At 43.9% G+C, this 72,089-nt stretch overlaps 1 protein-coding gene and 1 pseudogene across 1 annotated transcript; both read right to left on the bottom strand.

Annotated features, from left to right (window-relative positions):
* Positions 1–40,877: 40,877 nt before the first annotated feature.
* On the bottom strand, positions 40,878–40,996 carry LOC136643010 (5S ribosomal RNA; annotated as a pseudogene).
* A 1,141-nt stretch (positions 40,997–42,137) lies between these two features.
* On the bottom strand, positions 42,138–71,525 carry LPL (lipoprotein lipase). The gene is made up of 10 exons (XM_066613586.1): positions 71,371–71,525; positions 59,924–60,099; positions 58,603–58,782; positions 56,506–56,617; positions 51,875–52,102; positions 50,154–50,393; positions 49,650–49,770; positions 47,974–48,150; positions 46,715–46,822; positions 42,138–44,729 (listed from the first exon to the last, which is right to left on the bottom strand). Exons 1-10 carry the CDS (start codon positions 71,456–71,458, stop codon positions 44,633–44,635), a joined length of 1,527 nt encoding a protein of 508 aa, XP_066469683.1. The 5' UTR covers positions 71,459–71,525; the 3' UTR covers positions 42,138–44,632.
* Positions 71,526–72,089: the final 564 nt, after the last annotated feature.

Genomic DNA, 72,089 nt, shown 5'->3' with positions numbered 1-72,089 from the left:
GAGGTTCAGGTGAAAAGCAATGTGCATAACATAACTGTAGTCTAATTCCTGAAAATGAGCGGGTGAGGACATTCTCTCTCTCAGACCCAAATCACCCCCAGTAGAGACTACCCAGAGTCATGCTGTTTCTTTTTGTTTGGTGGTGGAATTCAAACAAACCTTGGCTGTTATCTTGGCTGTGCTTTCGGTATATTAAGAAGATGATCTTCTATTATCTTGGCTGTGCTGTGATTGCAGCCAAGGTCAGATCACCTTCCTAATGGTCTTTTCTTCATTGACATCAAATGATTGACTACACTATACATGCCAGCTGAATTTCAAGATTGTTAAACTGTTGAGATATAGTATCAGTGACTGAGGATAAAAGTTCCTCCCTAACAGTACTCAAAGAACAGGGATTGCAAAATCATATGGTTCCAAAGAAATCCAACAAAGCAAGGATAAGCAGGATCATAAGGAAAGCCCTGCTGGATCAGGCCCAAGGCCCATCTAGTTCAGCTCCCCGTATCTCATAGTGGCCCACCAGATACGTAAGGGGGCACACAAGGCAACAAAATACCTGCATCCTGTAGCCACTCCCTTGCACCTGGCCTTCAGAGGGAGCCTATTTCTAAAATTTTCCTTTTGCTTTGAAACCTATCACTAGAATGTTGCAGATTCAGGCAAGTTTGGGGAGCATATATAAATTTGGGGGGGGGATCTGTAGCTTAAAAGTATTGGGAGGTTAAGCAAACATGAACTGATGACTGGCAGGCAGAAGACAGAATGAAACTTAATCTTCAGTTATTCAGGAAAAGGTCTAGTTCACATACTAATGTGCATCGCTTTATTCTCCATCCCTTGCTTAACTCCACACAGATGGGTCACAAGTGAACGTGTTACCTGAGTCCAGTGAAAAACACAGCATTTGCTATGCTGTGCGCTGGTATGGCCCATTCACACGTGCAAGCTGTCACTTGATCTTGCAGTAGCAATGAGCATGCATGCTTGCATGAACCAGCTATACTTTTCTCTGAAATAAGAAAGAGCCTCTTTTCTGAACAGAGTAGGCTGGTGGGGATGGGGAGTGGGCTGGAGAAGGTGGATTTTGGCAGCTAAAGCACACGACAGATCCTGTCCTCAATTTTCCAGCCCAACCCAACCCCCTTCAGACATACACCAGCTACATAGCTGGCATGGGTTCAAGGAGACTTACCAAAGGATAAGTAAAGTTTTTTTTTTACTTGTCTCTCATTGACCTTCTGTTTGCCCCCCACCATAGCATGCATCGTGGGCTCCATGAGCTTGGCTACGTGCTATAGTGTGGCAGGGATAGGACTGGGCTGTTAGTAAATGTATTTTTTTTTCTTTTTTTCCTAAACAACTCACATCTTGAGGCAGATATGTCAGAATATTCTCAGGGCATTGTTTCTGGGAATACATGAGGATGAGTACTTCCAGATGTCTGTGTTCAGAAAATGCACACACCATCTCAGGTTACCGCAATCTCTTGCCTGGGTGATAAATGCAGTAATTTCATTTCCACTAAGAATTATCACAGAAAATGGAGAAGACGAGGCAAGGAAAGATGACCGGTTTAGAAAGCTGTTAAAAGGAGATGTGCCTGCTGGTCTCTGTCCCTACTGAGGGCTAAATCCTATCCAATTTTCCAGCACCAGTGCAGCCATGCCAATGGGGCATGCACAGCATCCTGCAGTGATGGGGCAGTCATGAAGGCCTCCTCCAGGTAAAGGGACATTTGTTCCCTTTCCTCAAGGCTGCATTGCAGCTGCACTGGCACGTTGGATAGGATTGGGCCCTGAGCTGGCAACATGGATTCAAAAATGGGGCAAAGAAGACTGGGGCAGAGAGTCCTAACTAATCATTCCACAGTCATTCCAACCTTCTGACCAGTATCAGCTAAAGCTCTCCTATTTTCTGTTTGTATAATCTCATTCTCCTGAACTCATGCAATGAGAGCTCATAAATCTTTAATCTTTATTACCAAGGAAATTCAGTGCTAAACTCCATATCTATTTCGTGGGGGAAGTTTCTGTTCTGTTCAAAAGGTGCTTTCCTGGTTGCCTGGCCTGAGTGAAACTGGCCTCCGGGTCACCAGGTAGAGAAACAGCTTTGCAAAAAGCCAGTTCTTTATGCCTTTCAAGGCACAATTGGTAAAAACAGGATTATATTGTGGGCAGGCAGCCTGGTCAACATTTTTTTGGGCTGGGCATTTTGTAGATTTATCTGCAAGGTTGGATTATACAGAGGCCTAGCTCCAAGATCCGCCGGCAACTTTTGTTTCTTTAGGAGTCTCATACCCTTTACCAACAACAACAAAAAAAGTTTCAAGCCATTTTCATCATTAAATGGTTCCTTGTCTTTTTCATATTTTAAGTGACAGAGAGAAATGGTTGGCAACCTTCAGTCTCGAAAGACTATGGTATAAGCCTACAGCACCCAGTATTCCCAGGCGGTCTCCCATCCAAGATACTAACCAGGCCTGACCCTGCTTAGCTTCCAAGATCAGACAAGATCAGGCATCTGCAGGGTAACAGTTGCTGTGTAACAGAGAGAGCCATTCAGCCATCTGGAACCAGTTTATAGGCCTGATTCTGCATGGTCTGAAAGATGCCATGGGGAAGCCCTCCCTCTTCCCATTAGCACATTCTTTCTGTTGGAATATGCAGCAACGATTTAACGTTGCACCTGTACCCTGTTGCAGGGGGCAGGAGGTCTAGCACGATAGTAGTCTTCTGCTCTCTCCCTCCCTCCACTGGAAGACAAGAGAGGAACTAGACACACTAGTTGGAGGGCTGTTTGCCACCCTGTCCTACAAAGATGTATTTAAATAAAATTATCTTCAACTTTTGAATGAAAGCCTCATGCAAAGCTTCCTCTCTGGACTTGAAATGAAACCCTTTAGCCTTTCTTGGAAATAGGCACAGAAATATATATAAAAACTACTAGACACAGGAGTGCCTTGTGGGAGCACTCCCTTGACTTCAGAATGACATGTAAGAAGGAAGCCTGGCGCACCAGCAAGTCATATCCTCATCACCAGTGGCCTTGTAGGCCTGGTCCTCTCTCCCCTCTTTCTTCAGGGAGAGCATTTGTTTGAAGAGGTGACTGCTCTACACTATGGAGAGAGTATCCAAACAATTTGGAATGCTAGAACCTGAGAGTTTCCAACAATTCACATCGTCCTGTTTTTCTGAATCAAAACTAGCCAATTGAGGGCCCAATCCAATTCCATTTTCCAGCACTAATGCAGTCATGCCAATAGGGCATGTGCCTGTATTCTGTGATGGAGGGGGTAGTCACAGAGGCCTCCTCAAGGTTAGGGGACATTTGTTCCCTTACTAAGGGAGCTGCATTGAGGCTTCATCAGCGCCGGAAAATTGAATAGGATTGGGCCCTCAGTCTTACTCCTGGAAAGGTTGGCTTTTAGACTGTAGTGGTAAGAACTACCGCACCCTCAGTGGAGCCCACACCCTGTGCTGAGTCACTGTATGACTGAGTCACTGTTCCACTTACACCTGCTTATTAGAAGGAAGCAATCCCGTTGCTGTAGCTTTGTAAGTGGTTCTCAGGAAACCTAAATGATTTACTTTTCTCAACATACTAGCAAATTCAAGAGTTTCTTACCTGAGAATTCATGAATGAAGTGAGATTTGAAGTGGAGATTTTTGGGGTCATAGGTCATGCTATAAGCCAAAGTGCTACACCAGTTCTCACAGAGTAAATAACAGAAGCATGCTAAGGACTCCAGGCATTGCAGCAAGTGGATGCCAGAGCCTGCTTAGACACGAGAAGCTAGCCTCACCTCAATTCTATACCCAAAGAACCACAGCTGGGGAGGGCACCAGGTCTGGCCCGTCCATAAGGCCAACTGAAGTGGTTGCCTCAGGCAGCAGTTCAGTGGAGGGTGCCCTTCTCTCTCCACCTCCTTGCCTCCACTGTGCCTCCTTCACCTTCCACCCCTGTATAATTTCTGTTCATTGTGCAACTTTTAGAGGCACAGGGGCTTTCCCATTTCAAAAGGAAGGGGGCGTTAAAGGGAGAGGAAATGTGAGGAGAGAGCTGAGCTAGAACCTTGGAAAGTGGGAGCAGTAGAGGTTGGCAGGTGATCAGGTAAGGGGGAGCAGCACTTGGCATGCTGCCCTAAGGCATCAAAAGGTCTTGGGCTGGCCCTGGATAGCACTTTGGTATAGGAAGAAGCACCAGTATCATACAAGAATCCTGCTCAAGGAGTCTTTTCAGGGAAGAAAAAGGGATGACTGCTCCTGGCTCTTTTGTGCTCCATCCTACGAGTTACTGGGATGCCATCCTTTAAGCTGTCAGTGCAACCTTGTAAGTTCTGGGCCTTGCAGAGGAAATTTATCAGGTAGTGGGAGAGAGTTGTCCAGCTCTGCCCATTTTTTTAAAGAAAAGTCACAGTCACAATAGCTGAAGCAAAAAAAAAACAACACTTGCACTGTGCTAATGTATAGCTCGGGCTGCCACATTATTTTCTGGCAAGACCTCTGTGCTTCTAAGAATTGCCCTGATGGACACAGATTCAGCAGCTGAAGTTTCTGTGCTAAGGAAGCTGCTCCTCCTGTAGAATTTGTTTGCTGTGCAGCTTTGGAGGCACAGGATTTTCCCATTTTAAAAAGGGAGAATGTTGCACAATATCCTGCTGACTCTCTGCTGCTGACCACTCATACTCTACTCTTGCTTCATTTTCCAGCTCTGAGATAAGCAGATAGTGTAAAGAAAAGAAATAGAACAGAAGACAGAACTAGATGTTGTGTAAGACGTGTATTCCAAGAATACATTCTCTTAGGACACATGTGTGTTGGGAAATCAGCTGTGGCTCCAGGCCATACCAGAAATAAGAGCCAAATTATATTTTCTGCAAAGTGTGGAATAATATGTAATTCTAGTGTCAAAGGGAGAGACCAGCAGCCCAATCTTGAGCTGCCCGGGGCGTGGGGCTGTGGCGGTGCTGAAAATGATTGCCACTGCATCCTGTACACTTTGGGCAGCCGGCAGTGGCTCCTCAGGAGTAGGGGACAAAAGTAGGGGACTTTCGTCCCCTTCCTCTGAGTAAAGAGAGTAGCCCTGCAAAGGGGCTACTCGATTCACCACCAACAAAAAGGTCGGCGGTGAATCAAAAGCCTCCATGTCAGGCGGTGAGCCCAACATAGAGGCTTTGGATCCGGTGGAGTGTTGCTCCACTGGTCCCACCTCCCTCCCTCCTCCTGGCACGCCTCCCCCCATCCTCTCCCCACGTCCTGCCTTCCCATAACGCCTCCTCCCTTCCTGCCCTCATTTACCTCTCCACTGCTCAGCGGTCGATGCGACCGCCAAGCAGTAGAGGTCGGGTGCCCGCCCAGCAGTAGCCTGGCACCAGACAGTGCTGGGCTACCACTGGCGCTCACCCAGTGCTAGAGCCCGCAAACCTGTCTTTTAGCACATTTGCAACAGTACATGCTTGCACTGAGCCAGTGCGCAGAGCTCAGGATTGGGCTCCAAATCAGTCAAGTCACTTTTGTTATATGAATTCTTTCTTATGTAAACAGAATACTGGTTTATTTCCAGGCAAATATACTTAATTTTGGAATAATTCTGGGTAAAAACTGCAAAGAACTGGAAAGAAAAGTCTAAAGATGGAGTCTTGCTCCCACCCACAATAATTAGGCCCAAATCCTAACCAACTTTCCAGCACTGGCAAAGCTGTGCCAATGAGACGTGTGCAGTGTCCTGCAGTTGGAGGGCAGTCACTGAGGCCTCCTCAAAGTCAGGGAATGTTTGTTCCCTTACCTCAGAGCTGCATTGCCCTTATGTCAGTGCTGGAAAGTGGGTTAGGATTGCACCTTAGCTCCATAATGGTCATATGGTTATACCACCCTCTTGTTTGTCTGAAATGTCTTCCTCCATTTCCTCATGGTAAAATTCAGGGACAAGGAATTCTTGACTGACAAAATTCACAGTATGAAATGTTGGATATGGCCAGAAGAATGTATGGGGGGGGGAGCCAACTTTAGCACTTGGAATAGACCAGGGGTGCCCAAACCCCGGCCCTGGGGCCGCATTCGGCCCTCGAGGCCTCTCAATGGGGCCCTCAGGGAGCCCCCAGTCTCCAATGAGCCTCTGGCTCTCCAGAGATTTGTTGGAGCCCACACTGGCCTGACGCAACTGCTCTCAGTGTGAGGGCGACTGTTTGACCTCTTGCGTGAGCTGTGGGATGAGGGCTTCCTCCACTGCTTGCTGTTTCATGTCTGTGATGCAGTAGCGGCAGCAAAGGAAAGGCCAGCCTTGCTTTGTGCAAGGCCTTTTATAGGCCTTGAGCTATTGCAAGACCTTCATTCATTCATATAAGTTCACCTCTAGTATATTAATTTATGTAAGCTTATGTAAATTTATTCAAATTTAAAATGTAAATTAATTCTCTTTTCCCCCGGCCCCCGACACCATGTCAGAGAGATGATGTGGCCCTCCTGCCAAAAACTTTGGACACCCCTAGAATAGACAAATAGTTGCTTGCATTTACATTTGCACAACATATGTAAGCATGTTAGACATTGGAAAAAGAGAGTTTAACGGGGCACCAAAGGTTACTCCAACACTGTGAAACTGCTGACACAGGCACAGCACTGATGTTGATATTATTTCATAAACCGAAAAGCAATATGCATTCTTGCAAAAATGTTAAGGGGCTGCTGCACAACCTCCCATTAGTCTAAACAATTTCATCACAAAGGAACTGGCAGACAATTTTATGGGGGAAAATGGATTTGATTTGTGATGTTCTATCACAGTATGTTTCAGGACCAGGTTTGTTCTTTTATGTTCTAATTGTTCTGTATGCTGTAAGTACTTTCTAAAAGTTTCTTTAATATCACTTTTTCTCATCTTTTATCCTTTGTCAATAAAATAAATAAAAGGAGCTGTAAAATTACTATAACTGATTATCCATGAGTTTACTATTTATCAAGCAGTCTTTATTGTGACTGAGCCATAGGCCACTCAAACTGCCAAAGGTTTTAGAACTAGAAAGCCTTTGCTGGAAATACAAACATCTTCGTGGCTTTAACAGTTTAGCTTCAATGGAGCACGTGTTGGCATTTGCAGTTTTGCATACTGTGGAGTGTATGGGAAACAATCCAGAAATAAGACTGGAAAATCGTCAAAGCAGAGACAGTGAAAAGTAATCTTCTAATCTGACATGTGCAGAACGACCTGCCTTGGAAAAGTACTGATAAAAGAGAACCTTGCCTTTTTAGTAATGACAAAGTGTTATGTCTACCTAGGGGTGTCATCGACGGAGATGTCACTTTCAGTCCGTGTATGGGGCTAATGATTTTTGTGCAGCTTGCAGATTCTGAATGTCAGAAAAAGTCATTTGCTTCAGATTGAGGCTGGACTCAGAAATTCTGCATAGATGCATGCAAAGGGATTGGGCCAGCCATACTGGAATTGTTGACTTTTTTGAACAGCTCACCCTGAGGCCATATTGCAAAATGCTTTTGAAGGCAGAACTACACATTTCAAGGTAAACAAACAGAGGTTCCCCAAGTGGGGTAGGAGAGAATTGACAGGCAGAAGAGAATTCTCAGTCCTTTTCCAGCCTTGAAATAAATTCAAAGTTGCCTGAGAAAGAGATTTGCTGGGGACAATCAAGTGCTTGAGGACTGCCACTTCCCACCCATTTTCTCCATCTGATGGTCTCCAGCCCTTGCATTCATGTTATCTTAGCAAATATTCATGTTATTTTGGCCAAAAATTTAGGAACTTACAGCTACTGAGGTATTTTATGACTTGGCGTTTCACTTTCCTCAGTTTTAAAGTTATGGAACATGGGAATGAGGATGCTACTGTTCAAGAAGGAAAAAAAAGCCAAGTACCTCAGCTCACAGAACAAGTGTTATGGTTGTTTGGATCCTGGCCAAAGGTTGGATCCTGGCCAAAGGTAAGAGTCAAGGACCCTAACCAATCACACACACACACCCTCTCAACACAACTTCAAGTCCTTTGATGAGAAACATCAGTTGCACAAAGAAACTATGCAATTTCACTTTTGCGCATGGCTTTAACTGTAATCCAATGTCTTCTCCCACTCTCACATTTTTTTAAATCACATAATGACTTCTAGATCGCTCTCTAGGGGTTCAGTCCTAACCAATTTTCCAGCATGAAGGTAAGGGCAATGCAGCTCTGAGGTAAGGGAACATAAATTCTCTTACTTTGAGGAGGCCTCTGTGACTGCCTTCCAACTGCAAGACCCAGCACATGCCCCATTGGCAGAGCTATGTTGGAGCTGGAAAGTTGGTTAGGATTTGGGCCAAGGTTACGGGAGAAATTAGAACAGGAAAATACCCCCGGAAGCTAGACCAATTCCTGATGATAACGTTTCTTAAAATGCAGTGACTTTTTTTGCCAGATGCCACCAGTCCCCAAGGTGCATTTTTGGGGGGGATATCATCTCTATCCAAATGGGTTTTAAAACTATGCAGAATTTGTTTCCCAGAGGTGAAAGAGCTGAACACACACATTACATAGAAGTTGTGATTCCTTTTTCTTGCTTTTAACTTTAGTTTAACTTTTAACTTGTGTTTAACTTGCTGAAAAAGCTGTTAGCTGACGCCAATCTTTGTTGCTGGGAAAGAGCAAACAGCAATTAGGGACGATTCACTTATTCACTCAGAATTCCCCTTAGCTCAGCATCACATTTTAAATGGTGCTTTGCCTGTGTACAAACTGCTACATACACAACAATCACACACCCGCATTCCATTGCTCAGATGTAAAATGCATCAGCATGTGGAATATTGTGGTATTCACATAACAACTTACAGGAAAAGAATCTCTCAAATGTCACTGTGAGGTTTTAGCAAACATTCTGTCACTTTGATTTTTTTGGAAATTAGCATTTGGAGGAGGGGAGAAAAATAATTCCTCCAAGACACTGACAGTGAGAAGATCCACCTTTTCACCCATCATCTTGTTTGGTGTCATGTTTCCCATACAGTATCTGCTGCTGTTTTCATGCCATATCTTAAAATCTGGATTACTGCTTCTTTCTCCTTCAGTGAGCAATCCTCCTAACCAAGCAGAGAGGACATTGTGAACCTAGTGACACCATGATAGTCCCTAGCTTATAAGATTTGGGCCCATGATACGCCTGGGGCAAGCGAAAAGAATTAAGAGCAAAGGTTGCGATTCTAGTGTTAGTTACATGGGTGATCTCAGCCAATCAGGAGTTTGTACAGTCAATTAGATAACACTATGTCTATGTTGTGATATCACTGAGGGTGAATTAAGCTAAAGAGAGAGAACAATGAAAATGGGAATATTTTGCAGGCAATATAACAGGAAGTCTCTGCTGAAGTCTTTAGTATAGTTCCTCCTTCACAGTTAAGGAAAGGGCGTTGCAAGGAGCCATTTGCCAGCTCACATGATGGTGAATAAGTAAATTGTGGGCTAAGCCAATGTTGCTCACCCTTTCAGCCCACTTGGAAAAGAGATACCTGTTAAAAATAAGTTGCCCAGCAGGGGCCCTACTTCCTTCTCCACAAGACTCCATCTGCTGCTAATCCCTAAAGTCCCACATATTTTGCTGGCTTTCCGCCAGACTATTTGTGAATTGATTGCTTGAAAGAGCTGCCAACTTTCCCCTTTGTTCAGCTGCAAACTCTACAAAGCTGCAGGCCTTCAAACGCTCTTCATTTTTGTGGAGCTGGTGCTGGAACTCTGATTCGAGGGCCAAATATTTTATTGGCTCTGATGCACAATCACCACTTGTGGTATCATGTTAATGAGAACGTCACTGATACCTTGATTTTCCTTCCACTATTCAGACATTGAACTAGGTCTGTAACAGGCAGAAGCCTCCAATGGTCAAAAGAATTTTGCAAAGCTTGAAAAGCTGATAATCTCTGAGAGAAGAACAAATGAAATGTCAAGCATCTTTTGCAGTTAGGAAAAAAAAAGAAAATGTCTCCTTCTTTGTAACTTTACAACAAATCTATCTGCCCAATCCTATGGGTGCATTATGCAGGCGGAAAGCATGTTCTGCCAGCATAATGCACTGTGCAGCTATTGCAAATGCAGTGTCACCAGAGAATGTGACCTGGCAGAGGTTGCCTGCTGATGCAGATAAGACCAAATGTAGACCAAAAGGGAAGCAGATGGGAGGGGTGGAACAGGGCAGGGAGTGGGTGGAACAGGAAGGGGATGGGGCAATGTGGGGGGCAGATCAGATCTGGGAAGGGGATGGGTTCGGTGGCAGTGGCCCCCATCAAATCCTAACCCCTTTCCCAGGCCTGATCCACCTTCACAAGTCAATACAGAACTCTGGTTTCTTCCTAGCTGGAGAATATCATAAAATCTTAATAAGTCTTGTGCCAGTCAAGTCCACATATGTCTTTTCTTACCTCTCAGCTTCACAGCAAACCTTTCTTCAATAGGATGAATATGTTCCTATGTATTTACTTCAGTCATATTCCACAGACTAGAAAGCTTTTTTTTTTTCCTTTTGTAAGGAATAAATATCTTGGAATTTGGCTAATTTGATTGACCGTTTCAGTGGCAGCCCTAAAAGGCAGAAAGCTGGTGTTTGCTTTGGGGAAATTAATGCTGTTATAAAGACCAACACTGTCTGGGTGCTTGCCTGTTTCACCATGCTCAGCTCAGCCTGAGCATGTAGAAACAAAATAATATCACAAAAATATTGTCTCTGCACAGAAAAACAACCTGAAACATGCTAACCTTGGAACTTTCTTCTAAGGGAAAAATGGAGTTGTGAAACATTTTTCTAAATTAAACAACCAGTGCAATCCTATACATGTTTACTCAGAGGTAAGTCCCATTACATTCAGTAGGTTTGCTCTCAGGTAAGTGTGTCTAGGATTGCAACCTTAATTTAGCATAATTCTGCATTTGGAACAGCAGTGGGGAAAATCTCACCAAGGTTTCCAAGAGGAAGATGGCATTCTTTGGATACCTTATCAGATGGATGGTTTAACTTTAAGGTGCAGATTGTGAGAAGTTCCAGCGATAGAGATCAACTTGGGTGAAAAATCTGAAACAGAGATAGCTGAGAATTGCTGAAGGATTCCAAATGACTCTCTCCTGGAAGATACTATCAGATCAGCTCTCATGGTTAACAGAAATGTCATTTCTGCACTATGATTTCAAGCAATTAATTAAGATTCAGTCTGTATTGTTCCAAACAGGCAACAGTATTATATTATTAATATAATATATTTATTAGATAGTAAATACTGTTAATAAATATTGTACAATATGGATATGATGGGAGGGGGGAGAATCTAGCGCAAGTGAAGAGCCCTTCCACCCCATAGAAAATACTGATATGATTTACTGCACAACTGTATGCTAGCCTGCCACCTGACATTACTGTACATGCTGGGAGTTTTATAAGCATTCCAAAGTTCAATTCCAGGCCCCGTCTGAATTCCGAAATGGTACAGCCCAGCAACAGGGACATCACATGAGTCTGTCGATAGTAAAGCAAGCACCACTAGTTGTTCAGTGCAAATGTAAAGAATTGTTTTAAAATCTCAGTTTGCAGAAATCTTAAAGTATAGAGGAGCAGAAATGGTAAATGGAAAGAAAGAAAGAAAGAAAGAAAGAAAGAAAGAAAGAAAGAAAGAAAGAAAGAAAGAAAGAAAGAAAGAAAGAAACTCTTGCAAAGGTGCTTTCTTAACAGAGAGGCACATTTTCTTCCAGAGGCATTTGAATGCCCCAATTTCCAGAAGTGAATTTAAAAAAAAAAATTTCTGAATTTTTCTGAATTTTTTTTCCTGTGGAAAGTGGAGAGATGAAACTTTTTCCCTGCACTTTTTAAAAAAGAGTATTAGAATCACCACATTTTATGCACCAGGATGGCAATTACTGTTTTTAAGAAAACTAAGGCACTGAAATTGTTTGCAGGGTATTCCTCCCCCCCGCCCCCCCCATAAGTAAAAATGAAACTTTGGCATACTTTTTATGGTAAGGGATTAGAGTTTGTAATCAACTTGGATTGAAGCCCTTCGCCTGTAATCAGCTATGGAACATATTGGTGCACAAACGCACCTAACTGACAGACAGGAGTCAAAATTTGCAAAGTGAACAAGAAGCAACCCTCAACATCAGTACCTTGGAGATACTTCATTTGTTAATTGAAAACCTATGCTTCCAGCAATGTCAAGATTTCTCAAAGTGGTGGTGGGGGGGTTATTTCTAGGTTTGTCTTACTGAAGACTTATGTTTCCCACAAGTGACAGGGTGATGATAGCTGCTGTTTCAGTTCTGAGGCTGCAAAGCAGATGAGGCACCTGCTGCAGCAGGCAACTAAATGTAAAATATGAGGTTTTCTTTTCTCAAGTTGTTTACAGAGTATTCGGAGGTCAAACAGAGCCCCCTCCTTGAGTCTTGTTTTACTGAAGGAATATGTGTCCAGCTAACCACAGGGTGAGTAAATGTCATTAGCTGAACTGCTGCAACATAAAATATGAGGTTTTTTTATTTCTTCAAGCTCTGTACAGGGCATTCACAAATCAAGGAGACCTACCCTGAGGCCATGCTCTGCAAGATCTTGCAAGAGCTAGATCTGTGCGCTCAGTTTAAAAAAAAAATGGTTGGGGGTGAATATTCTGGTGTGAGGTCAGCTTCTGAGTATAATTTGCATAAGGATCTAAACATCAGCACCCTGGACAGTACTGCAAAAAAAGCGGAGTGCCCAATCCTATGAACGTCTACTTGCATAGGATTCCCATTATAGTGAATAGCGCTTACTCCCAGGTAAGTGTGGATAAGATTGCAGCCTCAATTCATTAAGCCCAAGATGCCTGTTTTCACAATTTTTTCCCAGATATATGGAAATGTTTGAATTCTTCTGAAGGCATTTTCCTCATCAACTGAGGCAGTAACCCAACCTCAGTAGAAAATGAGTTCACACACTGCATAAAGAACATAAAATTGCATCTTTGCAAGTATGGAATCTGTGCAAAAGCTGACTTTCTTCCAGAATTCTGTCATAGATCCAATCTACACATTACACAGAATGGGATAGGACTATTCCACTTCAGAACAGAGGGAAGGTGGGGAGTCATATTTAAGAATGTTCCCCTGTGCAAAAACCATCAAATCAGAGAGAGTCTAAGCCTTCTTAGAATCATAGAGTTGGCCCTGCACCCCTGGAAGATAGGTAATCTATCTTTTCGACAAGTTCAAACCTTTAAATATTTGGGGATCACCTTTCATTTTCGTCACAGTTGGCTTCCTCATAGAAAATCTGTTATTTCTTTATCTTCACGCCACCTAAACGCGATTGCCCGTTTCCATTATTCTAGTGGCAATCAGTCTGTCCCTGTTGCCCTTCATATATTCAAAACCAAAATTCTCTCTCAACTGTTGTATGGTGCCCCCATTTGGATGGAGGCTGTGAATCAAGATCTGGATCGAGTGGCAGCTTCCTTCGTTAGACGAATCCTGGGGGTTCCCAATATAATTAGATTATCTATCCTCATGCTCGAACTAGGGATCCACCTCCCTTCTACCATCGCGTGGTCCCTTACCTTCAAGTTCTGGCTCCGCTTGCATTTAAGTTCACATTCTGAGTCCCTTTTGCAAGATTCATTAAAAGGCTCTTATCTTTCTAAGTGGTTTAAACTTATTGATTCTAAACTTCTATCATTAGACTTGTCCCCCGAATCCCTTGCAGACATTAACCTTTATAGGGCCCATTCAATTATCAAATCCAAACTTTGGGAATCTGAATTTAACCAACTCTCTTCCAATCTCAACCCCACTTGTTTTCCCTAGTTTTTTGGCCTTCTGCCTTCACTTGGGCGTCCGCTCAACTACTTCAGTACATTAATTAACCCTAGTAAGAGGAGAGCATTTATGCTTGCAAGCTTTAATATCTTTCCATCTGCTGTTCACTTTGGCAGATTCCTTAATACTCCATGTGACCGCAGATTATGTCCCTTTTGTTCTCTTGAACCAGATACAGCGGTCCATATATTATTTTGTTGCCCGGCCCACCAATCTCTCCAAGATCAACACCTGAAACCGTTGCTGTCTTGTCTCTCCGGTATTTTTATCGATCCCTTACATGCCCTTTTGAGTGACAACTCAGCGGATGTTACCATTGCAGTAGCAGAATTTCTTTTTGCAGTTTCTAAGTTAAAACCCCCACCTTGATTTTATATCCCCCTCTTGTTTTCCTCCCTTTACCTTACCAATCCCTTGTTGTGGTTTTTTTTTCCCCCTCTTGGTAATGTGGCTACTGTGTTGGCTATTGCTGTTATATTGTTCTTAATGCCAATAAAGGTTTATGTATGTATGTAGGAATCATAGAGTTGGAAGGGACCTACAAAATCACTGAATCCACCCCCTGCCAAAACAAGCTATCCACAACAGCAGCATATCAAATAGATGGCTATCTAGCCACTTCTTAAAGACCACCAGCGATGGAGACTCTGCCACCTTCTGAGGCACTGCCAAACTCCTCATCCCATCAGGAAGTTCTTCCTGACATTTTACTGAAATCTCCCTTGTTGTAATTTAAACCCAGTCTCGTAGGTCCAAGGCTAGCTCTACCCAGTAGACCACACTGTTCCTGTGATCCTTTCTAGTGTTATACCAATCTGCTTTTGGGGAAGGGGGCAACCTGGCACTCAAACCACTAATTTCTACAATGGTATAACTGTCTTCAGTGCTGCAGAAAGGAATGCATATCCAATATTCCATTTAAAGTATTATGCAGGTGTCAGCCATCTGCACATTCTTCTTCCAAAGAATGAATTTGCTAGCAGAGCAAATCTTCAATTTGGGCAGGGTATGTTAAGAAGTGGCAGAAATCCATGACTAACCCCAATGATAGGCAAATTGATGATGTTCTGCTTCATACTTCCCCCTTCCTTTGATGTTGCTGCTTTGTTTCTTACATATCAATGGTAAGGCCACACCTGGAGTATTGTGTCCAGTTCTGGTCACTGCATCTCAAAAAAGATATAGTGGAGATGGAAAAGGTGCAAAAGAAAGCAACCAAAATGATTACTGGGCTGGGTTACCTTCCCTATGAGGAAAGTTTTGGCCTCTACAGTCTAGAAAAGAGGCGCCTGAGGGGGGGACATGATTGAAACATAAATCATGCAGGGGATGGACAAAGTGGATAGAGAGACACTCTTTTCCCTCACATAACACCAGAACCAGGGGACATCCACAAAAGTTGAGTGTTAGGAGAGTTAGGACAGACAGAAGAAAATATTTCTTTACCCAGTGTGTTATTAGTTTGTGGAACTCCTTGCCACAGGATGTAGTGATGGCATCTTGCCTGGATGCCTTTAAGAGGGGATTAGACAAATATCTGGAGAAAAAGTTCATTACGGGTTACAAGTCATGGTAGGCATGTGCAAGGTATAGGTAGGCTGCCTCTGCCAGATGCAGGGGAGGGCACCAGGACTCAGGTTGTGTCTATTGTCTTGTGTGCTCCTTCGGGTATTTGGTGGGCCACTATGAGATACAGGAAGCTGGACTAGATGGGCCCTTGGCCTGAACCAGTAGGGCACTTCTTATGTTCTTATGTGTCTCTTGATTCTAAGATAATATAAATATAGGCACAGCAGAACATGGTTAACAAGGACTTTGGGGAGCTCTATGAACCACGTTCAGGGCCAATGTCTTGTAATTTGGTGCCATGGGAATTGCAAAGATCTGGAAAAACTGGTTGAAAGTTTAGCTGCAGAGCCAGCTCCAGATTTGTGTGTGCCATTGAGTAAGAGGCTATCTAGCTCTTCCCCAGTCCTATTTTCCATTTTGCTCAGTAAAGTAAATACCCTTCCTAATGTACAAAGTGCTTTCACCCACTCATTGCATAACCCCAGGCAGTCCCCAGACAATACAGAAAGAAGTTACCAAGGAAAATGCTGTTATTCCAAACAGAGTCACACCTCAGGCGTATAAGTGCTACTGACAACTTTACCTATGTAGATTAAAAGCCCAAGTGCTAGTCTATTATTATTATTACTACTACAAGTAATAATAGACTTGTAACTTGTAACTTGTATTACTATTATTACTAGTGTGTCTTTTTGCATATAGAGGGCTCAGCGTGACTTTCAGCAGTAAAGACGCAATATAAAAATAACCTATTAAAACAATACAGATTAAAAACACACTGCAGTCCATATGAAATCCATTTATAACAGCAGCATAATTAGACTTTGAGGGTCCGCTGAAACAAACATATTTTCTTCTTTGTCTACAAAAACAATAACAGGGGATCCAGCCAGTTCTCAATCAAGAGAGTATTCCAGAGTTTATTGTGCAGAAGGTACACCCACCCACACACAAAGACAGCATGCCAACAGCAGGTCTATGGGATGTACCAATGATTCCAGCTACCAACATAGCAGCCCGTGTGAGGTAGTCTAGCAGTGACGGTGGTGCTGAGGTTTTAGCGGTGGGCTCCTCAACCGTCTGTGGGGCCCATCCAACACCTGATGGTGCCCACCCCACCTCCTGCTAGTACTATCCATTTTTAGCTGGATGCCAAGACTTTTTTCAGTCCCATGTAAGGACAGATTTGTAAAGCTGTTAAAGAAACAGAGGCCTGCTATGCAGTACGTGGCAACAACTTTTTTCCATTAAACCGTTTACAACAGATTGTGTCACATACAGTTATATTTTTGTTTTTATTCAGGATTTCCTAAACTAGTGAACTTCTATTTGCAAGAAAACAGAGGGCCACAAAGCAGGTGTTAAATGCAGCTTCTTTCCTTCTGCCAAACAAGCCCACTTCTTAAAAAGTTCAAGTTCTTTCTGCACTGTCATAATTTCTTGTGAGTTAGAAACTGCTTTGGTATGGCCAGCTTTGATACAGATTCCAGCACCTTAGATATGAAGCAGCCTTGGGCTGAGAAAAGACTCAGTAACCAAGTAGGGTTGCCCACTGAATTAAAAAAATAAAATCATGGCCTGCTCTTGTGTTTTCAACAATAAGCCGATACGCACAGCAGAAACTTTTTACTGCATGGAGATGCTCATCTCATCTACCGGTATCTGGAAGGAGATCCAGCTGCTGTTAAAGCAATAGGAGCAGAGGTGGGTTAAAAGTTGCCAACTCTTTCCCCCAGCCACAAGATTTAAAAAAAACAAAACAGCAAGAGGACTTGGCTCCAGAAGTCACAGGTGCAAGTGCTATTCTTTTGATTGCCTTTGCCAGACACCAGATGATATAAAGAATAAGTCTGTTTTGCACAGTTGATGTAAACCATAACAACTCTCCAATCTTCTCTCCAAAGCATTAGACTTTCAGAGTAGAGATACGTGTTCTGATGTTCCCAACTCCATGTTTTCCTCGTTGTACTAATTGAGAGCCCAGGAGAAAATTGGCAGGCAGAAAGAGGATGCTTGCCCTCCCTGTACCAGCTGATTTTCTCTTCTAAATGCCTTGAGTATTTGTACTATTTTTCCACCAGCCAAACGTTGAGATATGAAAAAGCCCTTCTGTAGGGGAAAGCAACAGGGCGGGTGGGGCATTTTAAGGGGTAAATGGCTGTGGAGGAAAAGGGTTTAGCAGCTCCTCATGTCCCATGCCTGCATCCACATTAATCCATTTCTGCCCAACGTTGCATACATGCAACAGGGATCAAATGTGTACACCTGTGGGCTGGGTAGAAATGGCTTAACTTGTGAATGTGTGTGAAGAACACACATTCATTCACATAATATGTAGTTTCATGCTTTCAGTACCCAGAACGATTAGGACAGGGGTGTCAAACATAAAGCTCGGGGGCTGGATGCGGCCCGCGGAAGTTTTTTATTTGGCCCTCAGACTCTTCACTGCTGAGTAGTCCTGAGGTGTTATTACTGAAAGGGCAGTTGTCAGTTGTTTGTTGTAATATTTATAATGCCAATAAAGGTTAACTAATTAACTAACTACTGAAAGGGCAGCCCAGATGAAAATTTGACTCTTCAATATCTTGAAAGATGATCAAGATTTGCATATTTTCTCTTCTATCATTTGCAGCTAATGAGTTCCTAAATGAGAAAAAGTTTATTTTTGGTTATGAACTGTTTAATGACATCATTTTTTGCCTAATGACATCATCTCCTGCCCTTAGCAGGCATCATGAATGCTATGAATGAATGACCTGGAGACAGGGTTGAGCAGTGAGGTGGCTAAGTTTGCAGATGACACCAAACTTTTCAGAGTGGTGAAGACCAGAAGTGATTGTGAGGAGCTCCAGAAGGATCTCTCCAAACTGGCAGAATGGGCAGCAAAATGGCAGATGCATTGCAATGTAAGTAAGTGTAAAGTCATGCACATTGGGGCAAAAAATAAAAACATATAGGCTAATGGGTCTCGGGGTGGTGGTGAAAGTGTCAGCCCAATGTGCGGTGGCAGTGAAGAAGGCCAATTCTTTGCTTGGGATCATTAGAAAAGGTATTGGGGAAAAAACGGCTAATATTATAATGCCGTTGTACAAATTGATTGTAAGTCCACACCTGGAGTATTGTGTCCAGTTCTGGTTGCCACATCTCAAAAAGGACATAGTGGAAATGGAAAAGGTGCAAAAGAGAGCAACTAAGATGATTACTGGGCTAGGGCACCTTCCTTATGAGGAAAGGCTATGGCGTTTGGGCCTCTTCAGCCTAGAAAAGAGACGCCTGAGGGGGGACATGATTGAGACAAACAAAATTATGCATGGGAAGGATAAAGTGAATAGAGAGATGCTCTTTACACTCTCACATAATACCAGAACCAGGGGACATCCACTAAAATTGAGTGTTAGGAGAATTAGGACAGTCAAAAAAAATATTTATTTACTCAGCGTGTGGTCAGTCAGTGGAACTCCTTGCCGCAGGATGTGGTGACGGCATCTGGCCTGGATGCTTTTAAAAGGGGATTGGACAAGTTTCTGGAGAAAAAATTCATTATGGGTTACAAGCCATGATGTGTATGTGCAACCTCCTGATTTTAGAAATGGGCTATGTCAGAATGCCAGATTCTGGAGGGCACCAGGATGCAGGTCTCTTGTCATCTGGTGTGCTCCCTGGGGCATTTGGTGGGCCGCTGTGAGATACAGGAAGCTGGACTAGATGGGCCTATGGCCTTATCCAGTGGGGTTGTTCTTGTGTTCTTATGTTCTATTCGGCCCTCGGTATGAAACAAGTTTGACATCCCTGGATTTGGATGGTCTTGGGAGCAAAAGTTCTATACAGCATGATTGGTCCAAAAATGGCCATAAACAGACAGGTTTGGGGGTAGATGTGCCATGTGAAAACAGTCTGAGAATCATTCCTTGGGCACAAAGAATATGTTCTCTTGATTGATTTTGGAGGAGTTTCTCTCTGGAAAGGAATTAAAATGGATTGTTGTTTTGGTCCGCTAGGGGGCACCTTCCCACAAGACTGGCTTTTTAAAATCCCTGAAACAGGCTGTAATTTCACTGACAAAATGCAAAGAATTCATCAGTAAAAAGCAGCAAAAATTGCATCTATTTGCTCGAATCTTAGTGAAGGAGAAAATATCTCATAATGGCAATAAGCCATCCCTTGACTATAAAGTGCACATGCTGTCATTGCCCCATATTTTATATACTGTTACCAGCAAAGCAACACATTCAGGAAACATCATTTCAGATATTGTTTATGATGGAATTGCATCTTCTGTCTCCAGCATGAAGTGCCTGTGCAGCCAGCCTCATGTGCAAATGTCAGACACTGTAAATGTAACAGACCAAGTCACACTGAGTTTTCTCAGTACTCAAGGGAGGTCTTGCATACAGTATCTTCTACGTCTTAGCTCATTCCTTTGGAAATAGGATGCTTTTAGAACTTAAAGTGCAGAACTGTGCCCAGAATGGGCACACCCACTTTTATTCTGTAATCTCAGTCTTCCACGCAGACATTGCTTCTGAGTGTGTTTTGCATCTGTTCTCCTCCCCCCCCCCCCATTAGTGATAATAAAAAAAAAATAAAAGATCCAGGCTGATTTTGTCATATTCATAATGCTGACCCCCAGTTCAAGGTAAGCATCATAACCCGAAAGTTTCTTCTACACGTTGGATTCTAATTTCAACTGTAGAGATACTCACTGGTGAGTCCTTTCAGCCTTCTTTCCCTTCTTATCTCTAAACCCCATACAATCTCCTTACCTTTCTTGTTGCTTTTTGCATCATCATCATGTTGGCAACCTTCAGTCTCGAAAGACTCTGGTATCGCGCTCTGAAAGGTGGTTCTGGAACAGCGTCTAGTGTGGCTGAAAAGGCCAATTCGGGAGTGACAATCCCTTCCACACTGGGAGCAAGTACAGTCTGTCCCTGGTCTGTCTCCCTGGCTATGGGCCTTCCTTCTTTGCCTCTTTGCCTCAGACTGTTGGCCAAGTGTCTCTTCAAACTAGGAAAGGCCATGCTGCACAGCCTGCCTCCAAGTGGGCCGCTCAGAGGCCAGGGTTTCCCACTTGTTGAGGTCCATCCCTAAGGCCTTCAGATCCCTCTTGCAGATGTCCTTGTATCGCAGCTGTGGTCTACCTGTAGGGCGCTTTCCTTGCACGAGTTCTCCATAGAGGAGATCCTTTGGGATCCGGCCATCATCCATTCTCACGACATGACCAAGCCAACGCAGGCATCTCCGTTTCAGCAGTGCATACACGCTAGGGATTCCAGCACGTTCCAGGACTGTGTTGTTTGGAACTTTGTCCTGCCAGGTGATGCCGAGAATGCGTAGGAGGCAGCGCATGTGGAAAGCGTTCAGTTTCCTCTCCTGTTGTGAGCGAAGAGTCCATGACTCACTACAGTACAGAAGTGTAAAGTGTAAAGTGCTTTTTGCAACAAGAGATCAAATGTCCATCTAATCCAGCATAGTATGTTTTGCAGTGGTTAGCCCACAGCCCTTCCTATATCTTAATCCTTTTAGGTCAAGTGCTGGTGATGCCATTTCAAGCCATTCAGACACCATGTCCCTCCTTTCATATGTGCCCTCTGCTGCCTCCCCCCCCCCCCCATTCACAGAGAAGTGCTTCTCCACGTCCCATTCCTCAACAGGAATGAGAACTCGAGGAACACAGAACAGTGCTTTCTCCAAAGTGGTACCTCCTTTGTGAAGCACTCTGTCAAACAAGTCACAACTGGTTACACCTTGCTGGCTATGCAGTGCTTAGCTGAGACATAGATGTTCCATAAAGCCCCATGCCACACTTAGTGACAATAGGAACTCATTCTTTCTCAGTTGTGCTTTTAGTAGGGATGGAGCCACAGCTCAAGGTACCTGGTTTGCATATAAAAGGTCTCCAGTTCAATCCTCATATTTCTACAGCTGAGAAAGAACCCTGTCCAAGGCCCTGGAGAGCCATTGCTTGTACAATTCTGAACTAATAGAGTACTAGTATTAAAAAGTTGGCTAAAGCTTTTTCTGGCTGATCATGTTCAATTTTTATCGAGTTTTGAGATGCTCTTATTGCAGTATTTTTATTGTTTCCAGTGCAGTCACAAACCACTTTGAATGCCATGACTTTGGCAGAGAATGTTGAATATAAAATTTGAAATCCATCAATCAACTGGTAATCAGTGATATCCTGACTCTGAACATTGGGCATTTCTTGTTAGTGGTCATTACTAATAGAATTGACATTGATATCTGTGCTCCATGCATTTGTCTAACCCGTTTAAAAGGCCATCTTTGCTAGTGGCTGTCACAACATCTTTTGGCAACAAATTTGATGGACCATTTATATATTGGGTGTGCAGTGACTCCCCTACTTCAGGCCCTGACCACAGATTTTCCAAAAGCCAGATTTGTAATTAACATTTGCAATTAATACAGGGGAGAGGGAAATTACATACAAACATACCTAATTTATTTTACAAGCAGAATGTGTATATAGCAATTGTACTGTAGGCTGGCAATCCATGAACCAGCTCAGCAGTATGCATCCCAGAACTTGAGCCTCACAGGATTGAGGTAACTGTTATAACAGCTATACAGCATCAGCTTTAGAACTTTCGGCCATGCTCTAAAACAGCATTTCTCAACCAGTGGTACTCGTACAACTCGTACAACTCGTACTCGTACAACTGGTGGTACTTGGTACATGAGACTCTCCCATATCTTGAAAATTCGATCAAGATGTACTTGCTTTCTCTTTTGTCATTTGCAGCAGTGCTTCTCGGTCTTTTTTCCTTCGTGACCTACTTTGTTGACACACCCCAGAATGCCTTGCAGCTTCCAGGTAGTGCTGGCATGCTACCCACTAAAAACCAGGTGGTGACCCTCTGGTGGGTCGCAACCCACGGTGTGAGAACCACTGAGCTCATGCATTCCTACATGAGAACAAAGTGCTTTTTTTCTTACCATCAGCTGCTTAATTGCTTCATTTCCTGCTTAATGATATCATTTCTGGCCCTCAGCAGGCACCATGAGTGCTATTTGGTCCCCTGTATGAAATGAGTTTGACACCTTTAATCTTCTAGATGCATAAAATGGGGACCAAAAGGCCTTGAAATATAATACTGTGTGTACAAATGGCTCCTTTTCTAGGCAAAGCTCAGATGTATACATGATAGGTATGGTGACCCAACTGTATTTTTTGTATTTCAAGAGCTTTCAACCCTGTATTTATAATTTTTTTTCTAAACCCATGTAGAATACACATAGATAAGATATATTCTAAAAAGGAATTTAGTCAAGGGGAAGGGGGGAACATAGCACCAGGACATATCTATGGCAAGAACAGTGACATCATCTGCAAAAGTTCCTATCCCTTTCCATCTGTTTGCCTCCACTGTTCCTCTTTCTCCTTCCACTCCCTGGATTAGAAAAGACAGAGTAGAACAAAGAGGAAGAGGAAACATAGAAAGGAGAATTGCACTGAGCAAGAACATCAGACAGTGGGAGAAGCAGAGGCTGGCACGTCATCAAGTAAGAGGGGCAGCATTTGGTGTGCCACATCAGATGTCAGAAGGTTTTGGGTTGGCCCTGCAGGACAGCATGACCTAACTCACTTGCAGGGCACTTGAACTGGGCTGATGGCAAGAGGTCTTAGTTTCTAAGGGCCTTAAGAAAGGCCACAACTCTGGTTTGTCAGAGCAAATATCCCCCTACACTCCAGTTGGCTGACTTGCCAAAAGTGTTGCCACTCTTTTGTTTCATTGGGAACATTCCATGACTAAACACATCTTGCATGCACAACAAATTTGAACCTGTAAACAAAAGCCACATCCTGAGAATTTCCTGACTTGGAACAAACAAAATCATTAGTGTCACAAAAGAAGAGTCCCCAACCCTAGTTTACCTCACCAACTGCATGGCATAATCTAATCAAGAATGGTATGTTAATTGAGGCCCTGCCTCCCAGAGCAAGTCATGAGTTTGTTGCCTCATCCTCAGCAAGGTGCAAAACAATAGAAGCCCCCATCCCAAACAGGAAGTGAACAATCAAAGGCCAACAAGGCACAAAAGAAGGATCCTTAATGAACCTATATGCTTCCCCATAGGAATTTAGGATATAAAAAACTGAGTCAAAAGCTACAGTGGATAAAAAAAGCTGAGAATCACAAACCTGTCCTAGAACCTTGGTACAGGCACTCCCTGACTTATGTAAGCCTAGAGTTACAAAATTTCAGTTTTATATTAAGTTTGGGCTGTTCAAGATAAACCATATGTTAATATCCAGATCAACATCTTTCTCAAGAGCTGAGAGTTTATATACGTAGATTGCCTGTTTATATAGTATGCCATCAATATATTTATTGCTGTTGTTATAATCTTAATGGGTTGGCAACCTTCAGTCTCGAAAGACTATGGTATAAGCCTACAACACCCGGTCTCCCATCCAAGTACTAACCAGGCCTGATCTGCTTAGTTTCTGAGATCAGACAAGATTGGGCATGTGCAGGGTAACAAATCTTCTAACAAATGGGTTCCCCTGGGGGCTAGGGATAAGAATAGGCCCTCTGTTTGGCTGTACCACCGGGAATGTTCTTATGTTCGTTAGCCTGGGAAGGCAGCTCATCTGAGAGAAGGAAAACTCTGATCCCAAACCTCCACTGCCTTGTGGCTATATCCAGTTATGGAAAAGGCTTCAGGAGTCAACTTTGAGGCAAAATCTGGAGCTGGAGTCCCTGAAGCAGTTCATAGCTGAACACAGTCATGTTCTGGCAACTCCTGCGACACCGCTGGAACCAACCATATTGGCCTCTGCCTTTGCATTGGACCATTTCAGCAACATGGAGAGGGGGGATTTGCTGCATGGGTAACAGTCTATCCTCCATATCTACCCAGGCTTCGTGCACTGGAGAGGACGCTGTTCCAGAACCACTATTCAGAGCATGATACCATAGTCTTCCGAGACTGAAGGATGCCAACACAGTCTTAATGGGATGTGGCTGGGAGGGCAGGCTTATGGGGTGATGTCATGACAAATGCCTGCACTTTTAAATTAACCACCAAGGATGCCAGCTGAGGCTAACACTTAATGAAGAGTGTGAAGCCCACAAACACTTTGTCACAATAAGGGCACAATCCAAAAGTGCCTTTGGGCCAACACAAGTCCCTTGCACCGGCCTAGGAGGGTCGCAAACGTTTGCACCTCCTTGAGAGGAAGCCAGGCCGGCGCTCCAAGAAGTGCCAGCCTGCAGAGGCTGATGGAAGTCTCCATGTTGGCTTCCTCCTCAACTCTTGGAGAAAAGGTAGGCGGGGAGGAGGCGGGAGAGAGGCGTTCCTGGGCAGGGGGAAGGCAGGTGGTGGGCAGCCCCGAGGGCAGGCGGGCGGGAAGCGGGACTGGGATCCAGCAGTTATGCCAGATCCCAACCCCCGTTCCTGGGGAGAACAGAGCAGCTCCAAGCTGCCCCGCTATCCTCGGACTTGCGCCACCTCTTGAGGTGGCACAAGTCCGAGGAGACTCATAGGGGTCAGCAGCCCTTATTCAGGGGTAAGGGGAAAAGTTTCCCCTTGCCTCTGGCTGAGCCGCTTATGGCCACTATCCTGCGCTGAATACAGAGCAAGCCTCCTTATGAAAGCCACAAGACTCGTATTTTGTTTGCTGTAGCAGAATTAAAGTGGAATGCTATGCATGACGACTGAGAAGTAAGCCCCACTGAGTTCAAAGGAATTTATTCTAGATAAGTATATATAGGATTGCAGCCCAAGAAGGTTATCCCTCTGGAAAAAAAAAAATAACAGCCCAATCCTATGCATGTCTACTCAGAAGTAAGTTCCATTAGAGTCAATGGGACTTACTCCCAGGAAAATGTAGATAAGATTAGGCTATAAAGGACATGATTATGAAGCGGGCTGCAGCCTATGGAAGTATACGCTTTAAAACTAAGAGCGTCCATAAAGCTGGATCCCATGTATGCTTCTAAGGGTCCGATCCTATCCAACTTCACAATGTCAAGTCTGCCATGCCACTGAGACATGCATTGTACCCTGCTATAAGAAGGCAGTCAGAGGCCTCCTCAAGGTAAGGGAATGTTTGTTCCCTTACCTTGGGGCTGCACTGCAATTGCCTCAGAGGTGGAAAGTTGGCTAGGATTGGGCCCTATTTGTGTTCATTGGGGCATACACTTCTGCAGCCTTAGGACACAGCACACGGTCATTCAAATCAATGCGAGAGATATCAGATATATCAGTAGGATTTCAACTGCACCCATGATTAGCCCATCAGTCAACAATGCCGTTTGCATTGGGTGGTTGATTGAGGGGAGAAGAGGGGGCAGTGAATAGATGCGGCCACCTCCCCCTACCCCCACCTCCTTACTTGCCCCTTCTTCTTTGCTGGTTCTTAAATCAAAGCACAAAATGTGGTGAACACTCTGGAGTGAGGAACAATGTGAGAAGAAGGTGAGGGAGGGGCAGATTGCTACACTCTGATGATCACAATGTAGCAATCCTGCCTGCTTACCCGCTCCTTCCTCCAGCTTTTAAATCAAAGCAGGAAATGCAAGGCATGCAGGGATTGCTCCCAGTGCACTTTACATTTCCCATGCTTAAAGAGTTCAATGGTGGAAGGAGCAAGATCTCTCTTTCCTCAGCTTGGGCTCTTTAAAACAAAGCAGGAAATTGGGAGCCTGCTGGAAGCAGCATGTGTGCTTCACATTTCCTGCTTTGATCCCAGAGCCTGCATGCAGGAAGGAGTCAGGCAAGGGGTGTGTGAGTTTTGTGGGGCAGCAACGCTATTGGGCTGCCCTGGGCTACCTCAGTTGGCCCGAGTTGAAGCCACACTGCTCAGGTTCATGCTTTCTGTTCTTAGAACCAAATGCCCGCATGACTCTGCAGCTAGTAAGAAAATCACCAACGTACTCAGAAGCGAAATACCATTTTAGGCAGTGGAACACGATTCTGTGTTGACTTTCATTCTGTGCCCTCCTGCCTACTGTTCCAAACTCACGACAGATTGCTGAATCACGACCTCCATCGCTCGCGGTACTTGAGGCATATGGAATATCGCTGCCTCTTGATAGAAGCTGCAGCCAAGAGATGGGGAGAGGAAATGTCAAAAAGGAAAGTGAGGGGGATGCGCTGAAGAAATCCATTACTTAATATGTATTCAGGAGAGGAAAGTCACCACTGGTTAACGCACTGTGCAAGCCAACTGTGCCTATTTACAATATGGATACTACCCTACATTTTGTTTTGCGTCTTGCATTCTGGGGAATAAAGTTGTTGCAACAAGTGTGGCAATGCTTTTCCCTTCCCTCCCCTCCTTCCTCCATGCAGGCTCTTGAATTCTCTTGTAATGGAGGAGACCTGACCTACAGAGCATGCATGCAAATAAATGCAAGTCCTTGGGCACAAAATGCCACTACGAAGCTTCCTTCCCATCCTTTTGTGTAGCTGCTGATCTGGAAAAAAATGAATGCATTAAGCCAAGATGTAGTGCTTAATTTTGAGATATGAAAGCATGACATCTTCTAGAGCAGCCAGCACTAAACCCCAGCCCGTGGACCAGATCTGACACCTGCCGTGATCCTTCCCCTGGGTGGATGAAGCTTGCCTTTCCGACCAGTGGCCTCCCTGGTTCAATTCACTACAGATTGCCCCTGACCTTCACGCTGGCCAACTGTGTCCGCAGTCTGTTGCCCCAGCAGGCACTACACCCAGATTTCCAGGAACGCGCAGTGGGCCAGTGTGAAGGTCGACGGCAATCTGCAGCGTAACAGGAAGGCCCCCTGGTTCAGAACAGTAGGCTCCATCCATGCCAGAGACACCTTTACTGGTGTGCAGTGGTCACCACTTTAGAGACTGCTCTAGAGCCATGCCCCACTAAGGCTATAGCAACAACAAAAATTGACTTTAAAGAGTGCCATTAGAATGCTTCCTTCCCCTGATACTTATTTCTACTTTGGATCTTGTTGTGCTTCATTTAGAGCTCAAGCCTCTGCACCTGTACTCAGTAATAAGTCCCAGTGTGCTAAATGGGGCTCAGTCCCAGGTAAGTGCGCATAAGATTTCACTTAAAGATCTATCCTTTAAAACAGTGGTTCTCAAACTTTTAGCCCTGGGACCAACTTTTTAGAATGAGAATCTGTCAGGACCCACCAGAAATGATGTCATGACCAGAAGTGACATAATCAAGCAGGAAGATTTTTAATAATCCTAGGCTGCAATCCTACCCCTCTTACCCAGGATTAAGTCCCATTTACTTTTATTGTTAAAAGCATGTACATAGTAGGCTGTTCAAAGTACAGATTTGTAACATGCCCCCAAATGCAGTCACATACCATGGTCGAATCAAGTCTAATATATTAAAAATAAAATATTGAAATGAATGAGGACCCGCCTGAAATTGGCTCATGACCTACTTAATGGGTCCCAACCCACAATTTGAGAAACACTGCTTTAAAATATTCCAGATGAATTTAAAGGATATGTTAGAGCAGGGGTGCCCAAACCCCCAATGCGGCCCTCAGAGAGCCCCCAGTCTCCAATGAGCCTCTGGCCCTCCTGAGACTTGCTGGAGCCTGCACTGGCCTGACGCAACTGCTCTCAGCATGAGGGCGACTGTTTGGCCTCTCGCATGAGCTGTGGGATGAGGGCTCCCTCCACTGCTTGCTGTTTCATGTCTGTGATGCAAGACATGTGATGTTTGTGCAAGGCCTTTTATAGGCCTTGAGTTATTGCAAGACCTTCATTTATTCATATAAGTTCATCTTTAATATATTCATTTATGTAAACTTATGCAAATTTATTCAAATTTTAAATGTAAATTAATTCTTTCTTTCCCCTGGCCCCCCGACACAGTGTCAGTGTCAGATGTGGCCCTCCAGCCAAAAACTTTGGACACCCCTGTGTTAGAGTCTAACTTAGGCATGTTCCCTCATGTTCCTTAGTTCTAAGGCCTGCTGTAGTCAGTAGGACGTACTCAGTAGGACTTAGGGCACAATCCTTACCAGGTCTACTCAGAATTAAGTCCTATTTTGTTCAATGGGACTTATTCTCAGGAAAGTGTGGTTAGGATTGCAGCTTTCAGCATGTTCTCAGTAGGACTTAGGATTTACTCCCAGGTAAATTTGCACAGGACTGTAACCTTAATGTAACATGAGCTACATACATGCTCTCAGGCAGCCCTTAGGAAAGACAATGGCCTAAATATTAACACAAGCCCCTAGTCAAATTTCCTAGATTGCTTCCTGTTGAACCCTGCCTTCTCGGAAAGGTCATTTGAAAAAAAAGTCTCAAAGGTAGACCGGAGTGGTCTGCTGATGACATCAGTGCTCTTGCTGTAGGAGAAATCTGGAAAGTCTACTCACTCCCTCTCAACTATATCCCTGGTGTTAGGTAATGTAACTGTAAGCACAGTCAGATTCATTGTTAATTAAATATTTTATTAAATATTATGTTGTTTAGGACATCCGCAGGCTCTCTGGCATGAAGGATCCGCTCATTCTTGTCAAGAAGATGAAGCACCGATGGGCGGGCCACATCGTGAGAAGAACCAATAATTGTTGGAGCACGAGGATGCTGGAGTGGTACCCGAGAGACTGGAAGAGACCACTCGGACGACCACCAACACGATGGGTGGACGTATTCATGTTCAAGCACAATGAGAGGGACGCAAGAGGTCAGGTTACCCGACATTGGTTAACAAAAGCACAGTGCCGCAAAGAATGGAAGAAATGTTGGGACCTGCGCGGAGGAAGCTAATGCTGACGTTGCGAGAAATGGGTTGTCTAAGTATCTAAGTAAATATTAAACATTTTTTTAATGAAAGAAACCTCAGATCTGTTTACAACACTGCTTCAGAAGGCAGTGCAGGAGAGGCTAACCGTTTTATTTCATTTGGCCTTCTCCTTGTGATTGTGGTACTTGTTTGGTGTTTCCATTCCCTGCTTCCAATCTGTTTTTGATGTTATTGAGGCATTGTATTTGGTTATATTTTCAGAGGTTTTTATGGTTATCAATGTGGTGCTGTGATAACCTGTAATGAGAGCCATTACAGGCTCTCATTACCCTGGGAAGGCAGCTCATCTGAGAGAAGGAAAACTCTGATCCCAAACCTCCACTGCTTTGTGGCTACATCCAGTTATGGAAAAGGCTTTAGGAGTCAACCTCGAGGCAAAATCCGGAGCCGGGGTCCCTGAGGCAGTTCATGGCTGAACACAGTCATGTTCTGGCAACTCCTGCGACGCCGCTGGAACCAACCGTATTGGCCTCTGCCTTTCCATTGGACCATTTCAGCGACGTGGGGGGGATTTGCTGCATGGGAAACAACCTATCCTCCAGACCTACTTTACCCAGGCTTCGTGCACTGGAGAGGACACTCTGTTCCAGAACCACCATTCAGAGCATGATACCATAGTCTTCCGAGATTGAAAGATGCCAACAACAATGTGGTGCTGTGAACTGCCCTGACAGCCTCCGTTACAGGAGGAGAAAGCACAGGATGTTTCAAATAACTGAAATAAAGAACAATGCCGAGTAAACAAATGCCATCACCAGAAGGCAGAGAAAGTCTCCAGGTTTAGGTAGTAGCTAGGATTGAGTGGATCCAGGAAGTGAGCAATGATGTGAGAACAGACCTTTGAACAAGTAGGTAAGAGTGCCCTTGTTTTCATCAGGAAAAATGTTGGAGAATATGCAACTCCAGGAAGTGGGAATATTGTTGCCCTGTTACAATTAGGATTTGTTTCCAAAGTACAATAATAAAACCCATTTTAAAGTAATAACAAAGGCCCTTAATGCATCATTGTGGTTTTCCTTCTTCTGTTTTGTTCCCCAGTGGATGTCCAGATCCTTCCTTTGACAACAAATTTCATCTGCTCCAGGCAAAGAAAGGTTACTAGCGGGCAAATTCCTCCAGCCTTGGTAGCTGAGTGACTCTCGCTTGCTTTTGGCACAGAACCAAACAGAAGTCCTGGCACTGAAGAAGCAACAGGACTGTACTGTGGCTCAGTGGCTTATCTCTAATAACATAGTGAGAGATTTAAACTGTGAGATAAGCAGGCTAAAGAGGTAGACAGACACTCGTCCAGAACCCACATCATCAAAAGATCTGAATGTGCTGTTGTGTCTGAGAAAAAATGTTGGTGGCTATAAGATTTGGATTTTGAGGCTCCATCTATTTAAAATTCTGTCTAAGCACTTCTGTGACCTCCCTATCTCCCATGCCTGAGTGTAGTGGAATCACTAAAAGTCTTTCAGTTCATGACAGTATTACCTTATAGGAATGTCAGAATGTGTAAAAACATTTACAATGTGAAATCCAGCCTGCAAAAAGGGGGAGGAAGGGCACCCCAAAATTGGTAAAATAAAGGGTAATGTCCTGAAATACACCCTAAAAAATATGGAAATCATATGGATAGTATTGCTTGGTGCTCCCCCATTAGTACGTGTTCTGGGGACAGATTTAGAGGTTTTGTTTTCTTGTAGGTGACTGATTGCTCAAGCCTACAGGTGTATAATAATAATAATAACTTTATTTTTACTCCGTCTTTCTCCCCGAAGGGACTCAAGGTGGCTTACAACAGGTTAAAAACAGATTAAACAACATAACTAAAAAACAGATTAACAACATAATTTAAAAACAGATAAAAGCATATTTTAGTATTGGCAACCTTCAGTCTCGAAAGACTATGGTATCGCGCTCTGAAAGGTGGTTCTGGCACAGCATCTAGTGTGGCTGAAAAGGCCAATCCGGGAGTGACAATCCCTTCCACACCGGGAGCAAGTGCAGTCTGTCCCTGATCTGTCTCCCTGGCTATGGGCCTTCCTTCTTTGCCTCTTTGCCTCAGACTGCTGGCAAAGTGTCTCTTCAAACTGGGAGAGGCCATGCTGCACAGCCTGCCTCCAAGCGGACCGCTCAGAGGCCAGGGTTTCCCACTTGTTGAGGTCCATCCCTAAGGCCTTCAGATCCCTCTTGCAGATGTCCTTGTATCGCAGCTGTGGTCTACCTGTAGGTTGCTTTCCTTGCACGAGTTCACCATACAGGAGATCCTTTGGGATCCGGCCATCATCCATTCTCACGACATGACCGAGCCAACGCAGGCGTCTCTGTTTCAGCAGTGCATACATGCTAGGGATTCCAGCACATTCCAGGACTGTGTTGTTAGGAACTTTGTCCTGCCAGGTGATGCCGAGAATGCGTCGGAGGCAGCGCATGTGGAAAGTGTTCAGTTTCCTCTCCTGTTGTGAGCAGAGAATCCATGACTCGCTGCAGTACAGAAGTGTACTCAGGACGCAAGCTCTGTAGACCTGGATCTTGGTATGTTCTGTCAGCTTCTTGTTGGACCAGACTCTCTTTGTGAGCTTTGTGCTTTGAGAGCTTTGACTCTCTTTGTGGTAGCTGCTTTACCGATGCATTTGTTTAGCTCAGTATCGAGAGAAAGAGTGTCGGCGATCGTTGAGCCAAGGTACACAAAGTCATAGACAACCTCCAGTTGTCTCTCCAGCGCAGAGATTGTAATGCAGGGAGGTGAGTCTACATCCTGAACCATGACCTGTGTTTTCTTCAGGCTGATCGTCAGTCCAAAATCTTGGCAGGCCTTGCTAAAACGATCCATGAGCTGCTGGAGATCTTTGGCAGAGTGGGTAGTGACAGCTGCATCATCGGCAAAGAGGAAGTCACATATCATAAAAACAGTATTCAGATAACAAGTAGTAAAAACGTAAAAAGAGCATAGAGCAGCAAGTCATAAAAGAATCATGCCTGTAAAAAATTAAAAGATGTTGAAAAGATGTTAAAAAGGCCGAGAACTCAGAAGGCTTGTTTAAACTGAAGGGTCTTCAGGCCTCGCTGAAAAGTCTCAAGAGAGGGAGCCATTCTTAAGTCAAGGGAAGGGAATTCCATGGCCCTGGTGCCACTACTGAGAAGGCCCTATTTCTAGCCGCCGCCCCACATACCTCCCTAGGCGGTGGCACTTGTAAAAAGGCCTTCTCTGATGACCGAAGAGGACGAGCCGGATTGTACAGAAGTAGGCGATCTCTAAGATACCCTGGTCCAGAGCAGTATAGGGCTTTAAAGGTCAAAACCAGCACCTTGAATTGGGCCTGGAAACGAATGGGCAGCCAATGTAGCCGCTGGAGAAGCGGACTGACAGTCAAACTGCTTACCTCCAGTAACCACACTTGTAAGAGCCAGCTTTCTGCAAATACAGTATACTTGCTGGGCTTGAAAGAGCAAACAGGCATCCCAAGAAATAGCATTACTCTGAAAATTATCACGTTAACACCCCCCCCCACTCCCAATGCAACCAACATCAGCTAGAACCTTGCCATTCCACCCAACTGTAGCTGCAAAACTGACCTGTTTCTCCCTTACTGTGCACCAGGGCACCACACTGATCTCACAGGGGCATCATGGGTTCAAACAAATGAACCTACTATCATCACTCACAAAGGGTGGCAGTGGTAGGCATGTCTACTCCTGAGTAGTAGCAACCACCAACGTTTACGGCTCATTTTAGAAACATTTTTATCAATTAGAAACCATTGACAATGTATTTTCCTGCTAGTGCTAGAAACAAAACGGCCCATCACCATCAAAAGATGTCATTTAGCAGCCTTCCCTTACATTGTATATCTCTCAAAAGTAATAATTATGGAGTATCATTTCTGAAGTGAGTTACATTGTCCTTTGGACACCTGGTAGTGCCTGGTAGGACTTTAAGGAGTTGCAAGCCTTTGAAGTCTGTTTCTAGTTTATTGTTGGATTTCATTACAGTACAGTGTGTTTGAGACACCAGGTGCAAACCTTTGGCTGTCAGCCTCCCCTATGCTAGAAGAATGTCTGTAAGATTTCTGAAATGTGTCTGGTGAACATCTCTCCTCAATCTCTACGTGGAGCCCCATAACAGAAACTAATGCAGAGGGCTGTGTGTTAGGAGAGTACTCAGAGAAGTTTCTACAGAGCAGTCTACAAAGTCTGACTGTGAGAGATAAAGGGAGAAAATGTCTTGGTACAAGCCAGTTCCAACTCCATTATTCCTTTGATAGTATGTACAGAAGCACCTCAGACAAGTTCAAGCTCCCCCTGCTACTAGGCTTTGTGCCAACAAATAACACTCCTTCGCATGACTGGTTTTACAATGAGTAAAGATAACGTTACATTGGATTTTCTTTTTAATTTTGATCCGCTTTCAGATATCTTTTCCTCAGCTGGCTGAAAATGGTTGTGAAGCAAAATTTTTGGAAAAAAAAATCCCCCCAAGCCCTACTGAAATCAATTGAATATTTGCTAAGTTATAGCAAATATTGCACTTTGCAATATTTGCACTTTGCAATATATATATAGCAATATAGCACTTTGAAGAGACACTTGGCCAACAGTCCGATTTGAAGAGACACTTGGCCAACAGTCTGAGGCTAAGAGGCAAAGAAGGAAGGCCCATAGCCAGGGAGACAGACCAGGGACAGACTGCACTTGCTCCTGGTGTGGAAGGGATTGTCACTTCCGGATTGGCCTTTTCAGCCACACTAGACGCTGTGCCAGAACCACCATTCAGAGAGCGATACCATAGTCTCTCAAGACTGAAGGTTGACAGCAAATTTGCTAAGTTATACACCTTGACACAAATAAAGATTTTTCTAACTTTCTCCTTCCTTAATCGTGTTCTAGCAAACAAATGGAAACCGGAAGTGGCTAAGGAGCACAGTTTACAGCAGTTTGGAGGTGTGGGAAGGCCTGGAGAAGGGGCTGTGGGCTCCCCGGATGCTCCAGAGAGCCATAGCAATTCCCTGGTTAAGTCTCAAAAACTTCAATTGCATCTATGCCCCTCCCCTCCTCTGCAAGAAATTACAGTGGCCCAGAGAATTTGGGAACAAGTGACTCAGAGGTCAAGCCAGCACACTGAATAAAGCCTGGCAAAAAAAAAATCTTGGGATTAGCTGTTGCGTGATCTGTTCAGCTGGAAGGACTCAGTGTCCTAGTGGTTGCTATGTTTTGGTCCAGCAGCAGTTACTGGGTACTGAATATAGGGGTATATTGAATACCATTTCAGTAATTCAGCTGTAGGTCACCACGGCACATATCACAACTGTTAGACTGCACATGGCCATGCACTGTCTGAATGAGAACTATGCCCCTAAGATCTTGCAACATTGCAAAAGATCTTGGAATATGTGGTACAGCCACTAGGGGGCAGCAATATGTCTTAAGCTGGCCCTGATGATCTTTTTGGAAGGGAGATTTCAGGCATTAATTTGCCAGCCTCCTGTTTTCGAAGCAGACAACCCCTTCCTTGTTAGCCATGTCTTGCTTTTTTTTGCACTGTTGTCTTGCTTCCAAATAAATGTATTTATATAAATGGCCCCCTGGCCACTGGATTTTTTTTAGGGGGTCATATTTCACATCTGCTCGTCCCCAGTAGCCTTATTGCACCATAAGATTATCTTCACAGCCTCATTCTGTTCCCTTTCACCAAGTGCCATTTCAAGCTATTTTCAAACCCTGTGAGATTTCTTGCAACCACTCACTCTAGACAGGATGGTATCCAACCAGATCAAATGGTAAACTCCAAGAGCCGCATATCTTTCATTTCATCCATATATTTTAAATACGTGTGCTAGATATGACCAACCTTTGCCTATGAATAGTCTTCTTGTCATGCAGTAAACCATCAGAGATTGTTACATCTCAAGGCAAATAACCTTGAGAGGTGGGTCAAGACAGCAGAGAAGGTTTGGGGAAGTTAGAGAAGCCTCGGGGAGATGCCCCTCTCGGAAGAGATTTCTCTGCTGTTTTGAGGAAGGTACAGGGACAACCATGGCAGTGCATACATTGCAAAAGACCCTGTACCCATATGAACCTGCTTCCTCCCTTTAGAGCCATTACACTTTGGGCTTGTAGGGCCAACTGCATTGGTTAGAGTCCCTGCCTGTCACAGCAGTGTCAGAGATTTAAGAAGAGAGTGGTCATTGGAAACTGGCTTCATTGCCAGTTTCCTATTTTTGCTTTGTCATATCCTGGGCTCTCCTGCAATCTCACTTCAGGCCTAGATTTGGGAAGGAGCTGGATGTGGTGGCAATCCTGGGAGCAGTTCAAAAATACATATAAGAACACGTTCAATTTAATACAGGTGGGGTCTCGGTATCCACGAGGGATCTGTTCTTGGACCCTCCATGGATACCATATACCATGGATAATGAAATCCATGGTTTCAGCCCCTTAAACCCTCCAAAGGTGACCAGAGCTGCGCTCCAGTTGCCTCCGGAGGGCTTTCTGAAGCCGGCAGAGGCTGCATGTGTCCACCTGCAGCCTCTGAAGACTTCATAATGGCCCTTACAGGCAAAATGCTACTTACATGCTACTTCCAGTTTCCCTTTGGGGGGGGGGAACACTACTTCCGGTTTCCATTGGGCTACTTCTGGTTTTCCTCCTGGGGCTTCCCCAGGCCTCGGAATGCCTTAAAAGGCACAAAAATGTCACTTTGGGTTTCCCAAGGGAAACCAGAAGTAACATTTTTTGTCCACGAAGGCCATTCTGAAGCCTGCTGCAGGCAGATGCACGTGGCCTCTTCGGGCTTTAGAAAGCCCTTAGGAGGTGACCAGAGCACAACGCAGGTAGCCTTCCGAGGGTTCAGGTTGAGCGAGAGCCACGGACATAAAATCTGTAGATAAACAGTCTCCACCTGTATGTTATGCACCCAGCAAGATTACGCCATAGGCCAGGGGGGTCAAGCATAAGAACGGCAGGCTGTATCTGGCCCTCAGAAGCTCCTTATTTGATCCGCATGATAATTTTACTCTCCTTTGAGTTCTAGCGAGCCAGGGCATTTCACTCGGCTGAGGTGGTGGCCGTTCTGCTGGAGCAAGGGGGAGGTGACTGGGTGGCAGCCACTGTCAGAGCTCCCAGGCAGGAAGAGGTGCTCCACAATACATCACTGGCTAGAAGCCAGAAAGGCAAGGACCATTTTCTGCCCTGTGAGCAAGACAGCCAGCCATCTGGCTGAGCTGTGACAGCTGCCTGCCACCATCCCATAGCAGATGACTGAGTGGAAGGAGGGGAGGTGGAAGCAGGAGGAGGACAGTAAGAGTGCACTGGGCCTTTTATAGCTGAAGAGGCTAGAAGGAGCAGACTGTCCTGCAGTCCAAGGGGAATATAAGCAGGAACGAGCCTGGTAGGTGAGAGGCAAAGGAGCTCAGGAGGAGGGCTGAGGGTGTGCTAACCCCCTCCCTAGAGCAGAATCTGAGGTCCTTCCTGAGTTGTGCCCACCTCTTTCTCCTGATGAGACAGGGGGCTCCCAGTAGAGAAGGGCAGCAACCACCATGGGGGGTAGATGAATGACATATTTACAGTCTATTTGTTCAGTGGTGGGCAAATGGGTGCCTTATCAGGTGGGCAAAACTATCAAAGGATCTTTGACAATTTAAAATTTTAACACACAGCCACCACCAATAACAAAATGTGCTGATGATTTGCTTTTTTCCCCCTTTGCTCTTCTAAACACCCAGAACAATTTTGCCAAGGCTAACAAGCAAATCTGTCTTATTTTCAAGCCTGACCTATAAAACGATATGAAAAACAAGCAACTGCATATGAACATAATCATCTAATTAAATTCCAACCGTGTGCATAGCTTGAAGGGACTTTTAAGTGGAAAAAATTGCCAATGTAAAAATTTTCCTGCTTTAATTATTCATGATGAGCTCCATATAAAATGTCCTATAAAAAAGGGAGCACACCAGGATGAGGTCTCTTGTTATCTGGTGTGCTCCCTGGGGCATTTGGTGGGCCGCTGTGAGATCCAGGAAGCTGGACTAGATGGGCCTATGGCCTGATCCAGTGGGGCTGTTCTTACGTTCTTATGTCTGCTGTTCGCATTTTTATGTCTACACAGTGAACAATTCCTTTAAAACAAAATATTCATGCATGCAAGCTATTCATTAAAAAAAGCTCTCAAGGAAGTTATCAGTGCTGGAGTCTTAGAGGGGCAGAAAGAGCCCGTCAGCAGCTCTCCACAACTACCAAAAAGTGTCCAGGCTTTGGGAACATAGCTAAAGCAGTTTTTGAATAGAAGTGTACACTATACAGTTTTATTTGGCAAACTGTGCTGTGGAGTAACTGCTTTGAGATAACCGGATTGATCTTCCTCAATTGTCATACATGCTGTGCAGATCAATGTGTAGTTTTATGTTTCTTATAAACCTTGCTCAGGCTTTGGCTGTCCTCTTTCTAGGCTAGAGAAAGTGTGTTCCTGCTTTTTGTTCCCCACAGGAAATGTAAGGTTACTGGTCTGACTCTTATAGCACTTTCACACTGAGCTATCCCAATACAGTACTATGATTATCCAAATTCATCACTTTCTTCCCTGGGGCCAGGACTGCAAAATACCACCCAAGTCCCGACACCCAGAAAAGTCAGTTTTTGTCACAGAAAGGCTGTTGTTTTTGGCAGCGTCCCCAGCTCCCTCAAATGCCCAAAAATGGCACTTCCGGTTTTCTCTAAAAACATTTTAGAGAAATGTTCTCGAAAAACAATTTTCAGCGTTTTGAAGGCCTCTGAAGGCCTTCTGGGGGCCCGGAAGGCCACAGGCAGCCTCCACAGTCCTTCAAAGGCCTTCTAAGGCCTCAGAAATAGACCCAGAAAAAAACTGAAAAACTGGCAGCAGGGGAAAAGAGTTACGATGCCTTCCCCGTGGGGTGCCACTGGGGCATTGTTTTGCCACATTCCCGGTGCAAGTTTCACTTAGAGAATTATGCCCTACATCAGGGGTGCTCAATAGGTGGATCGTGATCTACTGGTAGATCGCGAGGCAAAATGAGTAGATCGCGGAGTGCCGACCCCCCCTTCAGGTGCCTCTGGGAGGAAACGCCGGGAGTAAGGCCCTTTGTACTCAATGGGGCTTACTCCCAGGTAAGTGTGGCTAGGATTGCAGCCTCACAGCCTAATCCTAGGCATGTCTACTCAGGAGTAAGTCCTGTTATACTCAGTGGGGCTCAAGGTACACCAACATACATTGTACACATAAATGTTATATGTTATGATGGCGCGAACATTGTAAAAAAAACTTTGGCAGATCTCCGGGCCTTGCTGGGTTTCAAAGTAGCTCTCAAGCCAAAAAAGTGTGAGCACCCCTGCCCTACATTAAACTAATTAGCTCCCTTTCATTCCCCAACAATGACCCTAATTCTGCACTGCTGGACCCCACCACCAGGTTAGCTCACCTTTTCAACCTGCAGGGGTCCCCCTTCCTCCTCTCTCCTGCCAGCAGCTTCTCCAGCCACTACAGCAACAACTTAGTCCTCAGCAGGTCTTGGGCTTGGCAGCCATGCACCAATCTCCAGCAGTCTCTGTTCTAGCAGTCTCCAAAGTCCATTCACCCATCTGTCCTATAGTCAGTTAGGCCATTAATTCCTCAGTTCATTCCTCCAGCTTTCCTCTTTCTACTACCCACCCAATTTCCCTTCAGCAGGTGCTGCTTTTATCCCTGAGGGCCCTATTGCCTCCAAGTGGCTGCAGCTGTGCAGCAGACTCACTGCAATCTAAGGCCCTGGTGTTAACCCCATGCTTGCCTGCCAGAGCAAGGGGCCACTGTTGACACCACACCCTCTCTCCTCCAGGGATCTTGCACATTTTCATTACAGGCATTTCCCCCCCCCCCACCCTCTCCAGGTATGCCAGTGCCTCCCCATTCTCAAGCCTGATTAGAACAAGCTGCCAAATCTGTACGCATGTGCATATATGTGGATGCATAGGGCAAGTCAGAGCATTCAGTTATGCAATTTCCCCACCTAAAGTCTGAAGAGGTACAATTGATAAGTTTGTATGACTCCAAAGTTGTAGCAGCTGTGGTGAAAGTACTGGTTCCCAATGTGGTGGATGAATTGCTAATCTCTGTAAAATTGAGATTAAAACCCTGAGTCTACACCCTGGTCCATCACCTGCTCATCTTTGTTCTAAGTCCTCTCTCTTATCATTGCTCTGTCTTTTTCTACCCAACAGCCCAATCCTATGCATGTCTACTCAGAAGTAAATCCCATTAAAGTCAATGGGGCTTACTCCCAGGAAAGTGTGGACAGGATTGGGTTGTTAGTCTATTATTTATTTCTGTCTTCCTTGAACAGATTGATACTTTGTCTTTCCTACTTTCTTCAATCCCCAGCCTAGTGCCAATTTTTAACCAGCCTCTCAATAACCAGTCTCACACATGGGGAGCCTCTTTGTTCCTGTTCACCATTTCCATGGGTTCCTTTAAATTCTACTGATCATCAGTTGCTGATGGTACAAATATTACCCTTGAGGCTACTGTAAACTGAGACAACAGAACCATCTGTGAGAAACAAAGATGCCCCAACCAAACCTGCAAGCTGATGGTGCATGTATGATGTGGTTTAGTAATCATTTTGAAGTCCTTCCTCCCAATACATGTACAGCACATTTCAAGCATGGACAGCCCAGTCCTAACCTGTGCTGGCACAGCTGGGCTGCATGCCCTGTTCTATATCCAGCACAGGTTAGGAGGAAGCTGGCAGGGTAAGGGGCATTCATCCCTTTACTCTGGGTAAGCCCCAGCCTGTTCATTGGGGCTTCTAGATCTGTGCCAGCAATATAGTTGGCACAAATCCAGGAAGCTGCATTTAACACTGGTAGGCCTGGGAAGGGGGTTAGGATACAGTGATCTCAACTCCCTCCTGAGACTGTCCCACCCCCCATTCCATCCTTCCCACCCTGAAATGCCTCTACTCAGAAATAATGCCAGCAGGCCAGCATAGGTCTTCCCACTGGTGCTGCTTACTCTGGAGTAATCACAGATGTGCTTTAGGGCACATTTCCAACACTCTAGTTCACAAAACTTGGTTAGGATTGTGCTCCAAGTTTGGTTTTGTACAAAATATGGACTTTCAGGATTAATGTGATTTATTTCAGTTTTCAAATAATGTTGACTAATTTTTGGTTTATGGAATATCCCAATCAGAGTCAAAGAGGCACCTTTTCAAGTGGTCTCTTCTGTTTAGCAAGGGGAGCGCAATTGTCCCTCTTCACCCCACAAAGGTGTCTTTTCCAGTAGCTGTGGCTGGTATCTCTTCTGAATCTCTTTCTAGACCCTGAACGCTTTGGGGACAAGTAGCTATTAATGGATTTGTTTTGCTACGCAAACCACTTTGAGAACTATTTTTAATGTAGTATATAAATATTTGTTATTAATAGTAATATTGTTATAACCTCCTTTTGTTAAGCAATAAAGTGTGAAAATATAGAAAATATGTATGTGAATTTGATATTGAGTATCTGTTTGGCTGCAAATGTCACTACTACAAGAATATAGATTTAAAAAAAAAAATTCTCCATTCTGATGCAAATTGCTCATGAAATAAAGAAGGTGGGAAATAAGACAGTCAAAAATCTACCCAAAGGAAAAATGCCAGTGTTTAAAAAACTGACTTTGTTTTCATGGCCTCAACAAGACTGAATTTCTTTCCTTGGTTGGCAACCTTCAGTCTCGAAAGACTATGGTATAAGCCTACAGCCCCTGGTATTCTCAGGCGGTCTCCCATCCAAGTACTAACCAGACCTGACCCTGCTTAGCTTCCAAGATCAGACGAGATCGGGCATGTGCAAGGTAACAGTGACATTTGAGAATCCTCTGTCTTGATTCACGAGGCAGTGAGGATTGTATTCTAAAGGCTCCTCCTGCCTGTGGTAGGAGTATTCCACCAGCAGAAGAACTTGTTCTGAAAATAGGCCACCACTGATCTTGCCTGGACCCCATCTGCCCTTACCCTGCTGCCACCCCCACCCAATGTTTCCCCCTACCACTTATGTCTTCACAACAACTCTGTGAGATAGCAGCCTGAGCAAGGCCAGCCTTAGGTGTTGTGGGGCAGGACAGCAAGAAGAGGCTGTGCAGGCTTCTATCAAGAACTCCGTTTCGATAAGGAAGTACCATTATTGGATTGAATGCAAGTCTTCTCTTGCACAGGCTTTGAAAGACTGCTGCAATGCCCCACCCACCCAAATGAGGCTTCACAACCCCACTGGGGTTCCTACCCACAGGCTGAAGAACACTGCCCTAAAAAAATGTAGTTATATTAAAGAGGAAGCTGGATAGAGACAGCAACAGAATTTTCTGCATGCTCATCAAACTACAATTCCCTAGATTCTAAGAAGGAAGCCATGATTGTTAAAATGGTATGAAACTTAACCAAGAAAGGTAGCGTAGATGCACTTGTAACAGTGTTGTATATAGACAATATACTTGTTGGCTGCTTAAAATTATATTAGTAACTTGGAACAGCTAGCTTGGCAGCTTTTGCATAGGGACAATTGTTGCTTGCTGCTAAATGTACCTGAGCATTGTATTCCTCCTAGTGGTTGCTTGCTGGGGTCTTTTCTTTTTAAAGATTATAAGCATTTTAGGGACAGGAAACTGTCTTATCTAGCCAATTATAATAAGAATACCAGAGACAATTTCCAAATGTCACTATCAGGTCAGTCAATTGGATAAATCAGTCCCTCCCCTAGAAGGAATTTCAAACTAATTATTCAAGAGGTACAAAATACTTATACTGTATTGTTTTTCAACAAAAAGTTCAAGTGGTTTATATAGCAAGAGTTTCCTTTCGAATAGCCAATCTGAACTGCTAATTCTGTTGTCACAGTAGAGATATGACATTGCATATGAAGAAGGAAAAGCTAAATTCAAACCGGTATCCTATGGCATTCCTACATTTCTTAGTGGGGTTGTGGTTTCATAGGTCTCAAATGAAAATTACAGAGATTTTAGTCCACATTAGCTTGCCACTTTTAATAAGTTGCAGGTTTCAACGTAGTACAAAATTAGGAAGCATTCTGAAAAAGTTTAGCAGTGCAGCATATTTCATACAATATACAACTGATAAATTCTGATTTTAAAAGTTATATCCAAAAGTTAGGCCACAACTGAATAAGTGTATATAGTCAATAACTTCAGCAATATATACAAACTAACTTTTGCACATATACATACACGTATCTCAGAGATAATAAATAGCAATATTTAGCCACATCTTCATAAAATCTTCACCAGTTGGTGATCAAGTGCTGTAGGTGTTTATAGCTGATCATGTAATAAAAAGGTGCACCTCAGAACTCACCTCCTTCCAAAACTCTTTGGGAAATTGTAAGTGGAAGCAAGAGCATTGTCAAGAAGAAACTATAGGCTACATTGATAGAACTACTGCAGTGCTCAGTTATCAAGCTCAGAATGATCTTATCTCACCCACTTTGTAGGTTTGGAAAATTATTTAACCATGCTTGAACATTAACATGCTCATGTGTTTCTGGTAAGATGCAGTTTTCCTTGAGTTGCATTAGTTTATTGTAAAGACTGCCTTTGTTTCTGTACACACAAATTTGTGATGACGTTTTGCTAAAATAATAAATATCTAGTGTCAGACAGATAAATTGTTATGATGCAAATGCATATATAAATGTAGACATGCTGATTTCATCACCACAATGCCTTCACACATATACAAGTTCCATTTCTTAAGTGCACAACTTATTTAAAAAACCCTACATGCAATTTTATTGCAACCAAATTTTTGGTTAACAGAATTAAAACAGTGTGAAACTGTTGAAAACTGAAAACATGAACACACCTTCTGATGCAGGAATTTGGAAGGGTGTGCAATACTGTGTTTAGTTAACATTTGCCTGTCTGAAGTAATGCAGTGTAGTTTTGGGTTCTGCCATTTTTCCTCATTGCTGAACAAATACAGATTCTAAATACAGATTCTAGGAATACCAGTATCAGAAAGAAAAAGGAGCACAAACTAATGGGATTTGGCAATAAGGATGCAAGAGTGACCATGTTTGTGAAATTGTTCCCTCAAATGTAGGTTTCAATCCTATGCATACTTCTCTGAGAGCAAGTTCCATTAAACAAAGTGGAACTACATTCTGAGTAAATATGCATAGAATTCTGAGCACGTTTTGCATGAGTTCACCTAGTATGAAACTGGAGATGGAAATCATGTTTCTGCAGTTTTTCAGTCTGCTGCTCCCTAGCTTCTTTAGTGGTTTGGTGCTGTGGCAGAGGTTGCATATGTACTAGATTCAGCCTTAAAGATGAGCACTGGACACTGAAAATGCTGGCTTCATCGCTTGCTGTAGAAGAATTTAGAGCAGGGGTGTCAAACATAAGGCCCGGGGGCCAGATGTGGCCCGTGGAAGGTTTTTTATCCAGCCCTCAGACTCTCTGCAGCTAAGCAGTGCTGGGATGTTACTGCTGCAAGGGCAGCCACATGAAAATGGGCTCTCCCACATCCTGAATAATGGCATCACTTCCGGCCCTCAGCAGGCCTCATGAAGGCTGTTCGACCCTTAGTATGCAGCGAGTTTGACAGCCCTGATTTAGAGTATCATCTTTAACATCATCTATTCAGGTTTTGGCAAGAGCCTTATTTTATAGGCATATGATTATCAGTGAGAAGTCTTATCATTTCACTGAAACTCATCACTCAGGCCAGCAATTTTCAACCTTTTCATCTCACGGCACACTGAGAAGGCACTAAAATTGTCAAGGCATACCATCGGTTTTTTGATAATCGACAAGGTATACCACACTGCCAGTGGGGGGCTCACATCCCCCAATGGCCCTACTAATAAATGACCCTTCTGCAAACTCCTGTGGCGGACCTGCGCTCATTCACGTAACACTAAGGTGCCACAGCACACTGACTGAAAATAGCTGACTCAGGTGAATGGACAGTGCTCAGAAAATTGTCCAGAGGCAGACATTTTTCAAAAACTTCACTTAGACAGCCCAAACAGATTTGAAATATGTAGCTTTTAAATAATTTTTATACACAGTTTAGAAAACGAAAGACTGTTGTTACAAGGCAGCATTTGAAACAATTATTGTGGCTTATTCCCAGTAATGTATTTGTCAGCATTCTGAAAAAAAGAGTTCTTTTTAAGGTTTTTTCCTTAGTTGTTTTTAAAAACAAATATGCAACCACTGTGCTTTTTTGTGCGCTTATGCAAAAAATGCCCTGATCCAGAGAAGGAGACCTGCATTTGAAAGCAGTTCACTTGCTGAATCATGATCCGGATGCCTGAAAAGAGATGCTCATTTGAGTGTCATCAATTCCCACCGCATGACTTTCTGCTTAACATGCATCTTCAACCACATTCTGGTGCAACCAGACTATTGGGATAAAAAAGAAAGTCTCCAAGAGATTCCAAAAAGGCAGGTGGTTTTACAGAGGGTTGATAAATGTTCCAGTCTATTCAGTGCTGAACAGCGACCACGCCGAGGTTCTCCTTCCCCTGAATGTCTGCATTCACTGTTTGTTCTTCAGATGACGATTTCAATTTCATGACTTCCCTATTGAAAAAGTCACTATTTAAAATCTCAATAGCCCACAGTATTTTGTGGTAGTTATCACACTTCGAGCCCAATCCTATCCAGCTTTCAAGCATCAATGCAGCTGTGCCAATGGGACAAGTACTGCATCTTGCAGTAGGGGGACTCCTCCAAGTAAGGGGATATTTGTTTGCTTACATTGGGGCTGCATCAGCACTGAAAAATTGGATAGGATTGGGCCTTGAGATAACTAGTTAGATAACTGAGATAATTCACCTAGTTAAGCAATCTGACCAGCATATCTACAGATTTAATACTCTGAACTTTATAAAAACGATACATGGAATATGTAAAAGCAGAACTATACCTTAGTATGGCAAATGTGTTTCTTAAATAGGAGTATCAGTTAAAGCAAATACAAGGGCAAGAGTTTGGTGCATTTGAAGGAGGAGACCAATAAGTAGAAGGAAAGGTATTCAACCTTTCCCACTCACCTGCATCCTAGGCTTCCATCATAACATATAGCTCTGCCCTGAGACACACATTTTTAAAGTGTGCCTTAACATGGCCAAACAAGTATCAAAATTATTGGTTGATTTCAGGTCTTATCTGCATCGGGCTTCTTTGATTTAAGAATCTGAATGGCGATGACAGTCTTTGGAATGGGCAAATGTGTGGGGCAAGGGAACAAAGTTCATGCCACCTACTTTCCATCTTACACTACTGGATGCCCTTGCATTCCAAGTATCCGTAGCTCTTTAATGTGTAGAATGAAGACTGAGGTACTTTCCATACCGCTGTAAAACCCAGAGTCACAGCTGCTTTCAGAAAGCTATAGCTAATTAATCTTCTGTTGAAGTTTGGACAGTGCCTGTTCACTGGTGTAACAAATGTGTTCTGCTGGTATGGGCTGTTAGTGTGAATGGGGAAGATACGGGGTGAGGGATAGGTGGATCTGTTGTGACATATACCCCAGGCCTATATAAATTTAGAGGCTGGATAAAGCAAGGCCAGGCCCTGATGTTTTGGCCTGAGTGCATACAGTGTAGCCCTGTTGCATCATGGGATCGGCTGATGCAACAGGGCATAGTATGGATGATGCAATAGCATCACCAGATCATACCCCGCTTCCCATTGGCCAGTGCCAGTATATATTGGGGCTTGTACAAGCTGCTGTGTGGGAGATGTTAACTGGAGTGTCTGCAAGAAGCTACGTCAGTAGAGTTGGTGATCACAGATTGTGGCAAGTTCTATCTTTGCTGTTTTGCTTTCCTGTGCTGCCTTGGCACTGTAAATACTTCAGTAAAAGGACATCTGGTGGTGTGCACTGCCATGTCTGTGCCTCATTATTTCCCAGGAGCAAATGCCTGACCTTGGGTCTCTGGAGCAGTGGCGCTTCTGCATACTCAACAGGGTCAGATTGGGGGGGGGGGTGTGAGATAGGTGGCAATGGTACACATGGAATCCCGAGCCCCTTCCCAGGCATGATCTGCCAGCGTGGAGCAATGTAGACTTGCATCAACAATTGAGCTGGTTTTATGGCGGCTGCGGTTGCTTACCCCAAGGAAAAGAAACAAATATTCCCTTACCCCAAGGAGACATCCAGTAGCCAAAAATCCCATGTGAGATGCAGGAGAAGTTGAACCAGTGCCACTGCATCACTGCACAAGGGTTTAGGTAGGCTTGGACTGCCTGTCTGATATTCTAGGAAATTTATGTGCAGACTCACCCTCCCCCCAAACGAAGGAGCATTCACATCCACTCTGCATTCAGAAGCTATACAGCCCAGCAGGAGTATACCAAGTGATGCTGCTTATCTTACAGCTTCACTCTTAGGCTGCAAACCTATGCACATATGCCTAGGAATTGACTCCACTGAACACCAGTCAGTCTTTCATCTGAATATACATACACAGGATTTGCTCTACTATTCTTCTTCAAAGATCTACTATCACTGATTGAGTTCTTCTCAGTAACATTCTATGTGATGGCTGCAAAATTCTTACCATGCATCTTCATTATTATTGGGGTTTTTTCCACGGCATCTCACAAATTCTATAACCGCACCACCTTTTTGGAGGTAAGAGTATCCATTCCGAGCACAGAACACCAACCTGCAAATTACACATAAAGTTACTGGAGGGCTATGCTGAAGTAGCTATTAAACACTGTTCTCATGATTTAGTCTGGATTCCGTTTCATTATTTAATCCATTTTTAATTTTAAAAAGAGAAATCTCTGAAAAAGTGATAATTTAAACCCAATTACTTATACCAAGATTACTTCCAATATTTATATGCCTTGAATAAAGTCAGAGGAGTAATCCGATGACCAGAAAGGCGGTATATAAATACTTAGTAGTTATTATATTATATTTATGAAGTTATTTACTACAAGGCAGTTTTGAAGCAACATAAATGTGAGTTGTATTAAAAATGAAGCAAAATTAAAGCATTGACACATAGAGGCCCCCCCCCAACTGCAGATTATGTATTCACGGTTTCATTATCTGCGGAGCCCCACCCCCCATGCTGGACTCCCTGGAGAGCTTCCTTAGACCTGAGAATGCCATATAAGGTCAAAAATGTCACTTTTGGTTTCCCCGAGGAAACCAGAAGTTGCTATTTTTTTGGCCATTCTGAGCCTTGCAGAGGCTATGCGCAGATAAATGTAGCCTAAGCAGAAGTAAGAAAAACCTTCAGAAGCAAGGGGAGCACAGCTCCCCTCAGCTCCAGAGGCTTGGAGGGGAACAGGGACCAGCGATGGACCGTTGCATATGTGGTCCGTCGCTGACCGGAACATTGCTAAGCAATGTTCACCTGTACTATGTGTCAAAGCTATACATTTGGCTAATGTATGTACTTACTGCTGACAACACACAATAGCTTTATGAACTGACAAATCCTAGAGAACAGCAGAATACCCTCTTAGCATTGTCTAGGAATCTGAATATACAACCTGGCATTGGTCAATCTAGCCCTCTCTTGTCTACCCTGACTTGATTATTAACTCTGCAGAGTCCTAGGCAGAAGCTTTTCCTAGCCCTGTTACCTGAAATCATTTACCTGGAGATCTACTATTTCTAATCTAGGAGTAGCATGGAAAAATGCAACATATTTAGCCATAAATGTGTGAAAATAAAAATTACCACAAAGTAAATGGTGTCCAAATATTCCTGTAAGCTCCAAAAGGTATGAAACATAATCCATTGGTCCCGTCCCTGTCCCCATTCTCCCCCCCCCCCCCGCAACCAGATTCAGCTTACTTTTTCTGAGTTTCTCCAGCCTTGACTCTGAGCCTCTGGATGCCAAACTTAGGGGGACTCCAAAAGTAGCTGAAATAAGAATCTTGCTCCCATTGCAGTTTGACCATGAGCAGATCTCCAATATCCATCTCAGTGTATACCAGGAAGGAATGAGTTTTGTTCGCAGATATCTCAGGCCTGGTTAAAAAAGCAAATAAACATTAAGCTTAGGCAGTGCTTTGCTGAAGTCTTAGAAAAGTTAAGTTTTTTAGTTGAACTATATTCCTGAAAGTATTGCTCCTTTGTCAGAACAGATAGAAAAGGCTAAGGTGTAAAGAAAAATAAAACCAGAAAAGTTTTGTTATCTGGCATGAATGGGCATTGCCAGTTATCCAATTATGCTAGTTAAAGCTTTCATAGGACTTACAAACCCCCCTTGTCGCAGGGCTCCCTCGCTTGCCTGGCAGGGCTCCATCTGCAGTGCTGCTCCATGGTCCTCCTTTCTTCATGATGCCCCTCTACAAACTGAGGTGTCGGAGGGTAGAATGCCCCCACAGAGAGAGCCTTGTCAAGTAACTGAGGAAAGGGGCTGGGTGAGGGGGGGATACTTAACTTATGCTTCATTAAACAACAAGCTCATTTTATGGGCATCTACACCCACCTGAGGCAGCATGTGAAAATTCTGGTTAACCACACCAAACTCAGAAGCAAGCACTGCATAAACAAAACTTTCACTGTACAGTACAATTCAGCACTATCTATACACGGTAGACTGGATGCCATAGAAAATGCAGTGTGAGAACTGGCCCTTATCATGGCTTTGTAGGTACACCACAAACAAGTGCCAGAACAACAAATGAATCGTTTTCCTGTCCATTCCTATAGACTAGGATAATATAATATGCTAAAGGGAAAGGAATGGTTTGTGCATGTCTTCTTTGCACACTTCCCCGCTGGCATTCCAGCAGGAGGGGGCAAACGTCAAGTTACTTCAGGTGCCTGGCCACTGGTGTAAAGTAGCCCCTCCTCCTCGCCTTCATAGCCAGTCACAGCTGATAAAGCTTCTGTAGCTGCAACTGGCTATGAAGGCTAGAAGAAGGGAGCTGAAGAAACACCAGTGCACTTTCCTGTAAGAGAAGGAATAAAATGCTGCTCACTCATCCTTGTTTTAGTTCTTCAGGGGAGCTGGCCAAGAGCCACTCGTCACTTGACAAGAACACATAGTCTTCATAACAGTGACTTCATAGCTTGCCACTTTTTTCAACGAAATTAAGTGGAAGTGGGGGTCCCAATCCTTTCCGTGGTTGCTACTTTGGTATATTCTTTGAGAAAAACAGCAATTTATTCATGCATTTTCAAGTGATACTCATCCAGAAGGAGTAAGCAGATATGAATGCAGACCATTTTTTATCAAGATTAACTACAAGTTTTTTAAAGCAAGAATTGCGCAAAAAAATTTACTTAAATTTTAATTTGATCCTAGTGCGTCTTCTTGATTCTAGACATTCTGTTGCTTGCTAAACATTCTGTAATGTTTAATCAGTCATCATCACTAGCCATGACTAAGTCCCAGTGATTTCAATGGGTTATTGTTTCCTTAGAAGGACTAAACTAAAACCCATAGAAGTACTAAACTAAAACCCATCACATTTATCTACTGATTAAAACAGAGTTCTGTTTGTTTCTGTAATACTCACAATGTCAATTTAATGTCCTTGCCTTCGTTCTTAACACCAAAGAGAGAGATAAGGAATCGCTGGTTTGTTTCGGTCGTAGCTTGCTTTCCAAAAACATGGAACTTGACTTGGTAATGAAAGACTAAGCAGTAAAAAGAACAAAAATATATTGAGACAAAAAAAAATACACACATACAACCTTAAAGTCAATTTTAAAAACATGATCCCTGGAATCCCCTGCCTCTACTCAAGCAGTTTTGATTGGAAGAAACAGATAGCCCAATCCTGAATAGTGCTGGCGCAATGGAGCGCGTGGCCTCTGCTGTACTCATTGCTTGACAGGAGCAGGTTGGAGGTTTCCTCGAGGTAAGGGGATATCTTTCCCCTAATGACAAGTAACACCCCAGCCCACCCTATGGGGCTACTTGGATGCAAAGAATTAAAGATAATCAATAAAACATAAAAAACAAATTACAGCAAAATGCTTCTCCAGTGAACCACCGTTTTAGAATCAAATCACCTTACCTTTATAAGGCATTTTTGATCGAGTCTTCAGATACATTAGGGTGTCCCTCCTTCTTCTGACTCTGTTGACTTTATAACCTAAATTGTTGCAGCGGTTCTTCCTGCAACTTAAGCAGAGCCCTCTTTCAAATGCTTCTTTTGAGTTGCAGCGGAAAGCCATAATTGGTTCTTCATGTAAAAGGGAATCAATGAAGAGGTGGATGGAGCGTTCATGAGAGCATTTGATCAGCTGATCAGCATCTTTGGAAAAAAAAAAAAAGAATACTGTAATGGATGCATAGTATATAGAAATGTGGCTGTTGTGCAATATTCTGTTCCAGGGTGCTCCAAACCACAACCCACGAGCCAAATTCAGCATCCTGCCTTTTCCCACCCCTGCATGAATGGAGCTTACCGTTCCACGGGGGAGGCTTCCACTGTCACTGCTGATCTCCCCCCATGTTTGCTCTGCTCCACCATTTCCATGTTCTGCTGCTCCAGCAGGCTCTACACCAGAATTTCCTGGCAGATACAGCAGTCAACATGGGGGGGGGAATGGGTGGTGACAACAGCAGCCTCCCCTGCAGAACATAAGCGCTGGTCGAGCTGGGGAGGCTGTTTGCAGCGCATCCTTAAACAGAGAGGTTTTCAGTATCAGGGAGGCCCAAAGAGGTGGCTGCAGGCCTCCCGGACCCTCCCCAAGGCCAGCAGGACCACCAGGTAAGGGGGAAAGCCCCTGGGTTTCCGCCGTACCGCAATCGTTCCATCAGGTCACCAATTACTGGGCCCCTTAAGGGGGAATGGCCCAGTTTCAGTTCCCAATGGTGGGTTGCAACCCACCACTTTGGGAACCACTGCTATGGGGCAATCAGATTTTATTACATAAAGTCACATGAAAACAATGTAAAAGAAGCGACCAATTTTGCCCAATGTGTTAAAAAGTACGTCATTCAGAACTGCCAATGTTCCCTTTCAAAAACATTAAGTTTCAGCTCAGAAGTAGTTTGAGGACTTGTGCAAGGATGTGTTCTAGTTCTCACTACAGTGTACGTACCATCAGACTCTGCCTTAAGGGTTAAGGCCCATTATGCAGTCATAGTTAAGAAATGTTTTTCTAGGATTCCTTCAATACACATAAGAATAGGTTGATGAGGCCTACAGCATTGCTGGTCATCTTGCTTGCCAAGTACATTGTGTCAAGGGCCATTTGCAGTGGATATATTGAGATCCATGCAAAGAAAGTGGGTAGGACTAATTCAGAATATCTCTGGGGAATATTGTGCAATGCCTTAAATACTTAACCACTACATCTCCTTTTAGGACCCAGTTCAATCACTAAGGTTAACAGCGCAATCTTTAAGGCTGCAATCCTATCCACACTTTCCTGGGGGTAAATCCCATTGAACTCAATGGAACTTACTCCTAAGTAGATATGGACAGGATTGTGCTGTAAATTCACTGATCTCTCCAACAGGCTGCAAATGGATAATTCAGTTAGGAAGCCAAAGAAATTCAGTTAAGCTTGGTACCAGTATGAACAAAAAAAAAAGTCAGTCCTGCACAGTGATTTCAATTAAGAAAAGAAAACTGAACTAATAGATACTTGTGTAAAGGATCTAAAACAGAGATGCGATTTTTAATAGTGCATATATTTTATGCATGTACATATTGTTTATGAACACAAATGACTACTGAATTTTAATTGTATGTATGCTTTTATTGCCATTCAGACTTAAACTCACCTAGAAGCCCTTGAATCAGGAGCAGAGCTTCTGACAGAGTGCAGCCTGGCTGGAAGTCACCTCCATTAGGGTAGATATCTATATGCCCAACAGGCTTCTGTATCCCAATACTGCGATCTGGGGAACCCCTGGTGAAAGTGTGCACAACATCTACAAAGGCAGCATCATCTGGTGAAAGGCGTTGTGAATCCTCAGCATATTCAAAGTGGGGTCCAGCAGGATCTAAACCTTTACAGGATGGTAGAAAAGATAGTTATTGTTGACTTGGAGTCACTGATGTACCGTAACAGCCTATGAAACTAGGCACAACAATGGCAGCATTCAAATCTCTTACTGATATCATTGTTTCTGGTTGTGCCCACTATTATTGAAAGAGAAAAATATCCTAAGTAGTTTAAGGTTGTCAACACAGTCAATGGGATGTTTTGTTCCCCTTTGCAACTCTCCTCCATTGATATCAATGGGAATTAAAGTACCGTCAGATACTCGCCTATAAGATGAGAATTTTCTGCCGATAAATCAAGTGTAAATTATCTCCTGGTCTTATCTGCAGGTCAGGGTTGTTCAGGCACAGGAAAAGACCAGAGAACAACAAGAGGACAATGCAGAGATAATTATAAGGTTATTAATCTCTACGGCAAAGAAGCTGCAAAGCTGCAGCCAAAGTTAACCTTTCCACTGCTCCTGAAAAAACAAGCTAGGGCTCAAGGCTTCCATTTAAATCAAGCAAGCCTCCTCTTTAGTAGGGCCCTCCTGCATCCTCCTTCCATTTTGCAAATGTTTACCTGAGGTCTGGTTTTTTAAACACCAACATGGAATCCTAATTTCCATCTGAAACAAAGTCTGAGGCTACAATTCAGGCTACAATCCATAGATGTTAAGAACACCACCCATGGAAAGCAATGGGTCTACTTCTGAGTAAATAGGGTTGCAACCATGTGTAGCTGGGCTTGCTCATGCTCATTCCTTGTTGCTTGCCTCTCTGTGAAGTGAACTGCACACTCCCAGTTACGTGTTATAAGTTGTATGTTCTATGTTGAGCCTCTGGCTTAACACACCAGGCACCTTAAAGAAGGATTTGATTAATGGTTCTACTGGTATGTTGTTTACAGAGAGTAAGCACACTGTAAACAACATACCAGTAGAACCATTAATCAAATCCTTCTTCACTATCAGTGTTTACAAAAAGGTTGTGAAGGCCAGAATTTTAAAAAGTTAAAGAATAAAAATGTATCTTAGAAACTTTTACTATATTTTTAATAAATTAGAAACTGTACAGTTTGTAGGTAACAATCACTAGTAGGTTATTTTTCAGAATCTGGCCTTGGGTAAAATCAGACAAAATTATAGTCAGACACCCCCCTTAAGGTTAATCCCCCCCCCCGGACTTTTCCAAGGGTCATAGAAAATTCATTATTTTTGCTCAAAACTTGCCCTCGACTTATCTGTGAGATAGACTTTTGCGTGTGTGCCTGCGGTGCTCTTGCTTGCATAATGTCCCTCCGTCTGCCAAATCAAATGCAGATGAGTAGAACTGAAAACTACTGCAATGTAGCACTTCAACTACTTGCCAAAAAACTCACTGAAGAAGGGTTATAAAGTGATTTCTCTTCAAGAATCAACAGTCAATACTCATGTAGATTTAGAAATGACATGAATTCTTCATCTCTTCTGGGAAATGTATTGTTATATAAATAAAATCAGTACAGACTATATTCAAGACAATGAGAAACAAATGCCTTAAAGCATCCGAATTAGAATTTCTAAGGCAAAGGCAAAAAGTGACATGCATAATCACTAGAATAAACCCAAGAAAGGATCATTAAAATGCTACATTTTACTTCTTTACTCAGCGTGTGGTCGGTCTGTGGAACTCCTTGCCACAGGATGTGGTGCTGGCGTCTAGCCTAGACGCCTTTAAAAGGGGATTGGACAAGTTTCTGGAGGAAAAATCCATTATGGGGTACAAGCCATGATGTGTATGCACAACCTCCTGATTTTAGAAATGGGTTAAGTCAGAATGCCAGATGTAGGGGAGGGCACCAGGATGAGGTCTCTTGTTATCTGGTGTGCTCCCTGGGGCATTTGGTGGGCCGCTGTGAGATACAGGAAGCTGGACTAGATGGGACTATGGCCTGATCCAGTGGGGCTGTTCTTATGTTCTTATGTAAATAAAGGCTTTAAAATCTTTAAACTTTTTCTGAAATGTCAAGTGGCTCTTATAAAAGCTCCATTTGTACAGGAGTTGTATTGCCATTTTCTGAAGAAAAAAAACAAACCCATATTCCTATAACAGCCTATGAATTATAAGTACCCATCTGAACTAAGAGCTTAAAGCAGTCAGTCAAGTTGTCTGAGCTCAGTCTAGCGCCTGCGCACTGGACTAGCCCAGTTGTCCCGCCCCCTCAGGCCAGCCAGCCAATCAGCTGGCAGCAAATCCCTGCTGCCAGCTGATAGGGTTCTGGCATGGCAATCATTGCTAGCACGCGCCATACAGGTGCGCTAGCAGCCCTTATTGTTATTTTTGATTATTCTATAAATGAGATGGTAATTTTTCAAGAAATGAAATCCTCAATCCATGAATCTCACTTAAACCAATGACAACTCTGAGCAAAGTGTTTCAAAGTGTTACTACAAACCTTTGTAGTAGTAACCTTTATTGTAACCTTTGTTTTTAAACACACCACACACAGAGAGTCATGACACCTGCACAGCATCATAAAAAATAATGGCACAATCAGGTTGCATCTTTCACAAGGATTTTGTTCTGAAATCAGCTCATAAGGCAAAAACTGCCTAAGTTAAAGTTACCTTTAATTTAAAAAATACATCATGTCTCTTTAAAAACTAAAATCACATTATGAAAGATGTGCAGAAATTGGGACAACTGAGGGAACAGCAGATTCATTTTCCCATCTTATGTTCACTCTGGAGCATATACTGTAGATACTCGCCTATAGTACATGAAATTTTTGCCAAGTAATCAAGCTCAAATTCTCACTTCGCCTTATCTCCAGGTCAATCAGAGGGCAAAGCCTATCAACTCAGAAAAGTTTCCTTTCTCAAGGGCAGACAGGCACCAAGTTTCCCAAGCAACAGGCAAGCACAGCCCCTTAGAAGCAAGTTGTTAACCTTTTATTCTTCTTCCTTCTGCTGCAGCCTGGTTCTGCTTGGCAAATGCTTGCAAAGCAGGTCTGTTTTTTGAAACATCAGGATGGGAATCCTCCTTTCCATCTGAAGCAGGTTACAATTCAATGCACCCTTAAGAATAATACCCATGGAAAGCAGTGGGTCTACTTCTGAGTAAAAAGGGTTGCAAATATATGCAGCTGCATCTCTTTGCTGTGAATTGAATTGCACACTCCCAGTTATGTGTTATGGGTTGTATGTTGTATGTAGAGCTTCTGGCTTAACACACCAGACACCTTAAAGGTGTCTTTGATTCATGGTTCTCCTCATGTCCACCTTAAGGTGGATTTGATTCATGGATCTCCTGCAGTGGTTTCCAACCTTTTTCACTTGCATATCCCTTGGCAGCCCATTTCCATAAATTGTATCCTTCATATTAGCAAAATGTTTGTAATTAATACTACAAGCTCTCATCTCCTCCATATGAAAGCCCAGACTTCATGTATTTATCACAGTGTTTTCTCTTTTTATCTGTTTGAAGAACAGAAGACTCTGCCCTTGCACTGTTTTGCACCAGAAGTGTGCTGAGAAATTCTGGCTGATTAAAAACCAGCACAGTAAAAAAGCTGAAACATAATATGGAAAGTGATCAATCACTGGTTCATACATGAACTGATGACCAAAAACTAGCTATTGGTGGGGCTTTCACAGCCAACTAGCTACCTCCCTTCCTGCCTTGCTGGTCCTTGCAAGGCATTCCTCCCTTGCAAGGCATTCTGGAGCATGGTCTGCCTTTTTCTGCCATTATTCCATTCTTTTTCAAGTACCTCTAAAGGTCCTGTTGAATGTCCCTGGAAGTACATGAATATCAGGTTGGAAACCACTGTTTTACTGGTATGTTGTTTACAGTGCACTTACTCTGATAGTGCTTACAAAAAGGTGATGAAGACCAGAATTTAAAAAGAATAAAAATGTATCTTATGATCTTTTACTATGTTTTTAAATAAATTAGAGACTACAGTTCTTAGGTAACAATTAGTGGTGGATTATTTTTCAGGATCTGGCCTCAAGTAAAATCAGATAAAACTATAGTCAGACAACCCCCCCTAAGTTTAACCCCGACTTATCCGAGGGTCATAGAAAATTCCATGATCGCTGGCTCAAAACCTGCCATCGGCTTATCTGTGGGATTGACTTATGGGCAAGAGTCTGCAGTACTTAATAAGTGAAATGGCAGGGAGAATTGCCTGAATTATTTAAACTGTTCGCGTGCTCTCTCTCTCATCATCAAGTGTGTATACATGAACTTTCAAAAGTAAAATGTGTGCATAATGCAACCTGACTGTACTTCAAGCTGGAAAAATATGCATTTTCAATGTCACAAACCTTTCATCACATTTCTTTATTAGATTACTATAGGAAAGCAACATTTACCATGTGGAGTAAATTGCAGATTCCACATTCACTTTATTAACCCAATCATAATAGCAGGATGTTCTTACCAGTAATTCTGTTAATCTTCTGGTTGGTGAGGCTTCCAGCAATGCCAGCAATATGGGCACCAAGGCTGTATCCCAGCAAATGGATATTGTCCAGAGAATAACTCAACTCATCCTGCGAATGATCATTTTAAAGAGATTAACAGTCCATTCCTTACACGCACTGGAATGAGGAGGCCAGCTGGCCTACTCCGTACCAAGACTGGGGTTGGGGCTGCCTTTGGCTGAGCCCGGGGCAAGACGAATGCATTCCCCTTACCCCGGGTAACGCAGCAGCAGCCCCAATGGACTACTTAGGTCTGCACCATCTAAAGAGGTGGCGGAGATCCAAGCAGCCCAGAGCTGCTCTGGCTCACATGGGCTGGGGTTAGGATCTGGCACAAGTGCTGGATCCTGGCCCCACCCCACCCCGCTTGGCTGTGGCCCACCCGCCACTCATCCTCCCCTAGAATGCCTCTTTCCCACCCTCTCAGACCCACGCACTGGCCCAATACGACTGTGGCGAACCTACTTTGGGCCTTCAGACTGCAAATACAAATTTATCTGGGAATTCAATGGAATTTACACCCGTGCACACATGCATAGGACTGTGTGGTAAATGGCCATTCTACGCATCACTTACTTGGAGTAGGTCACACTGAATTCAGTGGGTCTTACTTCCAATAAACATATATTTTGGTTCCACATGTTGTGGAGTTGTGTATACAGGCATTTCCCCCCCCCCCCACACATATATATATCCACAAGGGTTGCATTACAGACAGCCTCTTTTGGATACCACAAATCTGTGGATACCAGGCAATCACTTTAAAAATAAGTAGACAATAAAGAATCACAATGTATTGTGATGCATTCCGAGGCAAGCCTGGATGAACAGATGGGCCTCATCACAACACAGAAGGGGCTGCAGGGAGCTCGGAAGATGCCTGGAGCCCATGAAGTGCAGTGGTTTCACTGCACAACAGTAAGGGAAGATATTTTGGGCTTTTTTCTTTATTTTCTGCATGTTTTTAAAGTGGTCCCCCGGTATCCGTGGGAACCGCAGATAACTGTATTTACAGTTTCGGCAGCTGCATTTTCAGAGGGACACCTGTATTAATGTACAGTATACAGTAACCCTGTATTCACAGGTTACTTATTCGCAGTTCACCATTTGCCCTGTCACTTCCCATTAGCCCTGTGCTAATTATAGCCCTCCAACCCACTTCCTGTTAGCACTGCACAATTAACAGGTAGCAGATTGGAGGGCTGCCATCAATATGATGCTAAGAGGAAGTGGCAAGCACAGGAGACAGCAAGACATAGGAAACAGTGACAGGAGGACTGGAAACAAAGACAGAGACAGATACATTTGATGCATCCACTACCCAAGTGGATATATGCACTAACCAGAGACAGGCACATCATTTGCATGATGGGGGGAACTTGTGAACCACTTCTTGCTAGCATAGCACCCTAGAATGCCTTTCAGGACCATGATAGGTATCCCCGCTGATAGGGGAACTACTGTACATAGTTTTAGTTTGCTTGCCACCAACAATTGTTGATTTAGGACAGCTTCCTTAAAGTATTCATTTAAAGACCAAAAACGCTGTAACAGCAATAATTGTTCCACCAACCCTGCATGCAAATCAGTGGGACTGTTATTTCGCAGAAGATGTAATTTTCATCCTAAGTAATTTTTCATGTTTCTGAAAAAGAGCAATTGGAGTGCAAGACATCCAAACATAAAATAAAATACTATGCAATGATATCCTGGTTATTCTGCCTCAGCAAGTGGCCCAAGGTAGCTCATAGCACTAACAGGATAAATGCAAACATTAAAACTAAACCACAGGATAACAGTAGAACATACATCAGCTAAGAATATATAAATTCTGCACATTTATATCTGCACAAACGTTGCAGAATTCTGCACATTAGAGCCTACACACACACTGATATTCCACTGCACATTTATATTGTATATGCAGGGATATTTTCATGGGAGAAGATTCAAACATGTTACCCCCTCCCACTTGCACTCTCAATTAGGAAGAGTTCAGGAAGAGCTTCATGACACTATTCTAATGATTACCCAAGTTCTTCATAAACACTTACCTCTAGCCAGTTGACAAATGTGGCAACATCTTCTCCCACCAGCTTTGTGTACTCAGCAGATACTGAATAATGTTGACTGGACCGTGCTAGCCAGTCAACAATAATGACGTTAGAGTCAGGTTCCCTCTTATACAGTGCTGTCACCAGCTTGGGAATCCAGCTCTCAAACATTCCAGTCACCTGGAAACAGGAAGAGGTTTCAATGCATGGCAGAGATCAAAATGAGTAACCAATGGGTATACACACAGGATTAAAGACTTCTTTAAAGACTCCAGAGTAGAAGTATACCCTTTATACTTCACAGAAAAGTATAAACGCAAGGGAGGATAATATCAGCTTTCACACTGAAGTTTATTTTAGACCAATATATATAGGACAGATTAATCAGTGGCTATTAGCATAATTAACAGAGAATTCACTGTCATACAATGAATATGACATATGAATATACATATACTATATACTGATACTGTGATTTTTATTTGTGTGTTCTTACCTCAATTCCAGCTATCACTGTGATTTTTCTTAACTTGAATAAAAATGTTACACACACACACACACACACACACGTATATATACACATACATACATAAGTGTATATATGAATGAATATACATATGCAGCGATGCATAGTAGCTCAATGGCTAAAAAAAAACCCAACCATCAAAACGGAATTAAGACATTAATTGGGGATTAAGGGCATTATTAAGGGCTATTAGCCATGGTAACAAAACGAAAACTCCCCTGTACAGGGTGGCCACACAGTCCCTGTGCACAAGATTGTGTGCATTTGAGACTGAAGCCATTTAAGCCTGCAAAAGGAGTTTGTGGTCACTCTATACAGAAGGCAATATACTCCAAAATACCAGATGCAGCACACAAAAAATAGGACACTGCATCATCATCATTGCTTTCTTTTAGCTTTCAGAGACATCGGGTTGATTACTGATTATCGGGTTGAACAGAATGCTAGATTATGTGGATCCTTGGTCTCATTTGCCAGACATATAATGAAGCAATGATTTTAATGCTAGTTTATACAAAGATCACAGTTGTAACAACGTTATTTATAGAAGTGCACAAAAGTGCACAAACGTGTCTAAATACAATCTAAAAAAGTCTGATAACACTAAATAGAGCTCAAAAGGACTACTCAGCACTAAAAAGTGTGATGTATCATAAAGGCTCAAAGTGGAGAAGGTAAATGCACAAAAAGGAGATAGAAAACGTACAAAAATTAAGTCGGAAATTCACTGTTGAGCCATTTTTCAAGTCAGCCCAACTAGGAAATTCTTATTGAAGACCCAGGAGAACCTCTTACCGTCCATCCGTGGATCACCACAAAGGTTTTGCTGGTATGATTGAAGTTGCATTTTGCCACACTTGTTTCTTGTCCAGGAACTATATGACAGGTGTCTTCCTCAGGGTTTTCAGATGTCCTTAACGAAAATTTGCTCTCGATACTATTGAAGTCTGGCTTTTCTTCTGCAGTGTTTCCTGAAGCAAAGACAGAATGAAGCATATCATACAATAAAGCAATCGGTGAGCTGAATCATAGCAGCTATTGGTGCTTATCTCAGGGCAAATGTTCCATTTTCACCTCCCAGCAGCTGAAAATCCCCTGCAGGACACAGCAGTAGCCACACTGGTACCTCTGTATTACTGCACAGGGATTTAGTTAGGATTGGGCTGTCAGACAACAGATTGGTGTGGGGCACCCATCTCTGTCTGTCTACTTGCCTCCACGGCTCCTCCTTCTCCTTCCACTCCCTGGACTGGAAAAGGAAGAAAGACAAATGTGGAGGGGAAGAGAAAGCCAAGCTAGAACATTGGAGAGTGGGAGAAGATGGCACATCAAGTGGGGCAGAGGGTAGCATTTCACAGGCTGCATCTGGAGGTCTTCGTCTTGGGTTATGTGCAAGTTTTGTTTTTAAGAAAGCTAGGATTTGAAGCATTTTAAATAAAATCTTGCAGCTCATACAGAACTGCCCTGGGAAACCAAAAATTGCTCACATCTGTTCTACTACAGTATATTCTACTGGAGAGCATTTTTGTTCCAGCGAAGAAGATATGTCATGTTAGAAACAGTGTAGTTTTGCCTGTCCAAGCCTCTTACTATACCAGTTTCAAGTGAAAACATACACTGCTTTTAATTTTTTTTAATGTTGTGTGGATTTTTTTATGCTTTCCGCTCCACTCAGGTCACACATGCCATCGCTCATTCGACAGTACACAGGCCATGCAAGCAGAAGAGCCCAGCAGCTCTATTTAAAAGGATCTCATATTACAAAACTCCTTGTGGCCTGAAGACACATTATGCCTTTTCCTGGCATCCACCAGTGATGGGAGGTACATGGGCTTTGCTCCCACTGCATCATTTTCCTGAAAAGCAGCATTCTGTTTTTCCCCGAACACACAGGGACGGAACTGGTTTTTGTGTATATTTCTAATGACCTTGCTGGCACTCAAACGTGTGTACCACATAAAGTACTTTTGCTATGCTATCAAATATTTACCCGCCATTTTGTAACACAGCAAAATCAAAGCTGCATTGTTTGCTTAGCCGTGGCTCCACTGACCATTTCTGATTAGTTTCACAATCTTCTGATAATATATTAGACAACTGTTATTCAGAACCAGCAAGAGTATGGTGCATGATCCTTGTGTACAACAGAAGCTAGGTGATTCTTGATTACATTGAGGTTTTATTTTTTTCCATAAGGCATAAGTTAAAAAGGAAATTGTTTCTAAAAGATCCAAAGAATATTTTAATTTTTAGACCTTCCATTAAATGCAGGTGTATATTGAAAAGACTACACTGACAGGTTTTCAAGTTCACTGAAGTCACCACCATTGAGCCAGTATCAAATCAGGTTGGCAAATCAAACCAAGGGTGCAATCCTATCCACACTTACCTGGAAGTAAACCCCACTGACTATAATAGGACTCCTGAGTAGAAATGCTGGATGATGGCCGGATCCCAAAGGATCTCCTCTATGGAGAACTCGTGCAAGGAAAGCGCCCTACAGGTAGACCACAGCTGCGATACAAGGACATCTGCAAGAGGGATCTGAAGGCCTTAGGAGTGGACGTCAACCAGTGGGAAACCCTGGCCTCTGAGTGGCCCTCTTGGAGGCAGGCTGTGCAACATGGCCTTTTCCAGTTTGAAGAGACACTTGGCCAACAATCTGAGGCTAAGAGGCAAAGAGGCATAGCCAGGGCGACAGACCAGGGACAGACTGTACTTGCTCCCAGTGTGGAAGGGACTGTCACTCCCGAATCAGCCTTTTCAGCCACACTAGACGCTGTTCCGAAACCACCTTTCAGAGTGCGATACCATAGTCTTTCGAGACTGAAGGTTGCCAACAAATACAGGTAAGCCACCAATCCTCATGCTTAAGTCATTTCTGCCCAACATTGCATATATGCAACAGGAATCAAATGCTTACACATGTGGGCTTGGCAGAAATGGGTTTAATATGCTATGTCATAAGAATACAAATGCCAACAGTTTTAAGAGGAGCATTCCCGATTAAAATTAAGCACAGCTATGTTCTGCAAAATAAATCTAAGCTCTCAAGGCTCCAAATATGTTTCTCTGTTTGAAAGCAATGTTTCTCTGTTTGTTTTACTGACTTTACTGTTTAGGTGCCAAAACAGCTAAAGCTGTGTGTGAGGCAGCAGGGGAGTAAAAGAAGCAATTAAGCTAATTTATATTCAGGGAAAAGATTCTCAAAAACTGAAACTTCTGACACTTTGGCTTCCCTACTTCTGAAGGGAAATATTTCAGTGAAACTCAGTTTGTACATATGATACTGTGCATTTATCAGAAATAGCTCTAAATACATCTAATCTCTGCAAAACAAATATTTCATAAATGTATTTCACACCACTAATATTAACTGCTCACTGCATAGAACTCTTTTCTAAGAGAAATGAACTTATTCTTTCCATTTGGATACCATCTACTGCTAGCTGAAGACCTTTTCCAAGCAAGCATTCCCAGGCTCATTATATGAATTATGCATGAGCCTGGTCTGTCTGGTGCTGATTAATGTTACTCTTTATGATATTTAATTCTTACCTAGTGTTATAGTTGTAAGTCATGAGCTTTAGAATAAAACTGCTACACATAAATACTATAAATAAATGACATCCCACTCCATTGCCAGTTTTTAGAGTTATACTAGAATTGCTATGAAATATAAATATTTATTTTACCTACCAAAAAAGGAAAACCCTCATGGCTGAATAGGCCTTCAGTTAAACATCAACTCTTTACATTTCCACTCAGTGATGAATCAACAAAGTTCTGAATGGAATAAGAGGAGCTTTCAACTTTACAGAATATATATAGGAAACTCATAATAAAGACTTCTGGTCGTGGAAGTTCCTATTCCAAACAGGAAAGCAAACAAGAGCACCATGGTTGTGTTTTATTTATGCACTTTCCTTTCTCTGCATTTAGTTATTATGTACCTCTGGTGTGTTAAGTTATTTCAGAAACATCTAAACTTTACCACTTTGTGCCTGGTGATATCACTTCATTTCTGAGGCACTGAAATGCCATGTTAAATATCCTACTATCTGAAATATCCTGCCCACTACCCAAGTAGATATATGCACTAACCAGAGACAGGCACATCATCACCCAAGGAAATTATTTTCATCCAGTGTGCCAAGGCACATTGATGTACTATGATTGGTCCGCAGGTGTATTATAGGAGTTTGGAGAGGGTCATTTATTAGTAGTGCCATTGGGGAATGAGAGCCCCCCACTGGCAGTGCAGTGTGCCTGCCAATTGTCTAAAAACTGATGGTGTACCTTGACAATTTCAGTGCCTTGTCATTGTGCTGTGAAATGAAAAGGTTTGAAAATCATTGATGTAAGGGACAAGCAACTGCCTCAGGTGTCAGGAGTTTTGGGCCAGCTCTGGGGGCAGAGAGATATAGCTTCCTACAGGTGAACCATTAGTACTTCTGGGACTGCTAGAAACTGTTTAATCAAGTAAAGTCAGATAACTGGGGGAAGAGAGAAATAAGGTGCTAGTTTACAGCAAGGAACAGAGAATGTTTGAAGCATAGCTCCCATGCAACCACTATTTATGTCAATGCAGTATACCAGAACTGAGCAGCGTTCCATGAATTGGGTGCACATGGAAAAATTAGAATTGCTATGATGTGTAATGTAATCCTATGCACGTTTACTAAGAAGGAAGCCCCACTTTGTTCAACAGATCATACTCCTAGGTAAGTGTGCATAGGATTGCAGTCTTAGGGCCCAATCCTAACCAACTTTCCAGTCGCTGTGCAGATGTGCCAAAAGGGTGTGTGCTGCATCCTGCTGTGGGGGTGGCGCCATCTCAGAGGCCTCCTCAAGATAACGTTTGTTCCCTTACCTATGGACTGCATTGGAAGGTTGGATAGGTGCTGGAGGGTTGGATAGGACTCAGCCCTTACGTGCCTACAATACTTTTAATACAGTACTTTCCCACATACAAGTATTTAAAGAATCTCTGGACAAAATACACTGGACATACATTATGGACAAAATTCACTACGGGTTAATCTCTTACATTCCAGTGTGGTCATAAGGATTACTAAGATAGTGCATGTGAAGTTCTTTAAACCTTGTAAATGTACTACATAAATACTAAATTATATCGTTTTAACTCTCAGGAATTGCAACAGAAGAAATGAAAGCATATGCTTCAGTTATAAGGGTTATTGCTTTATGGCAGTCAGCACCAGCTGAAGAGGCACATCAACATGTTTGGCTAGATAAGATTGGGCTGTTAAGAGAAACAACTATACCAGTAACAATGAGTGCTACTGCAGATAAGGAGTTAATATCAGTTACATTAAGTTCTTGGCCAGAATGTTTCTATAATCCAATAATTTTGCAAAACTAAAAAGTAAAATCAGTTCTAAAACTTGCAAACTTTCCCTTTCAAGTGAAACTGACAATTCTGCCAGAATGGGAAAAAATGCATTTCACATAAGTCACACTGGTAGCTCCCTGCAGCGTAATCTTATCAACTTGAATATCCAACACACAAGAATTCATTTAACTCACTCATAAAATAAAAAGGCTCCCTGTGAATTCAGTCCCACAACCAATAGTGCATGGGTGGAGTTTTGAGAATACTCAGCTCCACAGATGAGAAACAAAAGCCTACCAGTTGTTGATCTCAGGGGTCTCCAAACTCTGGCCCGCGTCAAGCTTCTGGTCCCCTAAGAACCTCTGGCCCAGTCAACAGCTCCAATCACATCTGGAGAGTGTTCTAAGGGCCTAAAAAACATCACTTACTGGTTTTCCTGAAAAATGGAAGTAACTTTCTGGGCCCTCTGAAGGCCTTAGATGGCTTTCTGAGGGTCAAGGAGGCCTCCCCCAGCCTCGGAAAATGCTCCAGGTTTTTTCCATGATGTGCTGGTTCTGAGGTATTGACTCAGATATATTTAAATAAGCTGCTTGGGAGGTGGGGGTCCATATGAGTATGCGCCTTATTTCTGTGATATGTATTTGTGTTGAGGAAAGCTGTAAATTTGAGCCTATTCATTCATCTAAGTTCCATCTCTAATGTATTTATTTCAATTTTACATTTAAAGTTAGTTTTTTTTTTTTCTGGCCCTGGACACCGTGCCAGATATTTGATGCGGCCTCTGGCTGAAGAGTTTGGAGACCATTGGTCTAGCTAAATCTAGTCATTGAGGAATGGTGTGGACGCAAGTGACATGGTACAAGGGGATTATGAATGGCTTTGCATACGTTTTTTGTACTTAAGTGAAGTATTTTCGTTGTCATTCTTTTCATTTTCAGCATTTGTAAGCGTACACAGCATAAATGGCTAGGAAGCTGATGCTGTGCGCTTTTGTTCTCTTCCCCTCATACCAATCATCTAATATTGTGTTAGTCAAGTATATGGAACCAGTATGGGGCAAACATTGTTAGCGTATATGTTCATGTTCCAGTTGGCACTGGTGATCACACAAAGATGTGGTTCTGATATCTGAATTGTATGTCCCCACTGAGCCCAGTGGGACTATTTTGAGTAAGAATGCATAAGTTTAAACTTTACATTGTACTGATCGTGCAATCCTATACGTATTTATTTGGAAGTGAGGGCCTAATCCTGTCCAACTTTCTAGCACCATTGCAGCCCTGAGGTAAGGGAACAAATGTTACCTTGAGGAGGCATCCGTGACTGCCTCACCACCACAGAATGCAGCACATGCCCCATTGGCATGGCTGCATCAGTGCTGGAAAGTTGGAAAGGACTGGGCCCTCAGTCTCACGGAATGCAATGAGTTTTGTTCCCAAGGAAGCACACATAGGAATTGCAGCTGTAACCAGTCAGCCACTCAACACACATATATCCAATCATGTTCTCATACTAAAAGGCCAATTTCCATGCATATTATATTAAAAAATAAACATATATGAAGCAACGCAAACATAGTTATGCAAGAATGTTTTGGTTCAAATACTGTAGATTTATTTTATAACAGGCCTGGCGCTCAGGCACTAGATGAAAAGAAAACATGGATTATGGCTTGATATGGAACGTACCCAAGCCAAAATACAATGTACACGGCCATTCTTACATGTACACCCCTTTTTCATTCAAGTGCATAAACGTCTGGGTTTAAACAAGGAACTGGTCATCACAGTAATCAAACACAAGACAAATACTCTGCCGTACACATCAATAAGATCTTCTGCTTGTCACCTGTACAGGCCAGAGGGGTAGACATATTAGTCTGTAGCAGCAAAAACATTCTTCATGTAATCTGTTCCCATCCAGACAAAATCAGCAGCCAGTCACAAATGCCAAGTCATCCTTCCTCTAGTAATGTATTATAGATTGCCATTTTTGCTTACTACAGATGAATCCGTTGCCTGTTTCTGCACTAAAGGGACCACATTCCTCCTCCTCACAAGACTCTTGGACCTTTAACAGCTACACGGCAAACAAGAATTAAGTCAGTGAAATATTTCCCAGCATGGATATGAAATTTGAAGGAAGGCAATTTCTGCCCGTTAAATAGATATTAAAGACATAGGACTCCTACCATTCTACCCCTGCAGTCACTAAGGCAAATCAGGCTACTGCACAAAATATGTGTTTAAAAAAACAAAAACAATGTATTTAAAATATGGTAGAACGTACGTAAATATCCAAGTAAAACTTGAATATGATCCTCAAACTAAATTATTGCTGATGATCATACACCAAGTGATAACTGACAATGCTGAAAGCTGATCTGAGATAACAAGAAGTTATTCTTTTGACTTAATGCTACAGAAAGATTAACTCTGTTCAGTGTTGATTGTACACTACCTAATCTCTAGTCAAGGGAAAAGCCAGCATTCCCCTCCCTCCCTCCACATTCCTCACTCCACACCAGTGCTAGGGCAACTAGTGAAAACTGACAAAGCTTCTCTCCCACTTCAACAATAAGTACCCAAAAGCTTCATTAGCTACACTAGACTTCTCTGAACTTGGGGTAGGGGGGATGAAGACAACCCTGTTAATTTCACCCCATGGTTTTTGAAAAAGATGAATATTAACATGTACTCCAAAGCTGCTGATGTGTCTACATAATGAAACTGAAAAGATTTTTTTCATCTGCAGCAAGAACCTTGATGTAATTGACAACGTCTGTGTGATAGATAAAAATGGCTTCTCCAGTGGAGAAAAATTCTGTCAGTTTCACTGTTAATTTTTATTTCATTTTATTTAAAAAATGGAGGGCAGGTGGGTTATGGAGGTAGGATTACACTCCATCACCAACATCACCACTGACTGCTTCTCTGGTCTTCATGAGCCAATACTACTACAGTCAGTTCACCCCCCTGCTCCAGAGACTATGCTGGTAAACAAAGAGATGTAATGGTTTAGTATGAACACTGTTCAAATTCTCAAGAGCAAGTGTGCACAAATGGTGTCATACAACTTAGTGTGGAGAACCATACCCTTCAACACTTCACATATGAAAATAGGGGCACTTTGGGGCATTTGTAATATCCCTGTTCTTATCAAGAATCATTGGCCAAGGCCCTCCCTCCTCTTACTACATATTGTTAAAGTTCCTGCCTGCTGTATTATTTTACCCTTCAATAACATTGTCCTCTCCCAATCTCAAACCAAAGAGAGTGGTTGTACTTTTGATGAAAGACAAGCCAGAAAAAAAGCACAACACATAATGTGTTGTCAGCAATTCAAAAATGAACCTTGCCAGTCACAGCAAGTCAGGCACACCATGGCACCTTAGTGTTCATGCGCAGACGAACCAAAGGCAAGATGCTCATCTTCTAAGGCCTTCCCTCCACTGAGAGGTTCAGCTTGTAGAGGCATGGGGGAGAGGAGATGAAACATGAAGAACAGCCACTCCCATTGCAATGTGCTCAAGTTCTCCCAAGAGTCAGCAAAGGCCAAGGTAAGTGATTTGCCAGGATACACACCAGGAAACAGGAGGGGAGAGAGGGAATTTTACCAGTGTCCTGCTTTCCAATCCCGGCGCAGATGAATGGGGCAAAAAAAACAAAACACTGCATTCTCATGTCTCAGGGCCAAATCCTAGGCAATTTTCCAGTGCTGGTGCAGCCATGCCATCAAGGCACACGCTCTATCCTCAGGCCCATAGCCAGGATTCTAGAGGTGGTGGTGGTGGTGGTGGTAGTAGTAGTAGTAGTAGTAGTAACTTTATTGTCATTGTGCTACAGCACAACAAAATTTATGCACCTTTGAAATACATTCTACAGTTCCAACAATCACACTCTGCACACTCACCCACACATTCTATACGACATGCATCATCATGTAAAAACAGTATAACAGACCATAATGCCCAGGAGCATGGTAATAACTATATCACCTTATTCAAGGTGGGATACCTATCATGACTTGTAACCTGTGATGGACTTTCCTCCAGAAATGTGTCCAATCCCCTCTTAAAGGCATCTAAGCAAGTTGCCATCACCACGTCCTGTGGCAAAGAGTTCCACAGACTAATTACAAGCTGGGTAAAGAAATATTTTCTTTTGTCCGTCCCAACTCTCCTGACACTCAATTTTAGTGGCTGTCCCCTGATTCTGGTGTTATGTGAGAGTGTAAAGAGCATCTCTCTAGCCATCTCTTGCATAATTTTATATGTCTCAATCATGCCCCCCTCAGGCCTCTGTGGCTATTTGCTGGGTGGGTAGACCTGGGCTCCCATTCCAGCCAATCTCCCTGACACCTGACCAGTAGGTGTTCCCCTGACACCTGATTTTGCTCTCCATCCTGGTGGGCACCCTTCCCTGCTGGCAGGACAGTTGGGGGGCTATGCACCCATGGCCTCCCCCAGATCTGCCCCTGCTTAGAACCTTTCCCACACTTAAGTTCTTGGTTCTCTTTAGCGCAAATGCTTTCCACGTTTCCTCGAACCAGAAAAAGGGTCTCCCCAGCCCCCAAGCAGCAGCCATTAATTTTAAAAGTTTATCTGAAAGGCAAGAACCTGCCCCCATGATTTCTCCAAACAGAAACATTTCTCCCTGCCCCCCCCCCCACAGCAGTACCATTCTAGTAATCAGCATGTTCAACAGTAGAAGAAAGGAGAAATCTCTCCCAACCTTCCTGTAGCTGCTCTTGACCAGCCCCGCTCTCCATGTGTTCTGGATGGGGGCAGGGTGACCAGAGGTCATAACTTCCAAGGAGCCCCCCAGGACCCTTTTCTACTCACTCTGCACACATGCACTCTCTCTCTCCTCCCCACTCCCTGCCAGAAGCACCTTCCTGTGCACAAAAAATGTGGCAAAAAGGGTGTTAAATCAACCCCAACTGATGCCAGATTAGACAGAGGACAGGTCTGGAAAAAATGCTAGGGGGGCAAACTGCTGCTTCCCCCCCCCAATGCATCCTGCAGTAGAGGAGCAGTCACGCCTCTTCCAGGTAAGGAAGTATTTGTTCTCTTTCCACAGGGCTGCAGTGTGGCTGGACTGGAAAGCTGGCTAGGATTGGGCCCTCAGTTGCCTCCCCACAACCTCCAATGCAGCCAGCTATTTTCAACCACTGTGCCATGGCTCACTGGTGTGCCTTGGCAGGTGTGCTGTGGGACTTTGGGGAGGGTTATTTATTAGTAGGACAACTGGGGGGTTTGAGCACCCTACCAGCAGCACAGTGTGCCTTGTCAATGGTCAAAAAACAGACTGTGCACCTTGACAACTTTAGCACCTTGTCAGTGTGCTGGTGAGTTGAAAAAGGTTGCTCTGGTGGACCCTGGAGATGCCATCCTGTGTTGCCACGCGCATGCATGTGCACTGCACAAAGCCGCTGCGCATGGCTTGTCCTGGAGTGGTCTTGGACACATGCACACTGCGGCAAGCCAGCACTTGGCAAGTGCTCCACCTGTCCCTGCAGTTCACGGTCCCTTCCCTGCTGCGGGAAGCATCTCCTAGCCAGCCGGGGCTTCCCCGTCCAGGAAGCGACACGCGCCTCCGCAGGAGCCCAGGGCAGGCGCGGCTCCCCCGCAGCCCTGAACCAGGGTGACCTTGGCCCGCGTTCCAGGCATTCCACCGCAGGCTCAGGGGCGGAGGAGTTACGAGCGGTCAGCAGGAGCAGCAGCTGGCGGGCCCCTTGCCCGCCCAGCACACTCCTCCAGCGGGCCGGCCAGGGAAGGGGCTGGGGCAGCGGCCCCGCAGCACACGCCTCTCCGTCTCCCCCAATGGAAGGAAGCTGCTCCCCGGGGCGCCTCTGCGGCTGGGGCGCAGCATCCCCACGTGCGCTGCCCCAAGGCCGTGCGGATCAGCCTTCCGGGCTTCCTCCATCCCTGCAGCCACCCACAGCTTCCCTCCGCCCCAGGCCACCGCTCCTCAGCCCTCCTGCAACCGCGGCCACAGCCAGACACGCAGCCACCCCGCCCGGTGGCTCCTCCCTGCCGCTCACGTGTGCTGCCCAAGACAGCTTGCCTGCGATCCGCCACTCCGGCTCTGCTGCTGCAACTTCTCACGCTGGGGCCAACTCCCCCCAGAAGTCTCCTGGCTCCCCCCCCCACACACACACACAAACAGCTGCCCGGCACAGCCGCCCCGGGGCAGGCTGCAAAGACAGGCCGGTTGGGGAGCATCTCCGGGACAGCACCACCGTCCCTGGAGGGCGGCCGCAGAAAGGCTGCGATCCCAGTCACTTTCGTGAGAGTAAGCTCCAGTGACTAGAGTAGGAGTTACTTCGGAGTAGACAGGCACAGGATTGGCCTCGATCCCCTTTTCTCAGTGCTTCCACTCTCTCGGCCCAAGCCTATGCATGCCTACTCAGAAGCAAGTCCCATTAGAGTTAATGGGGCTTACGCCCAGGAAAGTGTGGATAGGAGAGAGCCCAATCCTATGCATGTCTACTCAAAAGCAAGTCCCATTAGAGTCAATGGGGCTTACTCCCAGGAAAGTGTGGCTAGAATGGTCTGTGTAGCACTGGATCCGCCCCCCCTTGTGTGTGAGTGTGAAAGAGAGAAAACACTTCAGCCCACACCACGCTGCCTCCCGCACACAGCGGGGCTTACTCGTGAGTAAGCACGCGCTGTCCCGATTCGCCTCCATGAATGTGCCCCCAGCCCACCCGCCTGCTCTCTACCTTTTTCCCGCTCTGTGCCTGTTCCCTGCCTGCCCGGGGGCTGCTCTTTGCACGCCTCGCCTCCCTACCTGCCTGCCACCTCCAGACCCACTTCTCCTCCCGCGCTGTGGCTTCCCACAGCGAGCCACTCTTCTGGAGGGGGGCGCAGAGCCGCACTTACGCGGGGCTAGGGTGGTGGTGGCGGCAGCAGCGACAAGGCAGCAGCTCCAGAGGCAGCAGAGGGCTCCCAGCCGCGCTCCCCGGCCCATCGCTCCCAGCGTCTGGTCTGCGTGGAACAGCCCCGGGTGGGATCGCAGCGCCTGCAAGGTGGTGGCTGGAGCGTGCGCGCAAAAAAGTTTTCCACCAAATTTAGCGCGCGCCTATAAGCACAAGCACAAGTAGCGAAGAGGGCGCCTTAAGTGAATGGCAATATGCAAATGAGGCCGCGCACCCATTGGCTCGAAGCTGGGCCCGGGAGAAGGGGCGGGGCGTGCTGGAGCATTCCTGCCCCCCCCCAGTCTCACTTGGGCGACCACCGAGGGAACCTACGAGAAGGCAGGCAGTGGCTTGAGAACGCCTTGCAAGCCCTTGGCCGCTTCCAGGCTCGTGGGTGCTGCAGCAGCATTCAGAGAGAGGGACAGCAATGTGGTCCAGGCTTTCTAGGAACATGACTTAAGATGCTCCCACCTTCGGCTGCAATCCTAACCACACTTTCCTGAGAGTAAGCCCCATTGAACAAAATAGGACTTACTTCTGAGTAGACCTGGCTAGGCTCATGCCCTATGTTGCACTGCCAATGGGGTGTGCACTGTAGCCTGGGGCAGTGGGGAAGTCATGGACACTTCCTCAAGGTAAGGGAATGTTTGTTCCCTTATCATGGGGTTTATCACTCCTGAATCG

The sequence above is a fragment of the Tiliqua scincoides genome, chromosome 2, assembly GCF_035046505.1.
Source record: "Tiliqua scincoides isolate rTilSci1 chromosome 2, rTilSci1.hap2, whole genome shotgun sequence".
Classification (NCBI taxonomy): domain Eukaryota; kingdom Metazoa; phylum Chordata; class Lepidosauria; order Squamata; family Scincidae; genus Tiliqua; species Tiliqua scincoides.
The sequence above is the reverse complement of the archived record's forward strand: the minus strand, read 5'-3'. Positions and strand labels throughout refer to the sequence as shown.

Excerpts from the sequence above, each read along its gene's own strand:
- LPL (XM_066613586.1), bottom strand. The coding sequence starts at position 71,458 with ATGGGCCGGGGAGCGCGGCTGGGAGCCCTCTGCTGCCTCTGGAGCTGC. Across the intron at positions 60,100-71,370 it reads CACCACCACCCTAGCCCCGC|GAAACACTGCAGAAGAAAAG; the intron begins GTAAGTGCGGCT and ends TCTTTGCTTCAG. Across the intron at positions 44,730-46,714 it reads AATAATAATGAAGATGCATG|GGAAGTCATGAAATTGAAAT; the intron begins GTAAGAATTTTG and ends CTTTTTCAATAG.